Source organism: Liolophura sinensis, chromosome 12 (genome assembly GCF_032854445.1).
Source record: "Liolophura sinensis isolate JHLJ2023 chromosome 12, CUHK_Ljap_v2, whole genome shotgun sequence".
In the NCBI taxonomy this organism is placed as follows: domain Eukaryota; kingdom Metazoa; phylum Mollusca; class Polyplacophora; order Chitonida; family Chitonidae; genus Liolophura; species Liolophura sinensis.
In genome coordinates, this window is record NC_088306.1 from 8,513,043 (window position 1) to 8,573,957 (window position 60,915).

Genomic DNA, 60,915 nt, shown 5'->3' on the forward strand with positions numbered 1-60,915 from the left:
AATTCCTGCCAAACCCCATGACACCTCGACTTTGAGATCGGGATTTCCTCAGAACGTACATGAACCTCTTACCAACACGGGGAAAGTGTTTCACGACGAGGAGAACTTCGAACCACGTTCGCCGAAGGCAACATGCTGTTTTGTTTTGACCTGACCCCCAACCTCACGACGATCACCAACTGAACCTCGTCCAGAAAGGTGATTTGCGACCGGAGATGAGGTTTGCCAGGCCACTGCCGGAAAGCATTAACGTGGTGTGCAACGCCGAATTTAACAATATCATAGAAATAGACAAAAGCCGAAACGTGCTCTGTGACTTCGTCCGCTGAAAAAAACAAAACAACATGGACACGGTGCAACTGCGACGTGTGCTACAGGCGGGAGTGTTTAACCGCACCGTGCTGAGGATGTCTACGCTCAGGACCACCTCTATCACCCAGTGATCAATATACCCTGAGCCTGCGTCATCAACACAGACCGTGCCTCCGTCTTCATAGACGTGTGTCCAAACCCACCCTGTTTCCGGGGGAATACTTTGATTCGTACGGACTTGCACCCCACTGGACACACCACTGGACGTGGAATGGTGGGCGGCTGCAGAATCTGGACACGGCCGTGTGTGGACAATATTGTGTGTATTACTTAACCCCGCGGGCTCGAGGTCGTCTCATGGACGCCATTGTACACATGTAGGACGCGTCATGCACGACATACGGTAACGACTTAAAGGTGTTCGATTGGGTGGACCGCCAGTTTGGGGTCTAGCCCCCGTTTTTTATCTCCCCACCAGCCAGTGGGTTGTAAAATAACGTTTCTTTCCATGTTTTTTCCCTCTGTTCGACATGTTATGAAATAAAAAATGAATAAAGAGGAAATGACACTTGCATCCAGTGGTGTTTTGACTTTTAATTTATTTTAGCCTTCAACGGCAACACATTATAAGAGTATGGTATATAGCCGTCGCCGGTCAAATCCAGGTAGGTGGTGCGCAACACCGTCTGGGATTACTTTCCGCTTTCCGCAAATATAGATAAAAGCGTCTTTGTGCTGTGTGTAAGAATGGTGTTTCCCCGCAACCGCATGCCGCGGTTCACACCACTCGCGCTCTGGTGGTCGCGCAACAAGGAGAGGGAGACATCCTTATCCACTCCCCCAGCGCTAGCGGCTTTGCAGGAGAGCTTGTCTTTACTGTTCGACTCCCCGCCGTAGCAAAAGTATGTCTTCGAACACAAACTGACGATAGCGTCACCAGTTCACTCGACTTTGAAGCGTCTCTGCGTACGTTTATCAAAGTCATCGTGATCGCGTCGAGGCAACAATTTGTCCCCCTCCGCCCGCACCTCAGGTTAAACCAAGGGTTCCCAGTCCGGGTCAGACCAGGCCATGTACGCGGAGTCCGTGTATATCTCGCAGTACTGCCAGTCCGCCTTGTTAAAAAAACGAGTCATGAAATCATAGCAAAACTCCAACATAAAGATTTTGGCATACTGGTACACCATACATCCTATTTTCAAGGGTAGATTGTAACGAATGGTCCTCTTGTTAGTCACCACTTCTAAGGTGTCGTCATCGCTTTGGTCGGCGGTACGGCACCGTACACTCTCTAGTAACTTGCGCGTCTTCGTTAGGCTTTCACATCGACATGCCGGATTTGGTTTGTCACGGTTTTGCCATAGCCGGAATTTCCCAACAATTTCCCCGATATGAGCCTTGGAAGGGTCGGCGTCCCCCTCTCGCTGAGCTTGGGTGCCGAATGTTTGGCTCACTCGGGTGTGTAATCCATCACTTGGTAGACGCGGGTTACTACCAACCCGTGAGCGAGATACCATTGAAGTAAGGGAGTGGCCAGCAGAATCTCCGTGTCGAACATACTCCCGAGCAGCATTTGCCTGGAACCGGGCATGATCTCATTTACCACCGCGAATTCTGCCATGGTGGGCCCTATGTCCTCCCGGCTCACATCCATGTTTTTAAATATGGTGGACATTCCTCACTGTAAGCTTTGAGATGAACCGGCACGTGCATGTCGCATTAGACGAAGCCAAACAACCGCCCTTGGACGAAGCCTCCACTAGCTGACCCTGCGTCTTGGGCTGTCGCTTTGACGGGGGTAAGCCGCACTGCTGTAGAAAGGCGTGCAAGGCAAGGTTGTTTCCCGCAGACGAAGAAACTCCCATATGGATATCAGCTCGTACCCTGCGACCGGACGTAGGCCTTGTTCGTGTCCAATTCTCGGCGCAAGTCTTAAGGTGTCAACCCTCGCCTGTCGTTGTAGCGTAGCTCACCCTGGTGTGGGTGATTCAGGTGACAGCCGTGGTAGTGGAAGTAACATCAGTGGGCCAACTCGTCTACGGGGAGTTGTTTATCACCGACCCGTTTCTCCGTATGGTTCAGCCGGTGGCGGATGGGTAACCCCAGCTGGTGCGACTGCCAGTTCTGGCATTTTTCAGCCAGACACGTGGCGGTGCTGGAGGGAACGAACTTCTCCCCGTCACGTCGCCATTGGATGTAGTGACCCGTCGGCATGAGTGAGGCAAGGCAAGCCAAGTACAATGCGTTAGCATCAAACCCAACGATCCGCTGACAGATCTGACCTCCGTGTATACGGGTCAAGCCCCGTTCGTGGTAGCGATGAAAGATGATGCTCTATGTACCTGTAACAAAATTTCCCTTTGGTGACGCGGCAATCGTAAGGTTTCACCCACTTGTCGTAATAGGAATTAGGGGCCAGGTAATTTCGAATGTTCAGAAATTTCAGCTACGGCGTGCTGAGGGCCATGTGGTTATTGTTACGCTTGATAACACACTCCAAATTACCGGCCTTGACCAGGTGGGTGTAAAACTGTTGCTTGATCAAGTTCGGGTCATAGTTGCCCGAGTTGAAGCCGGGGACGGGGAGCTGGTTGATATAGGGGACGAATTTGTCCCACATCCGCCGAAAGTAACTCGTCTAGGATGTAGGCATAACGCTCGGTGAGATATGCGCTACTGGTCTCGCTGATGGTATTGAGGTAAGCCATTATCCGCTCGACGAGCGCGTGGGGATCGCCGGTAAAGATGAAGCACACGGGCTGGTCGTAGACGGCCACATTGGAGTTCAAGCTTACACTCATGGCCGGCCATCGCTTCGTCCACAGGGGCCAGGTAAGCTTCGAAGTCGTAACATGCTCGATAAGGGAATATTCCGTCGTCACCTTCCCAGAGGTAAATACCCATGTTCGCCAACACTTCGAAAATAGTGGGTTGATTGTGGAATAAACCCACCAGGTGTCGGCGTCGGTGCACGTTTGACCGTGCCGTCGTAATTTCCATAGTTTATTATGTAGCTGAATTGCTGATTGTGCAGGTTTAACCGCATGGTTTAGCCACATTTTGGTAAGACTTCATTGAGTGGCGGATGGGTATGCCCACAATCTTTTCTCCATAGTAATGATGATAATAATAATACACAATAATAATAATAATAATAATAACAACAACAACAATAATAACAACAATAATAATAATAATAGGTTTAACAAAATTTGCCTGTACCAGCGCTCTCTCCATGCACTCTTCCGATCGCTACATTTAAGTGTGAACGTTGAGAGGTGATGTTTTGTGTGATATATTTTCGCCCCGTGCTTCTTTCACCTAAACTGTGGTTTTTCCTATATATCAAACTATCACATCGGTCCTGTTGTGGTGGTTACATTATAGCCGTAATCGGGTGGTCTGTTATGTTTTATGTACGCATATCACACACGCTCCTTCTGTTTTTCGTGTCGCCGCTGGTGCCGGACCAAATGGCTTCGGCGGGGAATTGTCCGCCCGCAGGTCGGGCACGTGAACCTCTTCCCCGCGTGATATGTCTTCTTATGAGGCAACCAGTTGTCCCGCCTGGAAAACGTACACGTGCTGCAGGTAAACTAGGACCGCTCTCCTCGGCGTGCTGTTCCTGTTCATGTCTGAACAGGAACAGCACGCTAGTTGTCCCACAGGAAAAACCACCTGGCGCACGTCCGACAAGTAAACTTTGCTGAAGCCCCTCCTTCTCTCCCTCGTCCTCCTCCTCCGTAAGCCATGATGGCAGCGTAGCATCAGTAGTATACAAGCGTCTTTCTGGGATAACGTTGTCTAGGCAGGTAGGATAGCCGGAATAAACTTCACTCTCTTCAGACTTCTCCTTTTTATTCCGTCAACGCGAACGTCAACGAAATTCAGGCGCCAAAACTGCGTTTCCCCCCCCCCCCCCCCCCCCCCCATTGGTCAGTTTTGGCGCGAATGGAGGTCACCCACTGGTCTGTCTTGGCGCAAAATGGAGTAGAAGGAGCTGCATAAACCCACCTTTACAAGGTGACGTTCAGTTTTGGTGCGAAATGGAGCTCACCTATTGGTCAGTTTTGGCGCGACATGGAGCTGAAGGAGCTGCTCTAGCGTGTGACATCAGTTTTGGCGCGAACGAAATGGAGCTCACCCATGGGTCAGTTTTGGCGCGATCGAAATGGAGCTCACCTATTGGTCAGTTTTGGCCTGACATCGAGCTGAAGGATCTGCTCTCTCGCGTGACATTATGCGCGACATGGCAGGTGTGACGTCACTCGGCTGACGTCACGCGCATGCAGGAGCGCGGACTCAACGACACACTCCCTCTTCCCACTCCTCCTCATGACCTTCTTTCCGGATCGAAAACAAACCAAAGCCCCAGGCCGTGACGAATTTTTTGGCACGCGAAACACCTTGTCGGGTTGGGGATGTAGAGGTCACACGAACCCTGTATGGGCCAATGTAAATGAATGATGGAAGTGATGTGCTATTGAATGTTAAGAAATAAGTGTTGAGTTTAATGGTGTCGCCAGATTTCTTCGCAATGAAGCTCTTTACATTAGAAATACCCCTAGACTTCAAATCAGAACAAATCTCTTATTCAGAGGGATCAATAAGATCCCGATCCCTGTCAAATATGACTCCCTTACAGCTATTGAGGGACTTGTACGGCGACGCAAAAAACAGGTATATCCAAAACGGAATTCAATGATAATAAATTTACTGCTTTCTGCTTTCGAAAACATACAATATGGATATCGCCAGGTCTTAATTTGTTATCATTTTTAACTTACCCAGCTGAACCTTGTAGTTTCTTTAAACAACGAATGGATCTAATTTAGACGCTGGATATTGTTTGTTTTTGGTTGATAAAATAATCAAAGCGTACCAGCTGTCCGGTCCATTGCATATTTCCAGAAGATCTTCATTTTTACGCTTTTTAGCAGAGTTTATTGGACAATTGTGTTCTTTTTTGGAAGACATAATATGGACTTTTAAAAATTCATAGCGCCGTATCCCTCACCCATCCCGGAGTGCCATCTTGGGCGAAAGCCTTTCCGCGAGTAACCAGCAGAAAGTGAGACGAGAATTCCACTTGGTGGGTGGTGGATTTTTCGCTCATACTCGAGCAGATTAAATCCATAAAATAGAGACAATCCACCCGATTGACCTTAAAGACACCGCCCTGATATCATGAGAATCTTATTAATATATTCTGATATATAAACAAGTACTTACAAATGACGGTTAGATATAGCAGAATTGATTCTCGGACATCTGGACCGACGTGACCAGCCGATTGATCGAAGTGGGCCCTCCGACCGTTCGTCTGAAGAGAAGAAACGGCCAAAGTGACGTGTTGGGTATGAGGATCTCGTAAGACCAACACGCCCTCTACCACCAAAATCTCGTTTTTCCCCTTTCACGGGTCGCGACCCACGGCCGCTTCCTGGTTGCCTGTCATGCCACCAAGAAGATGTGAGTCTATTATATTCACTGGGCCCACACGAGAGAGCTCTAGGTTAGTCGTCTTCTTCGACGAGCTTACCTACAGGGCTGAAGTCCTGTTCTTTTCACCCCGGAGACCCCGCAGGGATACTCTGTTGTGACAACTTATAATGACATGTACTACCATAAAGATACAGTGCACTTTTACCCAATACTTATTTTTGGTATAAGTTTCTTTGAAAAGTTCACTAGTGACAAAGAAACTTTAACTTTATATGTCCTTAGTTCACAAACAAATGACATTTTGTTGTAATAAATCATCTTTTTTCGTTTTGTTGTGAAACTTTCTAGTGATATGTGTGGGAGCCTTGATGATGTTGTAGCCTCTGTCCCCTGAGGTGAATAGTTCAAATCTGGTTGTCCTTAGGTCTGTATCCGGCTTATTAATGCAAGGTGAGGGAAAGTCTGCAAATTTATTAAGGTACGTGAATTTCCTCCGAACTGTGCACAGTTTCCTCCCACAAATACTGTCATTTGTTCTTGAATGTGCGGAGAAGTTGAGTGTATTGTTTGTAAATATACAGATTGCCATGCTGTCAACCTACATTTATAATAGGCAGATTTACAGCAGTTCCAGGTCTTACAATGTAGTTTTATTTATGGAATACTGTGAAATTACAGTAGTATAAATTTACAGCTAGGGACACTGTAGTTAAACAGTCAGGGAGGTAATGTTACACATGTGGTTGCTTTATTTAAGCTGTCATAATTGGTGTGGGACTACTGCACACTAGCTTGGAATTCGACGGTCATAAAGTGTTACTTTTCACATAGAGGCGTTGTAGTTTTTCAATGGCATTTAATGTAACTTTGCATGATATATATGATATACATTTACAATAGAGCACCGTTGTGTTGCAGACAAGCATACCGTAATTCCGCATCGGTAACAAATGTATTTTTGTTTTCAAATGTGCCGTGACTTCTTCCATTAATTTTCACTAGGTTTTACTGGTAATTTTGCAGTAGATATCTCAGTACATATACAGTGAATAGACGAGCAATATACAGTCAAGAAACATGGTCACAAAATTGCCAACAGTTTATGCTGTAAAGTAACAGGACTGTTTTTTACAGTGTACTGTCACATAGATGTTTCAGTGATTTTTTCTTCTAATGCTTACTTCATTTTTAGGCTTTTTTCCCCCTTGAACATGTGTGGTATAATTTGACCTGAACGCCGACCACATCCAAGCAAGATGGGCTTCTATACTGCTAGCGACAGACATTACATATTCGAAAAAAGTATAACTAGGTGTAAACCGTGAACTGATGGATCCAACTCATCCGACGTATCATCACCACTTCTCGTGACAACGTTACTTTCCATTCCATTCCCGGTGAAAGCAATTGACGTCACAGAGAGATTTGTAACCAATGTATGAGACATCCGGTTGACCTATTTGCAACAATATTGTTTATGATTGGTCAATTGTACGTTCTTGATTGACAGTTTGCAAAGGTCTGTTGCGGACTCAAAAGCCTTCACGGTATTTTGCAAGACAGTATTCCTTGGTTTTATGTCTTTATAAAGCTTATTTTAGGCAGTTGATAAGTGTAATATTTTTTTAATTCCATAAATTGGAGGACAATACTTTTCATAACTGAATAACGTATCTAGTACTTTATAAATATTCTAAATTTTTACGATTTGTTCCAACCCATCTATCTCATGCATCTAAAACTGTTTCACTATATAAAATGTACAAACAGTCATGGAAGCTTTTCCACCTGCATTTGAGCTCTGTCTCTTTCTCAGATACTGTTGTGATACACGTTTCTACTTTATAATAGTCTTGCAATGTATGTGTTAGATCATTACTTTCCTGGTATTATTTCTTTGATTGGAGTTGAACAATCAAATTTAAACGTGTTCATCTCAAACGGTGTTTACTGCCATAGCACCTGACTCTTTTAGTTCGTTCATTGATCTAATTCATGTTTTTGACGGTTTTATGCAAGCGAGTAACAGTAACAAATATGTCACCTTGAGGGTCACCATGCCCATGCTAGCTGGCGCGGAGTACCCAGTGTCTGGAGGTAATTATACAACATTCAATACTCCCCGCATTTTCTTTACTTTCCACTTTTGCTGGATTGATAAGATATCCCTGAATTGTGGTTCCCATTGATTAACCGATCACAGATCTGACAATTTGGCTATTTCGAGATAATTTTAGAGATATTTCAAGATAATATTTGGCTATTTAATGTGGTTAGTTGTTGCCATCCGGTGTACAGGCATCGGGCTGCCATTTCCAGTATAACTGATCTGAGCGTTTTCTTTTCTTTTTAGAAATGACTGATTCTTGTCGTGGTCTTTATGGTACGCATAGCACTATTGACAGTCGGTGCCCACTATTTGATCACGAGGCCTCAATTTTTAGGAAATTATTTCACTTCTGGGATGACGGGGTGGGAGTGGGGTGGGGGGGGGGACAGATGGACACGTCGTTTTTGATTACTTCATAACCTGATTACTTGCAGCAGCTAGATTCGAGCCTGAGGTTTTACTGGTTCAACACGCGAACTAGAGTTTGCAGTTTTCCGGTGTCTGTACCGTTCGGCCACCATTAAAACCGTCTTGAACATCGCAAATGTACGACGTAAATCAGTGAAAAACAAACATAATACTGACAAGAACTAAACATAAAAATACTAATTATTTCCCCTCCATGAAACATGAATACGAAGATAGCTCAAACAGGAATGTATGAAGAAAACAAAAATCACTAGTTAAATTTTTCAACGAATTTATTTTAAAAGCTAATATTTCACATCAATTACAATTGTACAACTATTGACAACAGTCATTAAAACTTGAAGCCACCTAGCCGCAACTGCCGACAGTTGTTGAACTAAGTACACTGTACGTGCCATCGTCGCAGATGCTATCCGGCTCAAAGCTGAAAGTTCGTCCCTGCATGTTTGAATTTAGTCCTTGCGTCGCTACAGTTGGGCGACCCTGCTTCCCAATTATATTATCCTACATCAATCCTGGACGAAATCCCTCCCGCTCCCTCACCTGAACAGGTCACTTGCCACCTTTTTTCGCCTTCACAATTCATGAATGGCCAAATTCAGTGTGAAAGAAGACTGGTACCTTGTCGCTTTTGCTTTTCGTGAATCATGTAACGTGGACGGAAGTTGATTTGTGCAAATGACAAATCTAGTGAGCCACAGCAACCATGTGGAGAAAATATGATTAGGGAGCGGGTTTCCACAGTGTTTCTGCCTGACGTGGAGTGTAGTTGTATCGACTCCCAGCCTGAATCTGAAAGGGTACGGGAACGAGCTTCCAGCTATGAACCAGATGACATGTGCGACGATGTCAGGAATGTCCAGGATATACCATCGACCTTTAACTGAGACTCAACACTGACAAGCTTTCCAGCATCTGACCCACATATTTTTCCCACAAAAAAAAAATAAATGAGTATATGTATGCTACATTACTAGATTTACGTATTTATCACATTGGTGTTTTACGTCATACTCAAGGATATTTCACATTTACAACGGCCGCCAGCATTATGGTGGGAGAAAACCGGACAGAACCCAGAGGAATCACAAGACCACCGCATTACTGGAAGACAAGGCTTACAGACGAGAAAGACAATATTTTCGATGACAGTGCACCTCGCCAAGCTGATATACTAGCATCGATGTATATTTTTGCTCAAGTTAGGCCAATGTGGCCACCCTCAAATCGAAATGCACAGACCAATAAATACGAATACAGTATATTGACTTGCAAGATGACTGTGCGTAATTTTATATCTCTTGTGTATGATAAGATCGATTACATACATGTATTTGTATTAAATTAAGATTAATTATGTACTAAATTAAAGATCTCCAAGGGAATTCTAAATATAATATATTTTTGGAGTAGGTGCTAAGGAGTTTTCACCGGCCTGTATTCTTATAACAAAGGGCCAAATCAAAGGGAATACTTTTGCGAAGTGATGGAATTCGAAAGACCAGAATGAGAGGCACTTGTAAACAATTCAATAGATACAACGTTGGTAAGGCTTTAATGACTACGGACGACTGTCTTTTAGTGAAAAACGTCTGGCCTAGTAATTCCTTAGCTATAATGTTGTAAACCGGCGCTGGAGTGTAAAGTACAACTGTTGTAACGTTAGTCATTAGATAGGTCACCGACAAAGTTATGTCAGTTCTTCTTACCGCCCTATCAAAAGTGCTGTTAATTTTTTCACTCGTATAACGCAGTGTAACAAATATGCAAATGTAAATGACAAACGACGAAACGTTGCATACCAACAAGACACAACCAGTGATATTGTATAGATGTAGCGGTCTCTGCGATTCAAATATGGTAAAACATACGTGACTGTAACCGGGTGAGACAACAACAGTCTTCAGCAATGACGGTACGGTAGCCACCATGTAAATCAAGAGCGCCACCAATCCAGGGGACATAACCATTAGAAGCCGGATACTCTTACTATAGCCAATAATACGATATTTTATTGGCTGGACCACAGCGTACAGTCGATCACATGCCAGCCCAAGGTTACAAATGGCCTGAGAAAATAATGAGAGAGTTTGCAGTCCAAAAAATACAGAAGAGAAACACCGTTCAACAGTTGTGTCCCCTTTCCAAAAAAGCTCTCCTATAACCCTAGCATTTATGCTCATGGAAAGCGGCAACACAATGTTAGCGATGCCCATAGAGAGTATCAGAAATTTAGCTCTTAAAGTGCTGTATTTAATAACAGATACGCCGTGTATGAGGCAGTAATTAAAGATACATGAAACACAGAACAGTGTCAGACGAACACAGCAGAAAACGATAGGGACCAATGTAAGAGGTTGTTGGAGTAGATCTGGCTTCAGGTTGGTTGATATGACGTCACGTCTGGTCTGATTTAGAAGCCAGATTCTCTCGTTTGCATCTTCTTCGTCTGTCAGGTCGCAGTCCGTGCAAGAAAGGTTTGTCGCCTACAAAGGACAAAAATAGCAAGTGTATACATGTAATTTGTGAAATCTCTAAATTTAATCCCGCAAAACTACGTACTTTCCCGAATTAATTGGAGTCCAGTGGAGAGTCCTGCAAAGGAACAGGCACAAATATCTGGATACAACATCAACATACACATTTCGCCTCTGTTCTCTGATTGGCTCTGTAGTGTGACCAGCCCTAAGAACCGCACATGGAGAAAACAGGAGTGACAGAAGAATACAAATCATACTGACGTCATACGCATGTTTTTGCTGTCTGCAGAACTTCCTCAACACTCCTGTTGGGCATGAAGGCGACGCCAGACAGTTACGATTGTACACGACTCGACGCGCCTGTGGTAAATGTATACAATGCATTTCTGCGCGCTCGATGTGTGGCCATAGACACAGTGTGTTGGAAAGGAAATATCGTGGCGGATGGCTTTAACATGCGCTACGTCTAAATGCCGCATTATATAAAGGTATGCGTAGAGGAATGGGTGGGGGGGGGGGGGGGGTATTTGGGAGGCATTACGTGGATGGCATCTTAGATCCGATTGTTCTGCCCTTCCTTCGCCAGCATCCACGTGGTGTCCTTTACCAGCATGACAACATCCATACAGTCCATACGGCTCGAGCCGTGCAGAACTTTCTTGACGCCAACGACGTCAACGTCTCCCAAATAGCACCTCTGGGACGCCCTGGATTGCCGCGTAAGACAACGAGCACAACTTCAAGCTAACCGGTAAGAACTGGCACAGGCTCTTGACGAAGAATGGCATAGTATCCCACGTGACCTCATCAGACGACTGACTTTCTCTATGCCTCGGAGAATTTTTGCATGTATTGAAGCAAGGGGTGGCCACAAAGGGTACTGATGAGGCGACTTTATCAAGCTGAACAACTTCTTCCTTACTCACGCGATTCGTTATCAAACTGAAATGTCGATTGTTTTTACCCCAAACCCTGCTGAGCACATGTGATGGCTATATGGGATGCTGTACATTTCCTTACTTTGCAAGTGGATGGCTTCATTGACTGGTATTTACATCGATGCCATACTTTGTTTCCTCTAGGATAGCTTTCAGAGATGCATGTACTTACCTTAAAATCCATCTGACCGAATACAAATGGCAACTGCCTGTGACTTTATATTCAGTGTATAACCTCAGACTTCGTGTAGCTCTCAACTGTAAAAAATTAAAAAATGTCAAATAAGAGAAAAAAATTATAATAAACGACTAAATAAACACGTGGATTGGTGAATGACAATTCTCTAAACCAGTCCTTAAATATAGGTAAAAATAAGTGTTTGTTTTTTTTTTTAATTTACCATTCATGTAATACAAATTTGGTTAACTACTGCTATGTCCGAAAAAGGAAAAGCTAGAAAACCTATCCGATTGTCTTGGTTAATTTTCCTTTTCGCGAATGAGCTTTGTTTCTCGGTCGTTATCACGAGTGCCTGCAGGAGCGTCTTCCATTTAGTATTCCTAATCGACTAAACATTCGAAATTTTGCATAATTAGTAATGCCATCAAGAGTTTAGAGCGTTGCGCGTAGCCCAAAGGCTAATTCGGATCGGTCAAACTTGGTGATCTGCTATAAACGACAGTTCGTAATTTTTAACAATTCTTTCAAAAGAGATTTGTACACCATGGAGCAAAGGATCGAATTTGTTACTTATCACTCTCATAATATCCATTTGTTTTTGTGTCATTCTTGTGATAGCGACCGCAAAAACACACGCGCACAGGTTTCCTTTAACCAGTCACCTATATTCAGCTGCCTGTAAATATTCGAAACCAAAATTGTCCTTTGTCAGTGACACGTAATAACCCAAGCCCTAACACTGACGTGTTGAACGTCCATATTATTACAAAGAAAATACAGTGAGAGAGTTTTTTCTAATTGATAATGTTAAACTCCATAAGCTTAGTTTCGAGGCCAATAACTCATTACCTCGGATGACGTCATAATTATTTAAAATCCAGTTGCACGCTGGACAATGGGTGTGGTGAGCAATTTGTTTGACAGTCACTGCACCAACAAGCGGTTATAACAAAAATCCACGCAATAAACCAGACATCACTACTGTCTCTACGAGTAGTACTACATGGCTTCAATTTGCTAACATCCATTTCTAAATCGATACCGCCGTAAGGTCATATACTACAAGAAATAAAATAAAATTCATTTATTAAGGTTATATTATACTAATACGTGTAAATAATTTCAAATACGACAGTGTTAGAAACCGGGTTTACAGTAAAACTGATTGCAGTTTAGGCAACTGTCGTCGACCTGCGTCAAAACATGTTAAGCTCCGCCCAATATTCATCATGCCACTGGTTTTTGAATAATTATGACGTCATCCGAGGCAACGAGTTCTTGCCATCCAAACAGAGCTTAAGGACTTTAACATTTTGAATTAGAAAGAGTCTTCTAGCTTCATTTTCATTGCAAGAATATGGACAATTTAAATACTGATTTCACTCAGTCTCCTAGAACATCACTGAAATCTGTTTACTGCTTCTCTTTGCGTGATTCCGTCCTATTTTTGTACTTTATATACTTTCTTATTTCTTTGGTGGTTTGTGTTGTTTTTTCGTTTTTGGAATTGTCTTTGCGATTATTGACCTGGAACGTTTGGAACTGGTTGAAAGGTGGTATACGAATGTCTGTTTCGACGTCTGTTTCAGCTCATACTATCTTCCTCTCTGGTGGTACGTGTGAAGGTGTGCAAGCAATTTGTGGATGGTCGTATGTTTCCAACCGGGCTCCGCACGACGGTTTCCTCTCACTATAATGCTGGCCACCGTTGTATAAGTGAAATATTCTTGGGTAAGGCGTAAAAAGCCGATCAAATAAGTAAATAAATCTACTTCACGCAAGTAATATTTGAAAAACATTAATATATATCTTTTCCGGCGAGAGAAAAGTGGGGGTTACGTCACTGGCCGCCACAGTGTCCATATTTTCCAACAAATCCACCTGATAATTCAAACATTCGACTACATGGTATACAACGAAGGCAGAATCTCAAAGGGGTATTATACACAGTTCAAATGTTGGATATCTACTGATACTTACTTCATATGTATGTTTTTTCCTCACGGTTAGGTGAAATAGTGTAAATACTTTCTAAGGAGTCTACAAAATCAATTCTGAAAAATGCGGTACTTACTGTGGCTCGTGACTGTAACTGGTCGTTGTTCTCTTAAAATCCCTTCTGACCGCTTCTACAGCACATCGTGTGTGCTGTGGGCCAAACTCTCTTCTGTTCCGTGTTCACAGGGCAGACGTTTCGTTTAGTTTGGCGCTCAGTCAGGGCAATGTTCATGGACACAAGCGTCGTGTTCTAGCGGTCTTGCTCGTCGTCGTCCTGCATGGGTGTAAGCATGATAACAGACTCTTTCATTCAGGTTTTTGGAAGATAGTAAATCTGACTTTGCTATGGAAAAATGAATAAAAAAAGTTAAGAAAATCAGTAAGAAGTATGACTCCACTGGTCAAATATTTCACCACATTCATGTAGACCTTGCGGATAACGTGCAGCCTTCTTGATTCTCAAATCACCGGCAGAAACAGCTATGGTATATCCGGTCGTGACCAAATCTGAGTTACACAAACAGCATTTCAGTTAAATCAATTCAATGTATTCACTCAGGTCGCACCTGTGGCTATGAGATATACGATGTATTGCATATGTACAGATGGCGACACGTCATCCGACGTAAACGTCAAATACAAGCGTTACATGTACCGTAACATACCATATGCACTATTGACGCGGCACTCTGCCTATAATAATTTTTATCAGATTGCATAGTTTTATAAACCTGGTCTTGTATCGACAAACAAAGAGACAAACATATTTTTCAACAGTGGGATGCTGTAGGTGATATGTAGGTAACATGGTTCCTTCATCCGGCTGAATGACGGACAAGAGAGGATATAATGTAATTCGTACGGAATCTGCTTAAAAAAAAGAGAAACTCCGACTGCAAAAGTGGAAATAAAAAACAACAACAACAACAAAACACACGCACACACACACACACACACACACACACACACATATATATATACACATTTAAAGAAAAGAAAACAGCCATGTTCCTTTTACGGCTCTGTAAATTCGTCAGCAATTTCATTCTTATCACACTGTGTGCATATTCTGTTTTGTCTAGGTATAAACGTCCAACGAGCAGCTTCAATGGAAGATAGTGATTACTCGTTCTAAATTTTAAAGTACAGGTCTCTGTTTCAATGGCGAGTCAACAAGACGGTTTTCCAGCTGTATGGTTTGCTTAATTAATTTATAATAAGTTGTTTTAGATGAATTGGTCACAGTATCATGCCATGTTCGGCCAAACCAGTCCTCAATGTGGATTTTACATCACTGTGACCTGCGTGACCTCCACCGTATCAATTAGAAATGGCAATACTATACGCTTACACAATAGCAGGTGCTGGATTAGAAATACCTCCACCGTATCAATTAGAAATGGCAACACTATACGCTTATACAATAGCAGTTGCTGGATTAGGAATAGAATTACATCGTGACCTTGTGACAAAAGCAATCAAATTTGTTGCCTGGTTGATTAGATTGATATTCGCCCGAACCCGTTACATTAGAGCACGGAGGTAAAATAGAAGAAAGAGCAACTTTATAGATCAACCTAAAAGGGCAGTCGCCGTACGTGAGAACGTCTTCTGGCAACCTGTACACGGTCGAGGGTTTCTCCGGGCTCTACCCGGTTTTCTCCCACCATAATGCTGGGCGCCGTCCTATAAATGAAACATTCTTGAGTACTGCGCAAGACACCAATCAAATAAATGAATAAATATAAAGGCAGTTAAGGTTACACGTTGAAGACACCGTATCTTCACAAGAACCTGTCAAACCTCAACAACACACGGTACACTCAAAAAATTAATCTGTTAATTTTAACAGAGAGTCTGTTTTCTGAGTGATGCTAGAATATATTCTATTGTAACAGATTATTCTGTTAAATATAACACACTTATTCCATTAATTCAACATAAAGCTCAGTTAGACTACACTCTATTCCTTTTAGAGAGTCGCCTTATATTCAGCTTTCTTTGAAATCAGTCATACTCGCTACCAAAATTGTCTTTAGTCGGTGACACGTAACAACACACGCTCTACGCATGGATATATTGGAAGTCTACATTATTGCAAGGAAAATGAAGCTAGAACACTTTTTCTAATTCATAAGCTCGGCTTCGATGACAAGAAACCATTGCCTCGGGTGACCTCATGATTATTTAAGAAAACAGTGGCATGCTGGATGTTGGGCGGAGTTCAACAAGTTTTAACGGAGGGCGACAACAGTTACCTAAACTGCTATCGACTTAACTGTAAACCCTGTTAAACCACTGCTATGTTTGAAATCATTTACACCTTTTAGTATGATATAAACTTAATAAATCAATTTCATTTTATCTCTTGTATTGTATGATCCTTATGGCGGTGTGGATTTAGCTGTGTTAGCAATTTAAAACCTTGTAGTATATCTGCAGAGGCAGTATAGTGTAGGCTGTGTTATTGCGTGGAGTTTGTTCTGGCGGCTTGTTGGTGCAGCCATTGTAAAACAAATTACTCTCTAAGCCCATTATACAACATATAACATGCTTTTGAATAATTATGACGTCACGCGAGACAATGGGTTCTTGGTGTCGAAATTAAGCCTATGGAGTTTAATATTATAAATTAGAAAAAAGTATTCTCACTGCATTTCCTTGCAATAAACATCGGAGGTAACTGTGTTAATCATGTGATTGTCCTGTAACAAAGAGACTGTCGGTGATATGACGAAAGTCATATGTTGACAGCGACTGCTTATGCCTTGGAAGTTTCATCGTTCGAAATCAACTCACTGAAGATCTCGGTTTTTTTTTTATAGGAGTAACTTTAAGTGACAGATTCTCTCAAGAACTTGAACAAACATAGAATAATGCATACATCTGTTATAATCCTTGCTAATACATTATGCATAAAGTTTTATTACGAAGGTTGGAGACTGGTTTCATTACATCGCACCGTGATATTACACCCAACACAGAAATTTTTCACCTCGTGCCTCCTCGTCGCACCACATGACTGAAAAATCACGACGTTAAACCCCAAGGTACGTTTACCTGTCTGACCAATACCAGACCAGAAAGGTGCTATTTCAAATATTTCATAGATCACATTTCTTGTTGTACAACCGTGGCATTCCTACATGTACCACACTAAAAATCCAGACACACTTTTGGCATACCTAGGTCAACTGCTCAGCTTGACGTTGAGTGGTCTATAATTCATGACCTCTGCGGAGGGGTAAAGAGAACGGCTGCATGAATTTTTTGTTTTTTTGTTGTTACAATTTCTTTGTAGGAGGATGGATGGGATAGACTTGAACATCTTCGTCTTGGTGCTTATTGTGCATTACCCCGATATCGTTGAACCTTGTTTCGTGCCTCCTCAAACCTCGGCAAAGAAAATCTCTACCGAAAACCGGAAGTTGTAATGGGAGTGTGTGTCCACATACAGGCGTCCCTTTGATCTTAGTACGTTGATCCGGTTGCGTTATAAAGTATAAAATTTCATATGAAGTTAACTTGATCTCCATAAGCTCCGATGTGTTCTACAATGGCAAAAAGTGCAGTGCTAAAATAATTTGTTAATTTTAAAAGAAAGTCGGTTGTCTGAGTGATGTCAGAATGTAGTTTGCAATTGCATTAGACTATTCTGTTAAATATAACACATATTCTATTAACTCAACATATAATAACAGAGTACACTCTAGCATCACTCAGACAACAGATTTTCTGTTAAAATGAACAGACTGATTTTTGAGTGTATATGTTTGAGAATAATATCACATTAATGATTTACTTTAATTATTTATTTATTTGACAGGTGTTTTCCGCCGCACTCAAGAATATTCCATACACAGCATAACAGTGGGAGGCCCGGAGAAAACCCACGATCGAGGTTGCTGACTGGCCTTTCCACTTACAGGGGAGGAAGCCAGCATAAGCTGCTATAAGCAAAAACGAGTATCGCTTCAGATGAAAATTGGTGGGTATGTTAATGACAAACCTAAGATTGTAATTTTTGCACATTTCTTTGCACTTTTCTGAGGCTGGCATCCTATCCGGTCGTATGTGGGAAGGTCTGCCAGCGACTTGCCAATCGTGATGGATTTTCCGCGGGCCTTGACATGTTTTAGTGTACAAAATGCAATGATTATTGATTTTAGGGTGAAACTTATAAATCTTAAAAGGACAGTTTTAAGATTTTACGGGAAGCTATACGTGATGTAAATAAATATATATAGGGTGATCTCAGCACTGAGAGATTAGAGCAAGTATACCGGACTGGTTGGCCCGGTGCCAGTAGAACAGTGACTGGGTGTAGTGTTACATGTATGCCTGGTGTCTTCGGCATGATGCTTCAGTGGCGGCAGCACTTTGACGAAACTGGCTTACCCTGTCACAAGAAGGCACAGAGTGTATTACAGCACACACACACACATATAATGACTCTTTGTCGTCATATGACGGAAATCCCCAAGCATACATAGAAATGGGTAAAGAACACGCAAGTCCTGCTAACTAAAGAGATAAATACAGTGTATCTATATTTAGTTGCAAATGGCAAGTTATTCGCGAGTGTTCTAAATAAGAGGTTGGTGAGACATTTTGCTTCGTCTGTCCATGTATTGTCTGAATATTAGACAGACTTCAGATGAACCTGCATGAAATTTTCTTCCAAGGTATAATTAAGTTTAATAAATAAGTCAAAATACCCCCCCAAAACAAAGGTTTTAAAGATGGTATTACGATGGGAATTTATTAGGGTTATTTTTAAGCACCCAAACATTTATTAATTTGCCAAGACCCGCGTTATAAAATTGGACAATTTTTTATGTACCGGTAATCAATGTGTATGTCAGGGTGAAAAGATTTCGACTTCCCTATTTGCAATCTGTTTAAGAGAGCTGGAAGATTTTCTAACTGACGCTGAAAGTAAGCACGTTAGCATATTTGATGATCAGTGGTATACTCGGGCAAAAACGTGCCGAATTGCGCAGGAGGGTGAATAGGCATACTCTACTATACTATACTACATACTATACTATACTATGAGGCGTGTCGTTGAGTCCGCGCTCTGTATACTGAGTCAGCCCTCCGTATGCTATAGTATAGCATAGTAGAGCCTATAGTGTAGTGTAGCGTAGCGTACCTAGTGAAATCCCTCTCCTCCTCCACAACCTTACACTTTTTTGCCCCAGTATACTACTGAGATCCTTAAATATAGACATTAATACATTTTCTTCTTAAATTAAATTGTGTTGCCACATATGCTCGTGACACTGTTTTGCTGTTTCTAACTACGTCGAACGACAGTCGACTAAACACTTTTAGCGATCTCACTACCAGTATTGTTGCGTAGTCCAACAAAAATATCAACATCTCCCAGAGCGTAATTTTTGCAAGTGTCCGGGTAAAAGAGATTTCCATGCATTTCATCTTGATATTGCCCCACGCTTTTACTCTCGTACATATTTTGTTTTGTTTTGTTCATGTTCAGTTTCTATAAGAATATAATTTCTGTGTCCAAAATATTTCATGCCACAGTGTATTTGCCTAGATATTATTACTGTTCTTGATATATTGTCCCATGCACGATATAAATTTTTTGGTATTTCTTTTTTCTTACAGTTTCTATAATGGTATATTTTACCAGTCGAAAACAGAAATTTATATATATTTATTTATTTGATTCATTTCACTACAATGAAATGTTCAATATTCGGTCAGCATTATGGTGGGCGGAAACCCACGACAATCCGCAGGTTTTGAATCATATAAGTCGGCTGTATGATTACTGGATTCCTCAAGTTACACTCAAAAAATTATTCTCTTAATTTTAACAGCCAGCCTGTTGTCTGAGTGATGATAGAATGTTTTCTGTTATTATAACATAATAATGTGTCTTATTCAATATAATATCCTGTTAGTCTAATAGAAGATATATGTTGAGTAAATAGAATATGTGTGTTATACCTAACAGAATAATCTGTTGCAATAGTAGAATACATTTCCGCATCACTCAAACAACAGACTTTCTGTTAGAATTGACAGATTTGTTTTTTTAGTGTACCGATACGTATCAATGCACAATCTTTCTCATCATACATAGAGCAATATTATTCCTGTAACGTTTTGTGGCTGAAAAAAGTGTACGGGCCTTGCAGATAGTTAACATCTTGACATTCTTTGGGGTCCAAAATATCCTTATTTGTGAGTGCCTTAGGTAGGTGAGTTAGTCAATTACCCGTTAGCGCTAGAGATTAAGCTATACCAGAATAGGCCTGCATGTATACATACAGATTTAAATTCGGTTGTACATCTAGACTTTTATTAGATGATCAGAATAAATACTCTCACAGTCTCCACAACATGATGTGTAAGTTCCGTGTGCCATTTCCATTCCCTTACATGCCCCTGTATTTGAGCTATAATGCACTATATATTTTGCGCTATAAGGTTACTATACACATTATTACATAAATATAGTGGCCACTATATAGGCCTACATGTGAATAGTGAGCTGGAAGTACACATGCACCGGGTATATGTTTTGAGGCTTATGTATTAATAGTACACGTAGTCTTATATAGCAATTAAAACCGTTTCCGTCAACTTAGGAGATGAATATCTTAATTATTATCCTTTGTAAATTTGTAATTTAGGTGTGTATTGTTTCGTTTCACGTTATTTGTTTATTTACTGGACTGGTGATTCACGCCGTACTCAAGAACATTTCACTTATACGACGGTAGCCAGCATTATGGTGGGAGGAAACGGGAGAGAGCCCGCGGGGGGAAAACCATCGGCAGTTTGATGACAGACCTTCCCACGTACTGTCGGAGAGAAAGGCAGCATGAACTGGACTTGAACTCCCAGCGACCGCATTGGTGGGAGGCTCCTGCCCAGTTGACATTTTCAAACTAGGCCGCTTCTATCGGATCACTTAGTGTCATCTGCATCGAATTGGGCCTGTATAGAAAACCAGAACTTAACAATTTTTCAGTCATATGACGACGAAGGAATCCTTGGTGTGTCTGTACGTGCAATGTGTCTCCTTTTTGCAGGACGGATTTCCACCGCTCTTTTATATAGTGGGGGCCTCCGCGGCTTAGTTGGCTAGCGCGCTAGCGCAGCGTGATGATCCAGGAGCCTCTCACCAAAGTGGTCGCCGTGAGTTCATGCTGGCTTCTTCTCCGGCTGTACGTGGGAAGGTTTGTCAGCAAGCTGCGGATGGTCGTTGGTTTCCCCCGGTCGCTGCCCGGTTTCCACCCACCGTAATGCTGGCTGCCGTCGTATAAGTGAAATATTCTTGAGTACGGCGTAAAACACCAATCAGATAAATAATAAAATTTTATCTAGTGCTGCTTCACTGAGACGACTTACCGAAGACACATAAGCTGCCTCGCCCGAGCCACTATACTCATTATACGGGTCAACCAGCCGTTGCACTATGCTGAATGCCAAGCGAGGAAGTCAATACTTCCTCTTTTAAGGTCTTAATGCGACTCGACCCAGTATTGACCCTGGATCTACTGCGAACGCTCTACCAACTGTGCTATCCGGGCCGGTGCATGAAAAAAACCCCAAAGATAAGCATAAATGTAGGCGTACAAAAATACTATTCCTGAATTACAACAGTCAATGATTATACTATTTCTCACCACATATGATTTTGGATGAACATAGTCATTCATATTTAAACACCAATCAAATAAAAAAGTAAACAATACTAGATTTTTTTTAACTTATGGTGGTTGGCTATTTTTTTTAGACCTGTATATGTGTTGCGCAATATATATTCAAAAGACAATAAAAATAAAATATTAAAACAGCTTTGAAAAGTGCTCCAAAATCTTGTAACTGCAAGTGAATGGTTTTTATTAAATTCAAAAGAGCATGCAAATATCAGAAAAAAACTGACCAATACACCATTATAACCATTGGGGCGTACAATGCATAAATCACATGTACACACACACACACACACACACACACACACAATGCAAATTATAATTTGATAGTTATTTATTTTTTCCATTTGATACTGGATATTGCATAGCTTGTCATTTTACATGGCTTTCTTCTTTTTTTTCCTCGTTTGTACATGTATTTGTCCCCATCTGTTATGCTCGGTTTGTCTTCTCCCTCCAAGGCTATTGGCATACATACACGTTTCCTTCAGAATAGATCCTAAAATAAAGAAATAAACAAAAAACTGCACTCATATAGGGAGTTTTCACATTCTAATTTTAGTTAACAATAGTGTATGTTTCTTCACCTGATGTGCCTGAATAATAAGGCACAATAATTAGGCCTAATTATGTGCATGTTTGCTAAATTTACCATTGATTTTCCACCTACATGTACGAGCCCACAATAATTTGGACAATCTATATTTCATCTTAATCTGTATGTCGATACATGTTAACACATGGACGTTGGTGTTGTTCTAATGGAAGATATCCTTAAATCTAACATTTTTCTGCAAAATACACCATATGTGAAGGGGACAAGTCACTACCATATTACGTACAGTATATACACAATGTACTGCGCTGACATAAAATTATAACAGGAAAGCGAAATACTCGCCCATTTATGCCAAATTTTGGGAGAATATCGTCGTAAAAACAGTTGGCAGACGAGCCGTTGTTCCACGAGGCACATACCACACTGCATGTCAGCGGAACAGGCTTGCAATAATTCGGCCAGTACTGTCGCGATGCTCACCCTCAAGCCATATTTGCTGGAGGCGGTCCACAATAGGGCCGATATATGGCGGTCTGTACAGTAGGCTACCGGTACTGGGAGAGTTGTAGCATATGGCCTAGCTATACTGGCCCTCGGCCACGGAGGCTTTTTAACGATATTTAAGTTTTTGTTCATGATCCGACAATATGTTTTTATAACTGATCATTAGGCCTGTATCTCAAAAGTTTTAGCCCATCGAATCGGAGTCTACTTACTAGTAGCCTATATTTCTATCTACAAGCGCAAATTCGACTGTCCTCAATTGAAATGTAAAAAGCTAAAATAGTAAAATAAAATAGTAAAATACTGAAAAGCACGATGTAGATAGGTTTAATATTTCGAGCGATTTCTAAAATACACGTCATAATTGCCCAATGCCCAGTTTGCGTAAATTTTGCTGGTTAACAGCAATAGAGAAACCTTTAAAGACTAAAACTTGAAGCAGACATGTAAGAGTTACCGAATTTTTCGTTTCTCTTTTAAGTAACGCTTTTTTATGAAGCCGAAACAACAACAACAACAATGACGCGCTTGCGCTGGCCTTTCTCCCGCCTAATTTTGAGGCATTCTCTGCGTCAGATGAACACCGAAATGTCTAAAAGAGGAGCACTGATCGTGTTTGAAGGTTGTGATCGCTGTGGGAAGACCACACAGTGTAAAAAGCTTGTCGAGGTTTTGGAAAATGAGAAGGAAGACGTTCAGTTCCTACGATTCCCAGGTATTCAAGATTTTAAATGGAGATCGCTCTAACGTTGCCTTGGCCGAAAAAAATTTTGACAAACCTAATGTCAGCCAGTCTCGGACTAGCGCAGTAAATGACAATATTGCGAGTTTAAAGGCAAAGCTGAAGTGACTCTTCTATCATTCATCACCTGAGCAGTAGCATAGTGTAAACTAGCATGTACATGTAATTTCACTTTCATTTTCTGTCGGATATACAATATTTTAGTTTGGCCCGAAAGACTCCAACTCCTTTTCTCATATTGGCCTAGCGTCGTTGGAATCTTGATGATAACAGTATTAATTTTGTACTCAAAGAAGGTCCAAGCCGATTCTCTTTGTTATTGAACAAGTGTCGTGCAAATAAAAGATATCAACCTAAAGACCTGCCTTCCCCACTCGCCTCACCTTCATCATATGCCCGTACTCGCTTTAGAATAGATTTATTACAGTCATGAATGCTTCCACAATACACGCTCCTCAAGCACAACGTCGATTTTTATTAAGCAGAATGGGAAAGGCTGTACTTCACAAAATAATTTGCGTTGATTTTTTTCAAATGAAATTGAGGTACATGTATGTATGTTTTGTTTTTCTGTTGTAGATCGAACCACTGTGATTGGGAAGATGATCAATGCATATTTAAATGGCAGCTCAGAACTGGATGATCATGTGATTCACCTACTGTTTTCAGCCAATCGGTGGGAGGCTGCGTAAGTGTGTACACATTTGTTGAGTCAGGTGTGGCTTTTAAGTGCAGAAAGTCTTGAGTCAAACAGCAGTGGATATATTCTGTTAGTTACATGTTTATTAGTAGGATATAGTTACATGTTTATTAGTAGGATATAGTTACATGTTTATTAGTAGGATATAGTTACATGTTTATTAGTAGGATATTCCAAGTAGTAGGATATTCCTATATATGGTATCAGTCACCCCCATAACCCTCAGCCGAGCCCAGCATGAGGATTATTGACACTGTATATTTGCGTATCCCATCACTGAGTAACCATGTAAGGAATTTATCCTGCAAAGACCATTCAATTCAGTGCAGAAGACCGTTGTATAGGCGAAACACTTCAGCGATGTCGCCATTGTACTTACAACCCAACGAAGGGAGATAACCTACTCCGCAGACACATTTGGCGGGGTCTGCAGGATTCAAGAACATATTTGTACCCTAAGCGACCATTGTTGTCCAATGAAAAGCAGAGTATTTTGTCTGATGCGGGATAAATGTATTAATGCTGCTATACAGTTCAAAAATGGGTGCAACATTCAGGGCCATATACAAGGACATTTTCCCCCAATATACAGCATACTCTAAATAAGCCCATATTATGGAGAGTATTCCCTTAAATTTTGGAAAAAAAACTTGTTCATGAAAAACTGGCTGCAAAGATTTATAAGTGATTTTGACACAAAATTTGGCTATATGAGGAATTAGTTTTAGTTCTCTGAATAAGTGAAAATCTTTCTCTTCCAAATTAGCCTTCTACAAGGGTGAAGGTATTAAAAACATGTGTTTGGCCATAGCATTATAGGGATAGGATTCATGCATCACATTCTGAAAATGCCTAGCTCTGGGTACATGTATATGTAGTTTTTTTTCATTTTACAGCAAAAATATGAAGAAGCTATTGCAAGGGGGGACAACCCTGATAGTTGATCGCTATGCTTATTCGGGCGTGGCCTTCACAGCTGCTAAGGTACGTGTACAACTGTGTAAAGAACAGGTGCGCGGTATGCACCTGTCCCATCTCTTTATTGTCAGATGTCACTTTTTACAAGGTCATTTATATAGCCCAGCGGCCCGGGTATGTAATTTGGAATTTAAAGAACTGATCAAAATTTTAGTAACTCTTTAATAAAATCAACTGTGATACTTATCAGGGGACAGTATACACAAACATATCTCAACCCCTCCCATATATACAATTGATAATTAAATCTAGTGCTGGTGATGGTGGTTTTACACTATTGTAAATTGGAACATCAGCCAATGGTGTTATTTTATGAACTATATCATGGTATCATTGAACAGATGATGGAAAATATCTACTTTATTATTAATATACTAGGAGGAATTTAGATTGTACATTAGCATGAAACTTAGTATTACCCAAATATTTGCAAAAAATTGTATATTCCCATACTTTTTAAAAAAGTAATGACCTCTGCTTCACAAAATGCTAGAAAACAGATGAAGTATATTGGCTTCTAGCGTAAAAGGTGCAAAAGTTAATTTCCTGAAAGAAATCCTCTTTGAAATGACCAAAGAGCTTCTGTTTCTTAGAAAGCATTATATTGAAGTGTAGGCATTGAGACAGCCACTGTTGGAATAAATCCCCAAACTGTGTTTTGCTGAACAAGTAACAGTATTATACTCAATACTATCGTCTGGTCAAACCAGATACAGGTAGGGCAAAAATTAAAATGTTGTTTGTTTGATGTTACAAGCCTGTTATAAGAGAAGAGAGTAAGTAGGTCGTTTTTTGTTTTTTTTTCTTAGAAGGGAGAACAATACTAGAATACTGTTCAAATGATTGATCACAATTAAACTTCCTCAACATTGATCAGAACACAGTACTAAATTATATCACCCAATATTTGGCAATTCTCAGAATAAATATTCTTGGATCTTTACTTTTGAAGGAGTGCATTGGAGCCTCATGACCTAGTAAATTAAAGTCTATGCTGAGAAATATGTTTCTATTTTCCTAAATTTCCTCATTTTAAGTAAACTTTGTGAGATATTTGGGATTCTTTCTTCATGTGAAAGATCAAATATTTATTCTGTCTTCAACACTCCATTCAGTGTACATGCTTGTCTAAAAGTATGCAGGGTGTAAGCATCCAAGTGAGCTTCAGCTCAGATCAAAAGCCTCTGATCCGTGTGAAATGAGGGTAACACAATGTTGGATGCCAACATAAAAGGGGCTCTGTTGGGGATTCTTTGATAATGTTGGTTTAAACAAAAATCTTCCGTTTTGATCGTGTTTCAGGGGATATTATGGTGTAAGGTCTCAATTTGTCACCATGATTATACAGTCCATGACTGAATTAATTTAATTCTCGAAAAATAAACTGGGGGATTTACATAAGTGTGATACACAAGAGTGACTTGTCCTTGGAAGTAGAGGCCTGTCTCAGTGTCAGTGTTTGTAAACAACTACTTTTTTTTTTTTTTTTTTTGATTGGTGTTTTACGCCGTACTCAAGAATATTTCACTTATACGATGGCAGCCAGCATTATGGTGGGTGGAAACCGGGAAACCCACGACCATCCGCAGGTTGCTGGCAGACCTTCCCACGTACAGCCGGAGAGAAAGCCAGCATGAGCTGGACTTGAACTCACAGCGACCGCATTGGTGAGAGACTCCTGGGTCATTGCGCTGCGCTAGCGCACTAACCAACTGAGCCATGGAGGCCCCCAGTGTTTGTAAACATTCGTCCCGGTTATAACCAGCAGTTCATTTTAGCGAGATTAGGTGTGTTGTAAAGGTAGACCTAAAGCGCGGGGAAAAGAATTGGATCACATATCTCTTATATATCTTGCAGTCGAAAGACGCTGACAGCTGTGATGTTTACAAGATTTCCTTGAACATCTTACAACAATTATCTTAACATCAACTTTAGTGGAATATGTTTCGACAAAAAGCTTGTGGAAAGATTCTCTTTTCATTTTAAAGCTGTCTAAATTAGTATCATTTATCTTTGGGATGACAAACAATAATTCTGGCCTCTGTATTTCCTAATAATTTATTAGTGAGAGGGATTTTGGTCTAAGCTGTTTCTAAAGATTTCCACAATTTATAATTTTCATAGTCCAAAGGAAGTTGAAATTCATTTGCCAAAACATTTAGTAGTTTAACATTCCCATTTTCATTTATAATATCTCTTACAAAAAGTGTGTATTTTTCCAAGAATCAGTGTACAATGATTTCCCACCTTTTGAAATCTGCTTATTCCAGATAACTTGATCAGAAAAAAATAGTTGTTTGGTCACACAATTCGGACCAAATGTCCAGAATACGACAATAAAATTGTGGAAATTTATCAAGTTAGTTTTGGGGACTATAGTTACATTTTCAAGATAAAATTTAATCCGTTAATTCTTTTAAAGCCAGATGATGGAATGATTTTTGTTGCATCTCATCTCAACTCTTCTGCATTTTAGACTACGTAATTATCTCCCTTGAACAGTGCAGGTCAAATCAGGCTACAGCTGGGAGCACTGTGACTGAGCCAAAAGAATAATTCCTGTTACATACACTCAGTCATAATTTGAACCAATCCGTGACAAAGAACAAATTGAACGTCAAACGTATAGTTTACCCTTCATCTGTGTCTTTTCGTAACTTTATAAATACAGTGAGTAAGAGGTGGTTAACAAGCCACAATTAAGAAATAATATTCCTATTATGGGTGTCCAGCTGCAGCTTTATAGTCAATAAGGTTCACAAGGCTATGTCTAGGCCACAAACTTATTAACAGTCAAGGATTCTCTGTGTGCTCATTGTCTATTCTCCACATGTACCATGTGAGGTCAAGTATTCTGTGTGTGCCCACTGTCTATTCTCTGTGTGTACCTTATGCCACCAAGTATTCTCTGTGCGCTCGTGACCTATTCTTGATGTGTACCTTGTGCCATTAAGTATTCTTTGTGTGTTCGCTGTCTATTCTCCATGTGTCCCATGTGCCACCAAGTATTCCCTGTGTGCTCACTGTCTATTCTCCTTGTGTAATGTGTGCCATCAAGTATTCTCTGTGTGCTCGCAGTCAGTTCTCCTTGTGTAATGTGTGCCATGAAGTATTCTTGGTGTGCTCACAGTCTATTCTCTGTGTACCGTATGCCACCAAGTATTCTCTGTGCGCTCACAATCTATTTTTGATGTGTACCTTGTGCCATTAAATATTCTTTGTGTGTTCACTGTCTATTCTCCATGTGTCCCATATGCCACCAATTATTCTCTTTGTGCTCACGGTCTATTCTCCATGTGCGGTCAAGTATTCTCTGTGTTCTCAGTCTATTCTCCATGTGTACCATGTGCGGTCAAGTATTCTCTGTGTTCTCAGTCTATTCTCCATGTGTACCATGTGCGGTCAAGTATTCTCTGTGTTCTCAGTCTATTCTCCATGTGTACCATGTGCGGTCAAGTATTCTCTGTGTTCTCAGTCTATTCTCCATGTGTACCATGTGCGGTCAAGTATTCTCTGTGTTCTCAGTCTGTTCTCCATGTGTACCATGTGCGGTCAAGTATTCTCTGTGTTCTCAGTCTGTTCTCCATGTGTACCATGTGCGGTCAAGTATTCTCTGTGTTCTCAGTCTGTTCTCCATGTGTACCATGTGCGGTCAAGTATTCTCTGTGTTCTCAGTCTGTTCTCCATGTGTACCATGTGCGGTCAAGTATTCTCTGTGTTCTCAGTCTGTTCTCCATGTGTACCATGTGCCACCAAGTATTCTCCATGTTCTCACAGTATTCTCCATGTGTAACATGTGATATCAAATATTCTATGTGTGCTCACCGTCTATTCTCCATATGTACCATGTGACATGAAGTACATGTATTTTCTGTGTGCGCAGTCTATTTTCCATGCACAAATGTGACATCAAGTATGCGCCATTCCTGTACTCACCATTTTACCACATGCTCTGTGTTGAGCATATGCCCGCCATGTACATGTATTCAAAGAATCCTCACCGTTTAATCTCTGTGTACCATGTGTCATTTATTCATGTCCTCACCATTTTATCTCTGTGTACCATGTGTGATCAAGTACATGTATTTTCTGTATGTACCGTGTGCAAATCATCTTACCTCTCTGTGTACCATGTGCTCACGATGCATTCTCTGTGTGTACCATGTGTCACTGTGTACTGCATGTTCATGCCATTCCTGTGTATACCATGTGCTCACAATGCATTCTCTGTGTGTACCATATGTCACTGTGTACTACATGTTCGCCATGCCATTCCTGTGTATACCATGTGCTCACAATGCATTCTCTGTGTGTACCATGTGTCACTGTGTACTACATGTTCACGATGCCATTACTGTGTATACCATGTGCTCACAATCCATTGTGTGTGTGTGTACCATGTGTCACTGTGTACTACATGTTCATGCCATTCCTGTGTATACCATGTGCTCACAATGCATTCTCTGTGTGTACCATGTGTCACTGTATACTATATGTTCACCATGCCATTTCTGTGTATACCATGTGCTCACAATGCATTGTGTGTGTGTACCATGTGTCACTGTGTACTACATGTTCACCATGCCATTCCTGTGTATACCATGTGCTCACAATGCATTCTCTGTGTGTACCATGTGTCACTGTGTACTACATGTTCACCATGCCATTCCTGTGTGTACCATGTGCTCACAATGCATTGTGTGTGTGTACCATGTGTCACTGTGTACTACATGTTCGCCATGCCATTCCTGTGTATATCATGTGCTCACGATGCATTCTGTGTGTGTGCCATGTGTCACTGTGTACTATATGTTCACCATGCCATTTCTGTGTATACCATGTGCTCACAATGCATTGTGTGTGTGTACCATGTGTCACTGTGTACTACATGTTCACCATGCCATTCCTGTGTGTACCATGTGCTCACAATGCATTGTGTGTGTGTACCATGTGTCACTGTGTACTACATGTTCACCATGCCATTCCTGTGTATACCATGTTCTCACAATGCATTCTCTGTGTGTACCATGTGCCACTGTGTACTACATGTTCACAATGCCATTCCTGTGTGTTCCATACAAGTGTGTTTGTGGTGCTGGCAGGCTGGTTTTGAGGTGGACTGGTGTAAGCAGCCTGACGTAGGCCTTCCTAAACCTGACCTGGTGATTTACCTGACACTTAACCAGCAGGAGGCGGCTCGCAGAGGAGGCTTCGGCACTGAGAGGTATGAGCAGGCAGAATTCCAGAAGAAAGTGGCTGAAAACTTTGAAACCATTCGGGAAAAAGACTGGAAGGTAATTTCTCAAAGACTTATAAAAGGATACATGAAACTCTTGGTTTATATTTCTTAATACAGAGTTTATGATGTGGTTTAACGTGAAAAATACAAAAAAGCTTCTTGGGGCATAAATGGCAGTAAACTACAGTCTTCATAAGGCCCCAGTGGCGAGCCCAGAAATTAAGGAAACTGCTGTTGTGAGATCAACAGTGATAGCTGTCAAAACAACTTTGTTAGTGGGGACAACTCCAGTTGGGAGCGCTATTGAAGCTGGTCCTCTATTCCCAGTCTGTTCATTGATGATGAAATTTCAAAGAAAACTTTCATAAAATAGAGGCCTGAGGCTATAAAGAAATGTAAAATATGCCTCAAAAAATGGAGAGTTTTTCTTTTATTCATTTGCTTAGGCATGTAGTTTTAACAATGGTATCCATACATATTATGGTACCTGTTCGTATAGCCTTTTAATTCCAGAGTCAATTTCCCAGTTTCTGCAGGCAGGGATTGCTAACATCAAATGGGTCTACCACTTTGATTTTTATGTGAAGCGCTGGCCAGTGAACATTTGACTTGCATTTTTAGCTCCTCAGCTAACATTGGTGTACTGATGCACTGTTTCCCTGGGCAAACATATTTTAGACATGTATTTTTGGGTTACAGGTTATAGATGCTGACAAGAGTATAGAGGATCTCCATGCAGAAATAAAAAGCTTGGTGAAGAAAACCATGAATGACGTTCACTGGGAAGAGATCAGAACTTTGTGGACATGATAAAAATACTGACTTTTTGTTGTTGAAACAATGTTTTTAAAGACCATGAACAAAGCATTATTAAGCACGTAAAAACGATATGGTATCTGGAGAGATACAAATTTCAGTGTGCAATTTATCTGTTTACTTCTTTTTCACTTTTGTCCTAATAATATTACAGAAATAAGGTATTTGAGTTAGTTACAACTTGATATACCAATTTATGTAATAAAAATGTGACAAGACAAGATTGAAAAATGTGATAAGACAAGATTAGATTACTATGTATTATGAAAGTTATACATAATTTACTTTTTTTGTTCCTGTTTTTGTGAGGCATAGTCTTGATTTTTCACTTGTGCATAAAACACAATCTTTTTCTATAAAAAGACAAGAAATTTCAAATACAGAATACATTCTTGAATGAATGAGTGTATATTTATTTATTTATTTGATTGGTGTTTTACGCCGTACTAAAGAATATTTCACTTATACGACAGCAACCAACATCATGGTGGGGGGAAACTGGGCAGAGCGCGGGGAAAACCCAGGACCATCCACAGGTTGCTGAAGGACCTTCCCACATGCGGCCGGGGAGGAAGCCAGCATGAGCTGGACTTGAACTCACAGCTGCTGCATTGGTGAGAAGCTCCTGGGTCATTACGCTGCTAACCAACTGAGTCACAGAGGCCCCAATGAGTGTATAGAATGAGCAGTGAAAACAGGCCTTAAAAGTGTTAAAACCATGGCATGGTTTTTAATTTGGATTTTTTTTGTGGCCATGGGTTGAACCACAATGTTGTCATCACTGCTAGACCATACTCTTCGATCTGCATGACAACTGATTAAAAAAAGGCTTTTTTAAGTGAAAAAGGATAAAAAAGGAATCTTGTGATGTCACCTTAGAATGGGGTGCATTTAAATCTCTACATGTAACACATACATTTTAGCCACGTTAATTCTTTTAAACATCATGAAAATCACCTTCATGTATTGTCACAAAGCATTTTGGATGCCACATTTGACTCCATCAGGCCAAACCTAGCTTAATTGTTGTTTAATGGGCAGAATACTAAAACCTTTTTTTCAGTGTTGGAAGAGGGTATAAAAATAAATACTTGAAAATCATCTGATTGGTGGAAAATGTGGATTGTCCTGGCAATTTTCCTGTTAGAGACATGTATGTGGTTGGAAAGCCTTGAAGAACAGGAAAATCACCAAAAAATGGGGATCAGAAAAAAAATGGAAAGGTAGAATTTCAGTTTTATATGTATATTCTGTTTTTGTTTTTTTTGGCATTGGCTCCCCAGAAAACACAAATTATAATTGGTGTCACCCTACGTAGAGATTACAGCATTCCAGTAGAATATGTTCACTATATACACAAACTGTTTGTATTCGATTTATTTGATTGGTGTTTTACGCCGTACTCAACAATATTTCACTTATACGACGGCGGCCAGCATTATGATGGGAGGAAACTGGGCAGAGACAGAGGGGAAACTCACGACCATCCGCAGGTTGCTGCCAGACCTTCCTGCGTACGACCGGAGAGGAAATCAGCATGAGCTGGACTTGAACTCATAGTGACTGCATTGGTGAGAGGCTCCTGGGTCATTATAATGCGCTAACACGCTAACCAACAGAGCCGCAGAGGCCCTGCTTGTATTTGAATAGGTTTTGTACATAGTATATGTATATGCTAATAAGTGTATGATAGGAGATTTGTGGTGTATTTATAGCTCATACGTGTAATTATTCTCTGTCATTCCAAAGTCTTCGGATAAAAAATCACGATGGAAACTTCATTGTGATCAATTGTAATGATTAGAAATTGTAATGATTGTAATTCAAGTCTTTGGATAAAAAATCATGAAGGAAACTTCATTGTGATCAATTGTAATGATTAGAAATTGTAATGATTGTAATTCAAGTCTTTGGATAAAAAATCATGAAGGAAACTTCATTGTGATCAATTGTAATGATTACAAATTGAATTCATGCATGTGTATAATAAGGTTAAATATTTGCTGTTTTCAGTTGGTTTCGCCAGTGTTTTAATTGTTCATTGTCTTATCAGGTGCTTGGTGAGTTATAATGGTTTCTTATGTTCTGCCTGGTTTCTTCTGCTCTGCCTGGTTTCTTCTGTCAGGTTTCCTCCACCCTAAAACTCTTGATATGGAGCGGACCATTGCCAATATTTACATGTAAGAATGAATGAATGCTCTGGGTTTTGCATCGAGCTTAACATTTTTATACGCTTTTTATAAGTGTGTCATGTTATAGCGATTTTGTCCGTCAGCCCATCCGTCCGTAGTCATGTCCGGGCCGTAACTACCCACACATGCATGGGTTGAAAAAGCTGAAGAATTATTAAGGTAGCTAGATCTCGAAAATAATATTGTTCTTATACAAATTCTCAAGTTCTGTAACCCAGCCACCATAAAGTTGGTCAGCTAAGCTGTACTGGGGCCACTTTCACAAAATTTCTTAAGTCATATTTCTCATAATTTTTCGTAAAAGGCGTTGTCTGGGTCTTATAGTGCCATAAGGATACGTCATATACAAGAGAAGTTATGAAAAACTGACGAACGATGCTTTTTAAAATTTGCCCCAGGATGGCTGACTGAAGATCAGCTGGGGCAGTATGTCTTGTTTTGAGTGGATTTATTTATTTGATTGATGTTTTACGCCGTACTCAAGAATGTGTCAATTATACGACAGCGGCCAGCATTATGGTGGGAGGAAACCCACGATAAACAGCAGGTGGTTGGCAGACCTTCCCACGTAAGGCCTTGAGTGGATTTAAAGTCATTACCTTTCATATGCTGTTTAAACAAGGTTACCATCTTGTTATTTTGTTCACCTGATTTCTGTTGATATATGTCATATTCAAGAATATTTTCACTTACACGTACTCCTTATCAGTCAGCTAACATGGTTATTATCACTATGTAAATACTGCACTCAACACTGTACTATATCTTGTCTTTTAGTTCAAAACAACATCTGGCAAATGAGTCTGGATTACAAAGAGATTGTCACATATACCACACACGTGTAATGACTGATGCGGCCTTGAACTGGGGACTTGAATGCCTGTCTGAGGCTAACAAGAACATATGTGCTGGTATATGAGTACAACATCTTGAAATGTTGTAATTTACACAGTTCAAAAATAAGAATATGTATGCAAATGAGTAATCGTATGGCAAATATCTAATGTTTCCACTTGTGGAGATAAACCTGGTATGAAAGACAGGTATTTTGCACGATGCATGATGAAAAATGTTTACGTCATGGGTAAGTCATATCGGTTTTGTCTAACAACTGAACTCAACTAAGTTTAGATAATCAAACTCATCATGTAAACACTTTGTATTCCCTCTCTCACTAACATGATAACTGCTGTTTTTTGTGGCTACATTTTATGACACGCATACCAGTAAGCGGTCTGAGTTAGCGTCTGGGAAGTCGTGGAATAAAAATTCATCAAGTAACTCATACAATTAATGACGATGCAGTGCGGAGTGATGTAAATTAAGTCACACTAAAATGGCATTATGCTACAAAAGGTCTTAATGAAATTTTACAACCTTTTGCTGGACTGAATTCCATCTTTTATTAGATGTAATATAGCTTTCCAGATAACTACCCTATTTCTTCCACTTTTTCGCATGTTTAAGGACAACATTGAATGCATTTCATCTGCCTTAATACTTTGATAATGGTGAAAATTTATGTTTAACGCGGTTGGCCAAAATTGAGGCTTCACAGAGAAAATCAAGTTTTTAGTCTAAATAGGGAAATCTCCTCAGAATAGGTTTAAAACACCATAATTCTGTGAAAAATTATTGAGTAAGGTGTTAAACCACAATCAGATCAGAAGATTAAAGCTTAGTTTAATTATTCCACACTTTTTTTTTTTTGATGAGGTGTGGTACATGAAATGTTTGGTTGGTTACAGAATACGTGTTTTTACTTGTGGTCTATTTCTGAGCATGTTTTGTTGTTTCCTGATCAAATACACAAGAATAATAAGAATAACATTAAACTGCTGTTTTCACATTAGCCTATTTGTAGGTCCTCCATCTGTAATATTAATTGGTTCTCAGCAGGCTGCATTGGCCTTCAACTTCGCCTTGAGTCAATGAAGCTTTACCACAGGCCAATATGACAGATCTTGGAACTGTAGTAAGGCCAATATGAAAACTGTCATTTAATAACATAATATCATAAACCTGTGATCAGAATACATCGAGCTAAATAAAAGTTGTGTTGTCAAACCATTACAAAAGATATGGATGTATGATTGACATATCTTCATGTAATATGAAACCTACTGGTCACATAATCACTCCTTCCATCCTTGTCTTCTTCCGGCAGTAGTGGTCCTTCAGCCAAACATCCTGTAAATCAAGGGGCATGAAGCTAACATGGATCGACGGACATTTGTATATATATATATATATATATATATATATATATATATATATATATATATATATATAGCTAGTGTACACACATTTAAGTAACTTTATAAACATTTAAGTAACTTCAAGGACATATGTAGACAAGAATTAGGCATTTCGTGATTTTTATTAAAAGAAATAGTTTATCTTTCACCACTACTGATGTAATGTATTTTATGTTTTACATTTTACTACAAATAATTGCTTACCAGGTATTAACAATCTGCAATATATTACCAACATAATACTAATAATAGCTTTTTTTTATGATGACTGCAGTCAATTATGAAATGCTCAGTTAATTTAAATATGCTGAAATTATTAAATTTTTCTTCAATAAAAATAAATTTAGAACTAGTGTAAGAATATGTAAGGTTGTATACCAGTAAGCAAAGTTAACTACAATGAGGTCCTGACAAAGGCCTGGCAGTAGGACCTTGAAATTATTTTACTGACCATTAAATGATCCATTACCAGGTTATAATGATGATTCCACATTCAAAACAGTATGACGATATAATTAAAACGGATACATTTAATTTGTAACATATAGTAGCCCTTGTGCTAGCTTCAATGCATTTGTGACATGACAATGGCTAAAGGCATTTCTTCGGGCGAGCGCCACCTCCCGTGAATAAAAAATATCTGTCTGTCTCATTTTTTTCACCATATATTAAATTGAGAGCCCTGAATAAAGACAATTGTTATACTTGATACAATAACTTCAGTAATTTAATTGCCAGTTAACCTATTAAAGTGAAGAACTTGTTAAGATGCCTCAAGGAAATATCCATCCATGTTAGACAAACATGTCTGCAGATGGTAATGGTAGCCTACACCGATCCTGCACTGATGAAGCACAAGTATGTTGATAAACCAACATATGTTGATAAACCATAAACAAAAACTTCTACTGATAAACCATACACACCTTAAATGCTTTAAAAAAGGTCTTTGGGATATTACTCTTTATTTGAAATAATAGCAGCTTGTAAGTGATTAAATTCACCAAAATCACATTCAGTGATATGTATAACATCAGCCAAGATACAGTGCTGGCTGAACAATATAATGGATAATATAATGGCTAAACTTGAATTTCTGCACTAATAATTACAAAGATGTGATAATATCTATCTACCTATCTATCTATCTATATATATATATGTGTGAAAATTGTACCATTGGGTGACCGATTGGGGTTTCACAGTGTCATTGAGGCGACCCTTTTCATTAGGGCGACCACTGCTGGTCGCCTTAATGTTTGTCCTTATGATTTGTAAAGCCAGGCCCAGATTTGAATGATATAGAAGACTGACAGTGTTGGTTATGAAGTATGAAAGTTATGAAGCCACTTTTTGACGTCCTACCTTCTGCTTTTATCCAGTTTTATTCACTTCTAAAATGAATGGTAAAAAGATGACATTTAGGCGACCACTAAAACTTCTTGTCTTTCACTGGACTTCTCATGTATATGTGGTAAATAACATGCCTGGTTATGCCATTTTTTTATGCCCCATGTTATTATTGGCTTTTAGTGGAGAACGTCCCTTGTCTAAGTTTTTTTTAACATACATGTATATACGTTATCGGGGGTAAAACTCGGCACCGTGCAACGACTATTGGCAATGCTGTCACGAGACTGTCTCGCACGTTGCAACAGCCAGGTTTAATGACGCGATGCACAAGATACGAGTCTGTCTTAGAGTTGCGGAAGAGTTTGGATCGGGAAAGAATGATCTAAGGTAAGCCGTTTAAGTGTTACTCTGTATAACTACTTAAAATTGTTTGAAAACCGTATGATTGTAAAGCTTTTTACAAATTAGGAACAGGTGTACTTGTTTTTATTGTAGACAGTTAAACGGTTAATTGCTTCACAATCTGCGAATCACATTCCCGCGACGTCCCAACAACAACAACAACAAGCGAAAAGGGCATGCTGAAACTACTCCTGTAATCTGGAAAAACCTAGTTAGTCAGTTGAATGCAAATTGGAGGAAACAAAGGAAACGTGTTTTGTTTCAGGATTAAGCTGCAAAATATGAAATAAATTTTATTTCGGCATTTTAGATCAAGACAATTAGATGCCTTTTCAGCTCACATAGGTATATTATTGTTACTGGTTTAATTTGGTTACAAAATGACTTACTATGTTTTACCTGATCTAACCAATCCTTCAACTAAAACATTTTATCAACAAAAGCCTAGTATGTCAACAGCAGCGTGATAACTTCACTTTATTGCCTAACACATGAACAATTATCAGAGAAATAACACCAAGTGTAGTTTGAATACATAAAACAAGTGTTTTAACTAATCAACAAGATCATGATTTGCTGTGATTTCCAGCCAGAATTTTATCTTAGCCGTGGTAAATAAATCTACCAGTCTGAGACATTTTCGAGGAATAGCAGCAACTGCAGCTTGATTACATATTTAGGAATCACCCAAAGTGTTCAACAAAGTCATCATTGTTGTCATTTACTGGAATTTCCTGCCAGAATTTCCTCTTAGCAGCGGGGAATGAATCGGCCAGTTTCAGAATATTCTGGCGTTTCACGCTAGGAATTCCTCTTGGTTCATTCTGTGTTGGTGGTGTAAAGTCCAGTCTGAACTTGGGTTTAAGAAAGTCAACTTCCTGGTACATGTAGTCTCCTTCAAAACCCTCCTTAAACCACATTGCGCGTGAACCTTTACGAAATTCTGCCACTGATATGGAGCTGAGATGAGGTAGCGTTACGTTCTTGGACTTTCTATTACCGTGACCGTCCTCAAATTCATAAAAGTCATGGTATTGCATTGTGATTGGCTTGATCTTAGTTCCCGATTTGTCACACAAATCTACGAAGTCCTGGAAATTACAAATCTCGGGACATTTCTTCATTTTCCTTCCAATGCAGCCATGGACGCTGTCTGCATGCATAAAAGTGTGTCCCCTTTCAAAATACTTCATTGTGATACTTTGTGGGCCCCAGGGTTGATTGACACACCAACACAACACCGTGTAAGGGACCCAGTTTTTGTTTTGTCCCGTGCAGTTGTCTGTCCAGAATATCACAAAATCTGTCTCACAAAGGCACAAACACTTTATATACGTGGAGGCAATGTCAACTCCTAATCTACCCCTGATAGCCTCATGCCACAAAATAACAAAGTCACCGTCTTCTTTTACTGATGCAAATGTCTCATTGAAGACAACTAATCTGCTAACAAAGAAATGTTCTTTGATGGTCATTTTGGGAAGGAGGATAACCTTTTGCATATCTACAGTAAATATACTGGTGTTTTCCTTATCAACAGCACCATCGTGGTCTTCTCGATAATGGGTACAGAAAACGTGAGAACATCCTGACTGAATTGTCTTTAAAAAAGTTGTCCAATTTGTTGTGATCACATGACCAGAATTAGGTAATGTGATTGGTTTAACTCATATGAGAAATAATTTGACTTGCTATGTTTTTCCCTTTCAATTGATCCAGGTAAAAAGTATGAAAGCGATTCCTGTTGAGAGCTTTTGATCTTGTAGAACCTAGTAAGTGACATGTAGTCGTACATTGATCTGGAAAAACCTAGCAAGACGAATTACTAGGTTTTCCCAGATGACTATGTGGTATTTTTCCACATGATATTGACTTACTAGCTTCTTCAAGATCAAAAATTCCCAACAGGAGGGACTTTCACACACTTTACCTGGATGAAATGAAAGAGAAAAACATAGCAAGTCCAGTTGTGGGCCTAACTCATTTTTCACCAAAATTTGACTTACTAGGTTTTTCCAGATGACAGGAGACTAGCACATGGGAGTTTGTAGGGAATAAGTTGCTGTCTCCGCATTTCATTTATGCTATGTCATTGTCTTTCGGTTCCTTAGCATGAAAATTTGTTAAATAAAGTCACTCAGTCAATTAATCAATTTCTGGGGAGCTATTGTATTTGTGGGTTGCTAACCTATCAATCGCATTTTTAATGCTAGGCATCAAAAGACAGCAACCTATTCCCTACAACCTACCGCTAACCGCAACATTAACAGCCACATGAAAGTTGAAGTAATTCTGCCGACATTAGGCCTACGTTTTAGTTATTGCCTTTTGTCAGTTTATCACATAGAAAGAAACAAGCCAATAGATCTAAATGATTCTACAAAATGATGCATATTCACCACTGTTGCCTCCAGCCACCTAACCCCTTTTTGCAAATGTTAGGACTGGTAATACAGTGTTTTTTATGGTGTTTTGTTTAGTGTACATATGCCTAGAAATGTCAGCAGATAACATGTTGACTGAAAATTAATGGTGCATGATGGTTTGACTTCCATGTATTTGCTGCACATGAAAATCATTAAAACAATGGCAGGGAATCCTGCATAAATTTGTTGTCATCCCTAGTCTAGAACCACATTAAGGTTTATCGGCTTTTATATGGTATATTTTTGTGCTTGGGTGGAGTAATTAAAAATAACTTTCTGTTTGCAGATTGAAAGATGTTGAGCAGAGGGAAAAATGGTAAATATTTGCAAACCATACTATTAATGTTACACGTTATGAATATGTATGTCAGTCATTTCAAGATCCAAATTGAGGAGCGGGCCCTGGCTTCTTTTTTTTTTTTTTTGATTGGTGTTATACACCGTACTCAAGAATATTTCACTTATACGACGGCGGCCAGCATTATGGTGGGTGGAAACCGGGCAGAGCCCGGGGGGAACCCACAACCATCCGCAGGTTGCTGGCAGACCTTCCCACTTACGGCCGGAGAGGAAACCAGCATGAGCTGGACTTGAACTCACAGCGACCGCATTGGTGAGAGGCTCCTGGGTCATTACGCTGCGCTAGCACGCTAACCGACCCCTGGCTTCTTGATTAAGGCGCTAGTCTTTCAATCATAGGTCACATGGGTTGTGGCTTCAATCCCATTCTCGGACACAGAACTTCAGAGGTGCAGATAAAATCAAGCCTGCTGAAAATCTATCCTGAACATAGGGTAATTTCACTGGTGATTAAAATTAGACTTCATATTTAATTCGTCAACTTTTTAAAGCTAATTTGAGACCTTGTCACATTGCTAAATCAATGTAAAAACTCTTAAAACATATAATTCTTACCAGTGTTTTGGAATTTCTTTTTTACAGTACATTGGTCTCCTATTATGTAGTTATTATTAAAAACTTAGTACATACCATGGGTACTTTATAAAATTTATTAATTTTTTTTTCAAACAGTAACTGAGCAGGAGGAGTAAAGCAAATCCAATGGAGGATTGTATTTTTTATATAAATTGTAACCTTGATAAAGATGGACTGGAAGTCAAATTTATCAATCAGTTAAATGGTGAGTTGTGCTTTGCTTTTATATTTAGTATTATGTTACAGTGTGTTTTATTTACAATTAAGGAATAAAAATGGAGGAAAATGTGATTTAAGTTTTCACAGTATGTAAATTGGTTTCCACCTTCACAGCTTTTATCTGATTTCAGATGTCATATACCTGAAGTCATGATTAATGTTGCATGAAGCAAAAATCATTCATTGATGGCCAGATTTTGTACTTGGACGCCTCAGCTAATTTAGAGGGAGGATAATATTGTTTTGCCTGTAACACAGTGTTGTTCATATGGGCATGATTTGTATCCCAGATTCATACCAGATGGACAAAGTGGTGAAGTCTGTTGAATTTAAACCAGGCTTTACAAATATATTCACATTGATCTTTAGTTAGCAAGTGTGATGTATGTGTTTGCCTGGGCAGGACATGGTGACCTCAGCATAATATCCAATCTGAATTGTTCATTGAAGATTTTTAAGTCATGTTTTGCATTATTAATAATCAGAAATATTTTTACATGATGTAAGTGAACACAATTTGACATATTCAAAGCCAAGATCTGAAGTAGTAATCTTATTCAGTGACATATTTTAAATCTTTGAAATAAGTTATAAGATTTATGTCAGGTTTGACTTCTGAGTTTTCTGAAGGTCTTTGTTTAACATTTCAGGCAATGGAGGACAAGAATGTGGGGTCCTAGCTGGATTTTTTTCCCTTTCAGTGGAAAAGCGGAATGGTAAGTTCTGCAACTAAAAGCAGTGTATTTTCCTCATGCCATTCTGTTAATGCTGTAGTCAAAGTGCAGAGAATACTTTCTAAAATACATGTTGAACCCCTAGTTTGGAATTAAATAGCTTTTTAAACAATGCTAAAAAACCAGTAGGGTTTACCTAGTATTGAGCTGTGCACAAGTATCCACTATGTTACATCACAGGGGTGATAGCAAGTCTAAGGTAAGCTAATGCAGTTCCCCATGAAATAAAGCTGCTATAAATGTGTCTCAAACTAAAAGAAGGTACATTTTATATTTTGACTGATAAATTTCATGGAAGCATTTGGTCTTCCTTGCATGTGCATCCCGTACCAGTTTCAGTTGACATTCATCAGTTTTATTGGATTCCTTATTTACCTGTGAGACACTTATACTAAAAGTTTTGGTCATAAGCAGATCAGTGTGATGTCTCTGCTTTTCTATATTTTCCCTCTTACTCTCCAAAACAGCGGTATACAAATGTACACATCCACAGACTTGTGTACGTTCAACTTTGAAATTGTGTGGCACTGATAAACAAAATAATATGGATGTGCATATGTGACACACTAGTGTGTACGACTGGTACACAGTTGTATTTTCACTGTTTGTGAAATAAGAGACATCGAAAATCTTGCTTCTAAGCTTATAGGAATTAACTCAGTATCAAATGCAAAGATAAAAATGACACTATTATTTTTCTTTCTGTCGCTCATTCAGACGACAGCTGCAATATGGAGACAAGGCAACATATGGCTGCATCCCATCAACGTCAGAAAGGTGAGTGTTTTTATATTAGCATGTATTCCTATATATTGCTGAGGATACATGTACATTACTTTAATCTGCACTTTTCATTACATTCAGTTACAGGGGAATGTACAACAATACAATTACTTTTCTGTTCTGTTTCTTTTCTATCCCTTTGAAGCAGATAAACTCAGTCAGGAATTTATCAGTAAAACAGTGAACAGTTCAGCTGTATATAAAAAATCAGAATTATATTTTTTCTACAGGTTTCTACTTTTCCACGCTTTTCCCATGCTGTGTACCAAATTTTCATGTTTTTTGTAGAAGACAGAGCATCAGCCTGACAGTGAAGACAGCATTAACAACTAGAGGAAGAGTCTGAATCAGCTGAAGCTAGTGATAGTGGTATGTACACCAATGGGTACATGTACGCCACAAGTGAAATCTGGCAATTTCATATGCATGACTTCCTCACTGTAGGAGCAAATGTCCTTGAGGTAGGAACTTCAAATTTTGGATGTGCTCAGTTAAGGGTCAACGTATTCACTTTAGGGTTTCCTATTTAAATTGGGTTCATTGCAATTAAATGTCTGGTTCTATGGCAACGAAATATAATAGCCATTTCAAAGACATGCTGTGAATAGAAGCGAAATCAGTTGAGATAGGAACTTTTGATTGGGATAAATTATCATTTGAGGGTGAACTAAGACCCTATATAAATTCGGGTCATTTGGCTTAAATTTCTGGTTTCTGTGGCAACCAACTGTAATAGCCATATGAAGGACAAGATGGGCACTTCAGATTTTGGATATGTGTTCAGTTCGGCGTGAACCAACACCCTATTTAAATGGAGGTTATATTGATTAAATTTCTTGTTTTTATGGCATCAAGTATATCTTACAACTGTTTGGACATGTATCTTTGTAACAGAATAAAAACTGAGCTTTTTTGTGTCTCCTGAAGACTTGACCGAAACACTAGACCTGTAGGGTTTGCACACAGCTGTATTACCTAATTTATTTATTTATTTATTTATTTATTTGATTCCTGTTTTACGCCGTACGCAAGAATATTTCACTTACACAATGGCGGCCATCATTATGGTGGGTGTAAGCCAGGCAGAACCCGGGGGAAACCCATGACCATCTGCAAGTTGCTGGAAGACTGATTACTTAATGCTGATGGGATTAAGTGTGCCCACTCACTTCTGGTTCTTGCATGTCTGGTTTTAATAGGAAAGCTTAGTGCTTGAAACTGAAACTTGTTTTATGTATAGCTTACAGTAGCAGGTATTGTATGAGATTGCGGAACATTTTTAACTTTTATTTTGTGTGTATGTTTTGTAATAGTTAGGTTGATTTCTTTTTATCCAGAAAACCGAGCTTATCATCCAACAGACTGAGTTTATCATAGATGGAAGGAAAGTGAAGAAGGGATTGTCAAGGCTCACTTCAATGTTATATGGGTGACAATTAAAAAGGATTCACAGGAAAGAGAGAAATCAACGTTTTTCTGAAGGATAATCTGTTTGTCTCATTTCCTGTCAAACCATCAAGCCAAGGTTATGAATGAGAAATATAAGCACAGAGTAAAGGTAAAAATATAACTTTTTGTAGTTAACCTAGTCACTAGGTTCACAAAGCTTCACTATACTGGCCTTTCTGAGTTGTACAAATAAGCTGCGCGTTTTTGGTTAAAATTTAGAATTTGCTTGACTCATCTGACATCATGATGGCAGTAGGTAAGATTTTCTCGGAGTGTGCGTGTTACTTAATTTGAACTGCGATATCTCGGTAATTACTCATCATAAATAAAGAGACAAGGTTTTTAAACTCAGGGGTGGAAACTTTATGATCTCGTTTATACCACAGTCTGTTTTTGTTTGTTCTTGTCATTTATTTATCATTAAATTCATTAATTCATTAAAAATTTCATAAATTATAATGAATTAATTAGATGCTCTCTGCAACATTGTGAACTGTGGTCTGATTTCAATACGTTATTTCTTTGGTTTGCTGTTTGGAATGTCATGTAGTTGCCTATGCATGTATGTAGCAGAATAATATGTAGTCTCATTCTGTGATTCTCAGTCACATTTGAAATATCTCTCTGAGCGAATATTTTATTACATTCAATCGAGGAAACTGCTTATTTGACTAGTAATGTTGATGAGATTGAGAAGAAATGACAGCGTAGTTGTGTGTAGTGAAAATAGAGACCCATTGCCACAGTCCAGTCTTTACATATATTTCGCAATGGCTGGGCACAATTTTCAAAAAAAAAAAAAGACGAATATCAGTCATCTTCATTCAAAGGCTTTGTTGAGTTTGAGCTTGTGTAGTGAGGCTTCCATTTTAACTCTGTTTCCGCATGAGGTTGTAAGTAAAGGTCGGCCAAGTAAGCATAAGATCATGCTCATCATTATGGATTTACGGTTTGGTGTCAGCGAACAAAATTAAATTGTGTGGCTGGTTGAAAAATGTTTTGCAATCATGTATATAGGAGTGTAATTAAATTGTATGTCAAAATGCTGAGTAGAATGTGTTAGTTAATAGCAGATTGTTGAATTAGTTGATGTTTTAGATGAGAGTCCTGTAACATAACCAGGTTTAGCACCACATATGGTTCTGTATTCCACAACATTACTTGTTCTGTTCGATTCATAATTTTAATCATTGACTGTACTAAAGTGAAATATACATAGATGTGGCACAAACACCATTAAAAAACCTCACGTATCACATGAAAATTACCTTGAATTGTGAGCATTTAAGATGATTTAAGATCACCTTTGTACACACTCCATGCCCATGTTTTTGTGAATCATGAAAGTGACAATAAATGCAGCTATGTTCAATAAGATACACATTGTGTACTTTGTTCTAGATTAGAAAACAGGAAGCAATAACCTCTTGTGTTTCTAGTATGAAATGTGAACCTATGAACAATGGGCTATTAGTACCAATTCATTGCATTTTGGTGATGGTCCAAATCCCTATTATTCACAATTGATAGAAAGCCTCCCTTTTTCGTGTTCAATTATAGGTCACACCAGACGTGGGTTCCATCCCACTCTCGAACAGGAAACTTTAAATGTTATCATTGTTCAGTTGTTTGTGGGGCCTTGGTGTCAACAGGAAATAGTTGTATATGATGTTACAGGAAGAGCTCACTTCACATCTCCAGCCTTTCACCACTATCATTGTTCAGTTGTTTGTGGGGCCTTGGTGTCAACAGGAAATAGTTGTATATGATGTTACAGGAAGAGCTCACTTCACATCTCCAGCCTTTCACCACTGTCAGATACACTCGTATCGGGAGGAGTTACAAGTTTCCTCGTATGAGCATATGTCAGATGTGGGAGAGTTTGCCAGTTACTCGCCAAAGGTCGATGGGTTACCGTGGCCACTCTGCTTCCCTCCACCACACCAACAAAATCTGGCCGCCATCAATTAATTTAAATAGTTTGATGTTAAGCAGCAATCAAAAATCAAAAAAATTGCCCTTGGGGCTTGGAGGCTATTAGTAATAGGCGCCCCTCTCTTGTGTATGCTTTTACGACTAGTTAGCCTGCCGTCCACAACTGTGACATGTCAGTTACTTGCGAAAGGAAATCGACCTTTCGCAAGTAACTGACAACAAAAAATTACAGATTTCTCTGGATCAGAGGATTGCACCCTTACCATATAATACCTTCTCGTTAACACAGTTGAGTTTACGACTTTAGCCAGCCATATTTCATAGGTTTGACAACATTCGTAAGGAGGGAGACATATTATATGGGGTCGTCTGAATGACACTGTGTAAACATTAGTCGACCAAAGGCAGACATGTACAACATTCTGTTATATGCGGTCGCCTGAATGACACCGTGTAAACACTGGTCTACCAAGGGAATACATTCGACATTCTCATTCGGGGCGTCTGAATGACACTGTGTAAAAGATGGTCTACCAAAGGCAGACATATACAGCATTCTGTTTTATGTGATCGTCTGAATGACACCGTGTAAACACTGGTTGACCAAAAGTAGTTATATACGACATTCTGTTATATGCGGTCGTCTGAATGACACTGTGTAAACACCGGTCGACCAAAGCAGACGTGACATTCTCTCATATATGGCCGTCTGAATGACCCTGTGTAAACACTGGTCAACCAAAAATAGTCATACACGACATTCTCATATATGATCGTCTGATTGACTGTGTGTATGAAGTATATGTTGTGTACTTGGGCGACCGTTTTAAAATAAAAAGTCATTTAGGTGACCAGCTTAACTTTGGGCGACCATTCTTGGTGTTTATGGGAATCCTATATTTCTAACAACTTTGATATATACAACATTGTCTTAAAAGGTATGAAAATTGGCATAGTTGGGAATACATCTTTACAAGAAGCGTAGATAAATAAAGTGGTGTAAAGATAAATAACTCCAAATAAGTGGTGGCTTTAGGAAATCTACACAGGTCTTTTAAAAAGGTACACATTTCTCTCCAAAGGTTCTTGGTGTTTATGGGAATCCCATATTTCTAACAACTTTGATATATACAACATTGTCTTAAAAGGTATGAAAGTTTGTCATTTGTGCGACATATTAACACCTAAACACAAGGTCTTATAATAGATAAAATATCACATGAAAATTTGTTATTTGGGCGACATATACAGATGTGGTCGCCTAAATGCCCAAAATGTTTGTGCACAAGGTAATATGTCATTTGGGCGACATATATGCGGTCGCCTAAATGACGCATTGACTTTTGGGTGACCAGATATATGCAGTGAATTGTGTATATTTGTTATTTAATAGATGATGAATTATTTTTCTATGCTGTTTGATGTGTAAATGGTTTAAGATGAAAATAAAAAAATTTTGTTCTACAGATGTTTATTTTGAGCGAATATATCAGTTTATGAAAGAATGGTTGCCCAAATGACTATTTTTCAGGAATGGTCGCCGAAATATACAATAAAGTGTTATATATATACGCACATCATATGTACATGAACATCGACTAAGTGAGAAGGCCTTCTATATACATGTATATATACATAAAAAAAAAAAGCACTGACAAGCCTATGAGGACATATTCATAAATTTAATAACTGACCTACAAACCGTGGATGACGTTGATAATATCACAACATCCCTAAACATTACCCAATTCATTCCTAAAAACAGAAATATTTGAAAAGAAAAATATATGTACATGTACAATATGTACACTTACAGTACATATAATGCCTACTTGCCTTAGCACATGATCAACAGCCAATGGTCCCACACTTCGTACTTTGTTGCATCACGAGCTGTCATGACGCTAAGTGACGTGTGAGATCACACAGTGACATCAGGCAACAGGTTGGGGTGCTCGCATTTGACAGCCTGTTTCAGTGTAGTCAGGTACGTGATTAAGGCCCACTTTTTCATGGTGGAGTGCAAGTTTCTGTTGATTGCCGTTCTCTGCGTCAGATGAACACCGAAATGTCTAAAAGAGGAGCACTGATCGTGTTTGAAGGTTGTGACCGCTGTGGGAAGACCACACAGTGTAAAAAGCTTGTCGAGGTTTTGGAAAATGAGAAGGAAGACGTTCAGTTCCTACCATCTCCAGGTATTTGATCAGGTTTCTTAAATGGAGAGCGCTCTGACGTGCCTTTGGCCGAACAAAAATTTTGTCAAACCTGATGTCAGGCAATCTCGGACTAGCTAGTGCAGGAAATGACAATACTGCGAGTCTAAAAACTATGTTGAAGTGACTCTGCCAGCATTTATCACCGGGGCAGTTTTATAGTGTAAAATAGCACCTACATATACTTTCACTTTCGCTTCTTATGTCGAATACATACTCCTTTGTTCGAGCAGCTATATGTTGGCCTACGCGCATGTCCTACTTCATAGTCGAGCAACAGGAATGTGGCGGCCACCGCCGTGGAGCATGTGGGGTGGAAACTTTCACGGCTATAATAAATCTATTCTAAAGCGAGAAGGGGTATATGGTTACAGTGCGATGTGGTCGGAAAGCGGGTCTTCAGGTAGTCCCTCTAAACCAGACTGTCCTAACCTACCGGTTTTCGGTTTGTCGAAATCCCTATCACATTCGTATACAAGTGGACACTGACGTAATCATTGTTAGCCAATGAACGCTCGTAGCCAATGTACGAGAAAAAAGCCTTCGCGAAAAACTACAAATTTCCATTGGTTGAAGTGGGTTAGTACTCTCTGGTTTGCAGGTTTCCTCTTTCCGTATAGCCTTTTCTAATTTATTTAATCTCACGGAACATGGCATGCAGACATAGCTCTCTCCTTATACCACAACAACGTCAGGGAAGACGAAATGGAAAGCGGCCAGGACCTCCTTAGAAGTCTTTGCTTTCCGTCATCAAATCACGCCTTTGAGATGTCACAACACGATTATTCACTGTGAATACAAGCTGTGCTAAACAAATTCTACAGTAAACCTTGAAATCCACATAATCTTTTCATTTTCTTTGGCGTGGCTATCGAATCGCATGATTGTCGTATATAGAGCCATAGGTGTCTGCACCTGTCAACTGTCATTTACTGTTTACGGCTTCCCGCCAGAAGAAAGTAGAGTCGGTTCCATTGGTCGGCCAGGACTATGTTAAATAGCTATGTTTACGTCACCGTATGCGTGTTGTGCAGGCTTTTCGGCAGAGGTTGAGTAGACTCACGGCTACGGTCCTCTGCATAATGAGAATAGTCTTTAGGTTGGTGTCCTTTATTTACACGAGACCTGTTCAAGAACAGAGGGAATCGGCCTGGACATTCTTTGGGTACGTAATTAATACTGTTAGTGTCGAGACTCCAATGACGCTAGCTAGGCCAGTATAGAAAAAGAGTGGGAGTCTTTCTGGGTTATCTTTTAGTGTATTTATCAGGTGCAGCATTGTGATGTGCTAGCACGCTAGCGAACAGGCCTATGTTTATACCAAACCAGGGAAAGGTGGTCCTTAACCGTAGGAAGGTCAGTAGTTTAGCACTAGCACTCCAGTTTCTGCCATCCATATGACTAGCCCAACTTCATACTAGTCCGAAATTGACCTGATGTTAGATTTGGCCAAATTTTATTTGTATGTATTATTATTATTATTATCTGTTAGCGTGCTAGCGCAGTGTAATGACCCAGGGGTCTCTCGCCAATGCGGTCGCTGTGAGTTCAAATCCAGCTCATGCTTGTACTTTCAGAAATACAAACCTGTAGTTTTCCATTCACTAACCTTGAACTCGGCCCTTTTGGCGTGTGGCTTGATATCGCCTACTTAATCGTTAAAAGTTCCTCTCCAGCCGTACGTGGGAAGGTCTTCAGCAACCTGCGGATGATCGTGGGTTTCCTCCGGGCGCTGTCCGGTTTCCACCCACCATAATGCTGGCCGCCGTCGTATAAGTGAAATATTTTTGAGTATGGCGTAAAACACCAATCAAAAAAATAAATAAATATTATTATCTGGTGAACAAACAAATACCTACCAAATACTTGGCCACAGGATAAAAAAAAACAACCCTGCTAAAGCTGTTCTCACCTAAACATTTTACACAACAGTGACAAAGACAAAAACACATCCATTATCACAAAATAATTTTCTTTGATTTTGTTCAAATGAAATTGAGGTACGTGTACAGATGTTTTTTTTTTTTTTTTTGTTGTAGATCGAAAGACTGTGATTGGGAAGCTGATCGATGAATATTTAAATGGCAAGTTAGAACTGGATGATCATGTGATTCACCTACTGTTCTCAGCCAATCGGTGGGAGGCTGCGTAAGTGTGCACACATTTGTTGACTCAGGTGGGGCTTTTACAGCTCAAAAATGAGTGCACATTCAGGGCCATATCCAAGAATATTTCCGCCAAATTACAGCATCCTCTAAATAAGCCCATATTATGGAGAGTATTCCCTTAAATTTTGGAAAAAAAACTTGTTCATGAAAAACTGACTGCAAAGATTTATAAGTGATTTTGACACAAAATTTGGCTATATGGGGAATTAGTTTTAGTTCTCTGAATAAGTGAAAATCTTTCTCTTCCAAATTAGCCTTCTACATGGGTGAAGGTATTAAAACATGTGTTTGGCCATAGCATTATAGGGATAGGATTCATGCATCACATTCTGAAAATGCCTAGCTGTGGGTACATGTATATGTAGTTTTTTTCATTTTACAGCAAAAAGATGAAGGAGCTGTTGCAAGGGGGGACAACTCTGATAGTTGATCGCTATGCATATTCGGGTGTGGCATACAGAGTCGCTAAGGTACGTATACAACTGTGTAAAGAAGGAGGTGCGTGCCATCGTTTCATCTGTTGTTCTTACAAAAGTCCCCTAAGTCACAAAACGAAGGATCAAACCCAGGTCTGGTCATACCAAAGAGTTTTTAAATTATACCTGTTGCTGCTTTCCTTGGCGCTCAGCACTGAGAGGTTAGAACAAGGAAATAGGAGTGGTTGGCCCGGTGTCAGGATAATGTGAAAGGGTAGGGTGTCATGTCTGGTGTCTTTGGCATCATGCTTCAGTGGCGGCAGCACTTTAGAAGCTTGGACTCCCTTACAAGAAGACAGAGTACATGTACTCACACCTAATGACTCCTCATTGCCGTACAACCCCGAGCATAAATATGTACACATGTTCCAGTCATGCTTTTGACATACTACCAGAAATCATCTGTCAGATCAGTTAAATTAGCTTTATTCATGTTAACCCTCTGCTTGACCCATATCATTTATAACTAATATCGTAATAGCGGCCCGTTCCGTTCCATTGGGTTCGACCGCCAAGTCGCAAAGGAGAACAAACGCCAACGTTTTCTGCTACTAAAGCCTTTTATTATATTGTTGCTCTGTAAAAACAAGACAAATACAGTACAATCAACAAAATATGACATGGACACGTGATGAATACAAACAGTTGTTTTGAAAATTTTCTCTAAATTTGAATACGACGCCAAACTTACACAAAACTACCACCATATAAAAGAAAAGAACAGATATGAACCATTTTGTTCTTGTTACGCAGAAACGCAGAATAGCAGAATGGGAAAAACGCATGCAGCGGCAAAGCACGACCTCTGCTGGTCAATGACCACACCAGATTCTGCCTGACCACACCCGAATGCTGTAAAGAGGCGCTCTATCAGGGGGGACAAGCTATGTGTGCTGTGAACTACAGCTTTCACATACCTCCTCAAAATCATAAGTGGGGATAGTTTTAGGTGCTACTCCAGCTACTCCAGAACAAGCAGAACCAGCTTCTGGACCGGTCGGTATAGTTGGCTCAACGGCCGTGTATGCGCACCCTTCGCATCATGAGAATGGTCACCAACAACAAGCTTAACCTTCTGATGCGCATCAAGGTGAAATTTACCTTGAGGAGGCAACAAAACCTCTGATTGCATAGTAAAGAGATGATTTAGAGTAAGCGGTTCAACTGACAGAGGATCATTTAAGTTATGAACGGTGAATGGACAACTGTTTACTACTGTGACGTCTTGATACAAAAAGGTTCTAAATGACTCAAAGTCAAGGCATGTACCAGAGGAGTCCAAAAGTGACAACAATGCCGACCGCACTGTCCGGATCTGGCGCTCCCAAGATACCCCCCATATGACTTGCTGCTGCAACATTCGTTTTAAATGCCACATAGTCGCAGTCCCTTGTCAACAAATACTCACGCACGCAATCATGATCCATCTCGTCGTCTGCTGCGCGAAGCTCGCGTTCTGCGCCTACAAAGTTTGTGCCTCGGTCTGAAAGCAACCGTCTTATGGATCCATGTAATGACACAAACCGTCGAAGCATGTTAATGAAAGAGCCAGTGGTGAGATCTTTCATTGCCTCTGTATGGAGGGTCCACGATGGTCCAAAGATGTCTACACGGCTGTACGCCCATGGAGGAGCTGGGCAAAGACGATCGATTGGTAGATCAGCCATCTTCTGTTCCTGTAGAGGACGACACATCTGGGTAGATCAGCCATCTTCTGTTCCTGTAGAGGCCGACACATCTGGGTAGATCAGTCATCTTCTGTTCCTGTAGAGGCCCACACATCTGGGTAGATCAGCCATCTTCTGTTCATGTAGAGGCTGACACATCTGGGTAGATCAGCCATCTTCTGTTCCTGTAGAGGCCGACACATCTGGGTAGATCAGCCATCTTCTGTTCATGTAGAGGCCGACACATCTGGGTACATCAGCCATCTTCTGTTCCTGTAGAGGCCGACACATCTGGGTAGATCAGCCATCTTCTGTTCCTGTAGAGGCCGACACATCTGGGTAGATCAGCCATCTTCTGTTCCTGTAGAGGCCGACACATCTGGGTAGATCAGCCATCTTCTGTTCCTGTAGAGGCCGACACATCTGGGTAGATCAGCCATCTTCTGTTCATGTAGAGGCCGACACATCTGGGTAGATCAGCCATCTTCTGTTCATGTAGAGGCCGACACGTCTGGGTAGATCAGCCATCTTCTGTTCCTGTAGAGGCTGACACGTCTGGGTAGATCAGCCATCTTCTGTTCCTGTAGAGGCCGACACATCTGGGTAGATCAGCCATCTTCTGTTCCTGTAGAGGCCGACACATCTGGGTAGATCAGCCATCTTCTGTTCCTGTAGAGGCTGACACATCTGGTCCTGTAGAGGCCGACACATCTGGGTAGATCAGCCATCTTCTGTTCCTGTAGAGGCCGACACATCTGGGTAGATCAGCCATCTTCTGTTCTTGTAGAGGCCGACACATCTGTGTAGATCAGCCATCTTCTGTTCCTGTAGAGGCCGACACATCTGGGTAGATCAGCCATCTTCTGTTCCTGTAGAGGCCGACACATCTGGGTAGATCAGCCATCTTCTGTTCCTGTAGAGGCCGACACATGTGGGTAGATCAGCCATCTTCTGTTCCTGTAGAGGCCGACACATCTGGGTAGATCAGCCATCTTCTGTTCCTGTAGAGGCTGACACATGTGGGTAGATCAGCCATCTTCTGTTCCTGTAGAGGCCGACACATCTGGGTAGATCAGCCATCTTCTGTTCCTGTAGAGGCCGACACATCTGGGTAGATCAGCCATCTTCTGTTCCTGTAGAGGCCGACACATCTGGGTAGATCAGCCATCTTCTGTTCCTGTAGAGGCCGACACATCTGGGTAGATCAGCCATCTTCTGTTCCTGTAGAGGCTGACACATCTGGGTAGATCAGCCATCTTCTGTTTCTGTAGAGGCCGACACATCTTCCAACACTGGACACAATTATATATATATAGACCGCACAAGTACAACCCACTATCCAAAAATCACTTGACCTTACATGGTTAACGGTTATCCCACGGTTCTGTTTCCTTATGACAGTGACGAATTACCATTTCGGTCAGCTGATGCTTTCATGGGAGAATCATAGAATGCCGAACAACGCTGGGCAATCCTGACTTGCGCAATCTTCTTCATACTCTCATCAAGCCAGCCTTACCTAGAATTGGATCCAAGCAGTACAAGGTACCGGTGCGCTTGAGTGTCTTCTTTCTATGATTGGAAGATTGTAGACCTGTATCTGGCTCACCAATTCCCAGTGAAACTAAGGCAGTTCCTTCACTGGGGAAGGCCTCCCACTGCACCACCTTCAAAATATCATCCTCGGCCTGTCTCCAGAGCTTCACAATGACAGGATCGATATACTGGAGTTGTTTGCTGCTTGATTGAGTTCTTACTCTGACTTTATCACATCGACTACGACTTAACAACCACCACTTTAGCCTCAGACAGTTTGCTACAAATTCGCTTTAAGCGAAACCACTTGGACAAATGAGCTAATCTACCTAAATCAAAACCAGACTCAACCTGATTGGACTGGGTAGCAGCAGATACCATGATTTCTCTGTGTTCTCAAAGTCTATTCTCCATGTGTAACATGTGCCATAAAGTATTTCCTGTGTGCTCACAATCTATTGTCACAGTCCATTCTGCATGTGTAACACGTGACATGAAGTACATGTATTTTCTGTATGCTCACAGTCTATTTTCCATGTGTAACATGTGACATCAAGTATTCTCCATGGCTGTGCTCACCATTTTACCACAGGTTCTGTGTTCAGCATGTGCCTGCCATGTATATGTATTCAAAGTTTCCTCACCATCTGATCTCTGTGTACCATGTGTACAGCCATCTATTCTTCATGTGCTCACCATTTTGCCTCTTTGTGTACCATGCGTGATCATCTGTCCTCCAAGTGCTCACCATTTTATCTCTGTATGCACCATGTGCTCACCATTTTATCTCTGTGTACCATGTGTGATCATGTACGTGTATTTTCTCGGTCTACCATGTACTCATCATCTTACCTCTGTGTGTGTACCATGTGCTCATGATGCATTCTGTGTGTGTACCATGTGTCAATGTGTACTACATGTTCACCATGCCATTCCTGTGTATACCATGTGCTCACAATGCATTCTCTGTGTGTACCATGTGTCACTGTGTACTACATGTTCACCATGCCATTCCTGTGTATACCATGTGCTCACAATGCATTGTGTGTGTGTGTACCACGTGTCACTGTGTAGGCCTACTACATGTTCACCATGCCATTCCTGTGTATACCATGTGCTCACGATGCATTCTCTGTGTGTACCATGTGTCACTGTGTACTACATGTTCACCATGCCATTCCTGTGTATACCATGTGCTCACGATGCATTATCTGTGTGTACCATGTGTCACTGTGTACTACATGTTCACCATGCCATTCCTGTGTATACCATGTGCTCACGATGCATTCTCTGTGTGTACCATGTGTCACTGTGTACTACATGTTCACCATGCCATTCTCTGTGTATACCATGTTCTCACAATGCATTCTCTGTGTGTACCATGTGTCACTGTGTACTACATGTTCACCATGCCATTCCTGTGTATACCATGTGCTCACAATGCATTGTGTGTGTGTGTACCATGTGTCACTGTGAACTGCATGTTCAACATGCCATTCCTGTGTATACCATGTGCTCACAATGCATTGTGTGTGTGTACCATGTGGCACTGTGTACTACATGTTCACCATGCCATTCCTGTGTATACCATGTGCTCACAATGCATTCTGTGTGTGTACCATGTGTCACTGTGTACTACATGTTCACCATGCCATTCCTGTGTATACCATGTGCTCACAATGCATTGTGTGTGTGTGTGTACCATGTGTCACTGTGTACTGCATGTTCAACATGCCATTCCTGTGTATACCATGTGCTCACAATGCATTGTGTGTGTGTACCATGTGTCACTGTGTACTACATGTTCACCATGCCATTCCTGTGTATACCATGTGCTCACAATGCATTCTGTGTGTGTACCATGTGTCACTGTGTACTACATGTTCACCATGCCATTCCTGTGTATACCATGTGCTCACAGTGCATTCTCTGTGTGTACCATGTGTCACTGTGTACTACATGTTCACCATGCCATTCCTGTGTATACCATGTGCTCACAATGCATTCTGTGTGTGTACCATGTGTCACTGTGTACTACATGTTCACCATGCCATTCCTGTGTATACCATGTGCTCACAATGCATTCTGTGTGTGTACCATGTGTCATTGTGTACTACATGTTCACCATGCCATTCCTGTGTATACCATGTGCTCACAGTGCATTCTCTGTGTGTACCATGTGTCACTGTGTACTACATGTTCACCATGCCATTCCTGTGTATACCATGTGCTCACAGTGCATTCTGTGTGTGTACCATGTGTCACTGTGTACTACATGTTCACCATGCCATTCCTGTGTATACCATGTGCTCACAATGCATGGTGTGTGTGTGTACCATGTGTCACTGTGTACTACATGTTCACCATGCCATTCCTGTGTATACCATGTTCTCACAATGCATTCTGTGTGTGTACCATGTAACTGTGTACTGCATGTTCACCATGCCATTCCCGTGTATACCATGTGCTCCACGATGCATTCTCTGTGTGTACCATGTGTCACTGTGTACTACATGTTCAACATGCCATTCCTGTGTATACCATGTGCTCACAATGCATTCTTTGTGTGTACCATGTGTCACTGTGTACTACATGTTCAACATGCCATTCCTGTGTATACCATGTGCTCACAATGCATTCTCTGTGTGTACCATGTAACTGTGTACTACATGTTCACCATGCCATTCCTCTGTATACCATGTGCTCACAATGCATTCTCTGTGTGTACCATGTAACTGTGTACTGCATGTTCACCATGCCATTCCTGTGTGTTCCATACATGTATGTTTTTGGTGCTGGCAGGGTGGTTTGGCAGTGGACTGGTGTAAGCAGCCTGACGTAGGCCTTCCTAAACCTGACCTGGTGATCTACCTGACACTTAGTCCGGAGAAGGCGGCTCGCAGAGAAGACTTCGGCCGTGAGAGGTTCGAGCAGATAGAATTTCAGAAGAAAGTGGCTGAAAGCTTTGAAATTATTCGGGAAAAAGACTGGAAGGTAAGACTTATAAAAGAATATGTGAAACAATTGATTTTTAATTCTTAATGCGGAGTTTATGATGTGGCCTAGTGAACATTTGACTTGCATTTTTAGCTCCTCTGCTCACATTGGTGTACTGATGCACTGTTTGTAAACTCATGTCATGACGTTTGTTGTGTATCTGTATGGACATATAGGTGTGTTGGTTTCCTCTTAGCTCTGGAGAATCACAACATTCGAAGAAATGACTTATTCCAGATTACAGGGTACAGGTTCCTACATCATGGTCTTGAAATCCTAGAAATCGAAAGTACCTTTAGCAGACTTTGAAGAGTGTTCTCTCGGAGAAATGTGTTCAACAGCGTATCTGTAATTGCTTGAAGCACTGTTGTGTATATGGGCATGTGAGCATTAAATAAATTAGATTGTTTTACTTTCTTGTAAGCTTTTATATAAACTGTAGAATATTTAATCCAGTTAATATGGATATATGGAATTTGGGCTTAGAAGAGCCATGACAAAGCCTTGATATTTGAAATCTTCTGGGTCTTTGAACCCTAAATGTTCATCAGCTGTCTAATTAAGAAGGGAAGCAGGGTCAAATACGTCTTTAATTTGGACATTCCATTAGTTGAACTAAAATTGAGAAAAACTGGGCTAAATATGTGGTTTTAGTATTAACGATACTGCATAAAAAGAAATTTTAAACTAACATTAAATTCCATTAAAAAATTTGGGCTCCCATACTACATGGGAATGAAAAATTGCCAGCATGTTTCCCTCGGAAAAAACATATTTTAGACATATATATTTGGGTTACAGGTTATAGACGCTGACAAGAATATAGAGGATCTTCATGCAGAAATAAAAAGCTTGGTGAAGAAAACCATGAAAGATGTTCAGTGGGAAGACATCAGAGCTTTGTGGACATGATAAAAGTACTGACTTTTTGTTGTTGAAACAGTGTTTTTAAAGACCATGAACAAAGCATTATTAAGCACTTAAAAAGGTTATTATATCCGGAGAGATTTATCAAATTTCACTATGCAATTTATCTGTTTACTTCTTTTTCACTTTTGTCCTAATAATATTTAAGGTACTTAAAGTAGTTACATGTTGATATACCCATTTTTACCCAAGAATCCTGTTTTTGTGTACTGGTAGCATAGTCTTGATTTTGATATGCCCATTTTTGTCATAAAAACTGTGATAAGACAAGATTGAAAAATGTGATAAGACAAGATTAGATTATTATGTTTTGTGAAAGAATCCTGTTTTTGTGTAGCATAGTCTTGATTTTGATATGCCCATTTTTGTCATAAAAACTGTGATAAGACAAGATTGAAAAATGTGATAAGACAAGATTAGATTATTATGTTTTGTGAAAGAATCCTGTTTTTGTGTAGCATAGTCTTGATTTTGATATGCCCATTTTTGTCATAAAAACTGTGATAAGACAAGATTGAAAAATGTGATAAGACAAGATTAGATTATTATGTTTTGTGAAAGAATCCTGTTTTTGTGTAGCATAATCTTGATTTTGATATGCCCATTTTTGTCATAAAAACTGTGATAAGACAAGATTGAAGAATGTGATAAGACAAGATTAGATTATGTTTTGTGAAAGAATCCTGTTTTTGTGTAGCATAGTCTTGATTTTGATATGCCCATTTTTGTCATAAAAACTGTGATAAGACAAGATTGAAAAAAGTGATGAGACAAGATTAGATTATGTTTTGTGAAAGTATCCAGTTTTTGTGTAGCATAGTCTTGATTTTGATATGCCCATTTTTGTCATAAAAACTGTGATAAGACAAGATTGAAAAATGTGATTAGACAAGATTAGATCATTATGTATTATGAAAGTATCCTGTTTTTATGTAGCATAGTCTTGATTTTTTACCTGTGCATAAAACACTAATCTTTTTGTATAAAAAGAAGACAATTTTTGTTGACATGGCTTGGTAATACTTTAAATCAACTTTTAATTTGGAATTTTTATGTGGCCATGGGATGAACCTCAATACTGTCATCACTGCTACTGTACACTTTTAAATCTGTATGACAACTCATTAAAAGAAAAGGCTTTTTTTAGTGTGAAAAAGGGCAAAAAAGGAATCCATTGATGTCACATCAGAATTAGGTGTGTTCACGGATAGAGTAGCTGTTTTAAATCTATACATGTAAAGCATACATTTTATCGACGTTAATTCTTTTAAACATCATGAAAATCCCCTTCATGTATTGTCACAAAGCACTTGAGATGCCTTATTTGACTCATTCAGGCCAAACCAAGCTTAATTGTTGTTTAATAGGCAGAATACTAAAATCTTATTTTCAATGTTTGATTTTTTTTTTTTTTTTTTTTGATTGGTGTTTTACGCCGTACTCAAGAATATTTTACTTATACGACGGCGGCCAGCATTATGGTGGGTGGAAACCGGGCACAGCCCGGGGGAAACCCACCACCATCCACAGGTTGCTGGCAGACCTTCCCACTTACGGCCGGAGAGGAAGCCAGCATGAGCTGGACTTGAACTCACAGCGACCGCATTGGTGAGAGGCTCCTGAGTCATTACGCTGCGCTAGCGCGCTAACCGACTGAGCCACGGGGCCCCTCAATGTTTGAAGATGGTGTAAAAATAAATACTTGAAAATCATCTGATTGGTGGAAAATGTGGATTGTCCTGGCAGTTTTCCTGTTAAACACATGTATGTGCTTGGAAAGCCTAGAAGAACAGGAATATCGCAAAAACATGGGGATCATAAAAAAAATGGAAAGGTAGAATTTCAGTTTTATGCGTATATTCTGTTTCTGGATTTTTAGGAATCAGCTCCTCAGAAAACACAAATTATAATTGGTGTCACCTTACATAGAGGCTACAACATTCCAAATAAGATACACATTCTCTATTTACACAAACTACTTGTATTAGAATATGTTTTGTACATAGTATATATATATATTCTAATAACTCTGTGATAGGAGATTTGTGATGTATTTATAGCCCATATTCTGAATTATTCTCTGTCAACCCAAAGTCTTTGGATAAAAAATCATGAAGAAAACTCGAGACATTTTAGTTGAATGGATTTTACTTCAGTGTGATCAGTTGTAATGATTAGATATTGAATTCATGCAAGTTAAATACTAAAATGCGTTGAACTCATCATCTTGAAAACAACGGAGATGGCATTCAAACTATTAGCCCATGGGCAATATGGTTAAATATTTGATGTTTTCAGTTGGTTTGGCCAGTGTTTTAATTGTTCAGTGCCGTACGTGGGAAGGTCCTACAGCAACCTGCGGATGGTCATGAATTTTCCCCGGGCTCTGCCTGGTTTCCTCCCACCATCATGCTGGCCACTGTCGTATCAGTGAAATATTCTTGAGTACGGCGTAGAACACCAATCAAATAAATAAATAATTGTTCAGTGTCTTATCAGGTGCTTGATCTGCCTGGTTTCTTCTGCTCTGCCTGGTTTCTTCTTCTCTGCCTGGTTTCTTCTGTCAGGTTTCCTAATCCCTAAAACTCACTCTTGACATGGAGCAGACCATTGCCAAGTATTTACATGTAAGAATGAAAGCTTGGGGTTTTACTTCGTACATAACCATTTTTAATTCCTTTTTAATATTTTGTGTTTTCAGTTGGTTTGGCCAGTGCTTTTGTTCAGTTCCATTAGGCGGGGGCGGATATGGTGGCTTATGGTTAAATCGTCCGTCCATGCATGAATCAAATGTGGGTCAGGTCATACGGAAGACTTTAAAAATGGTCTTGTTGTTGCCTCGCTTGTCACTCGGCGCGGAGAGATTTGAGCAAGGAAACATGACTGGTTGGCCCATTGTCAGTATCATGCGACTGGATGAGGTGTCATGTCTGGTGTCTTCGGCATGTTACTTCAGTGGCGGCAGCATCGACTGAGAAATTGTGAAGTTTGATGTAAAACCTCAAACATGCATACTTTATGAACATAAGGTAGCCATCTATAAAGAGCTTCTATGGCCTTCATAATTCACATTATATTAGATGGTGATAGCCGACCACATGGAAACCCTATGTACT

The 60,915-nt window shown here is 40.0% G+C and overlaps 2 protein-coding genes across 2 annotated transcripts; both read left to right on the forward strand.

Moving 5' to 3' along the window:
• Positions 1-23,167: 23,167 nt before the first annotated feature.
• On the forward strand, positions 23,168-33,019 carry LOC135479062 (thymidylate kinase-like). Its single transcript, XM_064758780.1, has 5 exons — positions 23,168-23,368; positions 23,975-24,083; positions 24,992-25,079; positions 30,176-30,367; positions 31,012-33,019. Exons 1-5 carry the CDS (start codon positions 23,173-23,175, stop codon positions 31,120-31,122), a joined length of 696 nt encoding a protein of 231 aa, XP_064614850.1. The 5' UTR covers positions 23,168-23,172; the 3' UTR covers positions 31,123-33,019.
• Positions 33,020-47,745: 14,726 nt separating this feature from the next.
• LOC135479414 (thymidylate kinase-like) lies at positions 47,746-59,925 on the forward strand. Its single transcript, XM_064759241.1, has 6 exons — positions 47,746-48,010; positions 50,068-50,176; positions 50,579-50,666; positions 51,426-51,483; positions 56,616-56,869; positions 57,674-59,925. Exons 1-6 carry the CDS (start codon positions 47,872-47,874, stop codon positions 57,782-57,784), a joined length of 759 nt encoding a protein of 252 aa, XP_064615311.1. The 5' UTR covers positions 47,746-47,871; the 3' UTR covers positions 57,785-59,925.
• The last annotated feature ends 990 nt before the right edge of the window (positions 59,926-60,915 follow it).

What these genes read in the sequence shown, in the direction of transcription:
- LOC135479062 (XM_064758780.1), top strand. Translation starts at nt 23,173, where the DNA reads ATGACGCGCTTGCGCTGGCCTTTCTCCCGCCTAATTTTGAGGCATTCT. An exon ending in TGGCCTTCACAGCTGCTAAG is followed by an intron (nt 25,080 to 30,175) that starts GTACGTGTACAA and finishes TGGTGCTGGCAG; the next exon opens with GCTGGTTTTGAGGTGGACTG. An exon ending in TTCGGGAAAAAGACTGGAAG is followed by an intron (nt 30,368 to 31,011) that starts GTAATTTCTCAA and finishes TTTGGGTTACAG; the next exon opens with GTTATAGATGCTGACAAGAG.
- LOC135479414 (XM_064759241.1), top strand. Translation starts at nt 47,872, where the DNA reads ATGAACACCGAAATGTCTAAAAGAGGAGCACTGATCGTGTTTGAAGGT. An exon ending in TCAGTTCCTACCATCTCCAG is followed by an intron (nt 48,011 to 50,067) that starts GTATTTGATCAG and finishes TTTTTGTTGTAG; the next exon opens with ATCGAAAGACTGTGATTGGG. An exon ending in TTCGGGAAAAAGACTGGAAG is followed by an intron (nt 56,870 to 57,673) that starts GTAAGACTTATA and finishes TTTGGGTTACAG; the next exon opens with GTTATAGACGCTGACAAGAA.